The following is a 72,089-nucleotide window of genomic DNA, read 5'->3' as shown; positions in this document are numbered from 1 at the left end:
AAATCCTATCTGTGGACTCGCAACGTTGTGCTACTACTTGTTACTTGGTTATACTTCAGCACTTCAACACCATTTGGTTGGATTATGCTTTCAGAAGTGCTATTATGGTCCAGGATCAGGAAAGGCACATTCCTTCACACTCAACAGTCACTGAATATCTTTTCTTATATTGCCATTTATTTGCCGTCTATGCAGGCTTTCAGAGACAGTAAAGCACTTTTTTTTCTGTAACTAATAGTATATGGAGTAGATAAAACTCCATCCACTACAAATGTGGTTTGGATACAAACAGGTTTGTCCAGAAACACCAGTAGCAGTTGGAGTTGGGGATACAGTGTCATCACTGGGGTTGGTACCTAAGCAGGCTCCTGATGAATTTTGGTTGATTCATCATTTGTCTTGCCCTGAATGGGAATCGGTCAATGATTTAATCTGCAGGGAGGTTGCAAAGGTTAGGTACTCCTCTTTTGATGATGCAGTGGCAATAATTAAAGGGTTTAGGGATCCGTGGTTAGTAAAGGTTGACATCAAATCTGTGTTCCACTTGCTGCCCATGCAGGAACAGAAATTGCCTTTTTTGGGCATGTTCATGGATGATAAATTTTATTTTGACATGTCCATGTCCATGGGTTGTTCGGTAGCTTGTGCCACGTTTGAGAATTTAGCTCTGTGCTTCATTGGGTATGGCAACAAAGGGTGGGTTTTCATAAGGTGGTGTATTACCTGGATGATTTTATGTTAGTGGGTGACGGTCTTGCTGGGCCTGCTGAAAGTATGCAGGCTTTCCTGAAAATGTGTGAAGAGCTTGCTGTTCTGTTGGCAAAGCAGAAGTTGGAAGGCCCTGCCAAGGCATCATGTTTCTTAGGTTTGACAGTGGGTGTGGTGTGGGGAGTCTTTTGTCTTCCATTAGAGAAGACAAAGCAGTTGAAAGGGAATATTGCAAGGGTGATGTCTAGAGACAAAGTGTGGATCAGGGATGTTATAGAGCTTTTGGGGCTTTTGAACTTCACGTGTAGGGCAATTAGTCCCAGTCGTACCTTTTCCAGGTCAGTGGGATTCCTTTTAAAAGGGGAGAAACAAGCATCATTGGGTAAAGGTTAGCAAGCTTGTGAGGGCAGATTTAGAACTGTGGTTGTCCTTGCAGGACTTTTTTCAATGGTATTTCATTTTGGCAGCAAGACTGAGTTAATCAAGGGGAATTGCAGTTCTTGACGCTGCAGGGGGAATAGGGGTGGGGGCATACTTTGATGGTGAATGGTTTGCAGTTTGTTGGCCAGATGATTGGGAAGATGAGTGGAAGAAGTATGTGGCCTTTTTGGAATTGATGCCTATTTGGGAAGCTTTGGTGGTTTGGCAAGACCGTTTGTGTGGCAGAAAGATTGTTTTTAATTCAGACAATTTGGTAGCAGTGCGGATGTTAAAGTCAAAAACAGCCAAATCCAAGTTACTTTTGTTATTTTTACATAAGATGCTATTGCAGAGTTTGTTGATAAATTTTTCTTTTTTCAGGTGTACACTTGCTGGGTACTAAGAATGTGATTGCTGACAGTCTTTCTCGCTTTCAGTTTCACGGGTTTTGGCAGTTGGCCCTGGAGGTGCAAGGTGTACTGGTCATGTTGCCAGAGGAGGTGTGGTGAATTGGTCTGAAGTGATGGGATGGCTGAGTCAGCAATCATGGGTAGATTCAATGAAGAAGGCCTATGGTAGGGCATTAGCTGAATTTGATAAGTTTGTATTACAGTTGCCCAAGAAGGAGAGAGTTTGATCAGAAAGTTGGTGTTGCAGTACTTGTCTCAGACTTGTATGAAGGGGAGGGTGGTTCAGGATGTATTTGTCTGCCATTAGCCTATTGCATATACAGCTGACCTACAGGATTTGACGAAGTTGTGGGTGATAGCTCTGATGTTGAAGGGTTGAGGTCAGATTAATGGTAGGAAGGCTGATAGGCATCTGCCAATGACAAGGCAGGCCCTGTGGGTGATGCTGCTAAGCTTGCAGCTATTGATAGGGAATTTAGTGGATTATATCATGTGGGTTACTTTATCCCTGTGGCTTTATAGTGGAGCATTTAGGGTAAATGAGTTGGTTCATTGGTGTGGCAGGATGTGGTTATATTTCCTTCCTCAGTGGAGATATGGTTGCACTGCTCAAAAACTGGTTAGTAGGGCAAAGGTATGCAGATTGTTTTGCAGGTGTGTAGGGATGAGTCAATGTGTCTGGTGTGTTGGGCAAAGAGGGTACACTTATCACATGGTGGGGGTCCATAGGATTTAATTTTTTGGTCAGATGGGTAGAAGAGTGATAAGAGACAATCAGTTTTTGTGTTTGATAAAGAAGGCATTTCAATGTGTAGGCTTTCAGGGTGAGGGGTTTTCTAAGCATTCTTTTCCTGTTGGGAGAGCATCAGATTTAGTGAGGAAAGGTAGGTCAGCTGAGGTTATAAAGAGGGCAGGGCATTGGTCATATGGGGATTTTCTTTCTTACATTAGATAAGTGGAGTTGTCTGCTGTGTCTAATTTTTTTAGGTAGAAAAGTGGTCATATTTGGACATTCCTGTGTTTATTGGGTTGCAAAGTGGGCCAGGATTAGGCCAGATGGAAGCAAGCTGCGGTTGCAGGGATAAGGATGGAGAGTGTTTTGGGATTGGGATCCCACATATTCTAGTGGTCCATTTAGCAGGTAATAATTTGGGGGTTATTGCAAAATGGCAGTTAGTGTTTAAGGTATTAAAGGGCTTGGCAAGTTTAAGTAGTAGGTTTCCTTCAATGATTATCATGTGGGACAAAATTGTACCACGTCTGGTTTGGAGAAACATGGCAATTTTATGGGTATTGAGCATGCTCTGGCCTTTGTTAACTTTAGGCTTTCAAGGCACTTGATGCATTTGAGTATTTGGACTATTGAGCATAGGGACTTTGATGATCAGGACCCAGTGTGGTTTAGGTAGGATGGAGTACATTTTAGTGAGTTGGTTTTAGACCTGTTTAGTGTGCACTTGTTGTTGTTTTTGGAAAGTTTGGTGGATGCATTGTGGTATTTTCATGGGGGAAAGCCTGGGTCAGGCTGGTGGGCAGAGAAGAGTGGCTAGGATGTCCCTCTTCTGTACCCTCCCTGGTGTTATGTTTGGAGTGTACAAGGTGGTTGGTTGATTCTTGAAGTGAGCAGTGTCCAGCTGCTTCTGGTGTGAGGTTTGAGTAAGCGAGCAGTTTGGTAATGCTGCTTACATTGTGAGGGTCAGAGGTGAACATGTAATGCTGCCTACTGTATTTTGTTATGCTTAAAGTATGTATTCTATTCCCATAGTTAATAAATTCTGTGATTAATAAATGCTATGATTAATAAATTCCATGATTAATAAATTCTGTGATTAATAATTGTTGTTAAGAATTTGATTAATAAAGGTCATCTTATGTCAAGATGGTCTCTGTGGTTTCTTTGGGAGATCTGGACAAATGTGGTCTGGACAGAAACTAATTTGTCCTGTGACGCTAGTAGCAGTTGTGGTTGTGTTGGAGGAGATGTGGGGGGCAGAGAAGTTTAGAATTAAAAGGTTGAAGGGTTGTGTGGTACTCCAGGCAAGGACAGGTTAATATTTAGGAGAAGGGATGGGTAGAGAGTGAGATTATGGGAAGGAGGAGTTAGCTTAGTCTTATGCATTAGCAGTGGGGTGGGGATATCACATTTTGGCATGAACTTGCTGCCCTTCCTGCCCTCCTTTTGTTCAGCTGTGTGTTAAGGATACATATATGTGTGTGGGTGGTTAGACAGAGAAAAGGGGCTGGGCTGTCCCTCTTCTGTCCCCTCACTGGTATTATGTTTGGAGTTTACAATGTGGTTAGTTGGTTCTTGAAGTGAGCAGTGTCAAGCTGCTTCTGGTGTGAGGTTTGAGTAAGCGAGTGGTTGGGTAATGCTGCTTACATTATGGGGGATGGAGGTGAGCGTGTGACACTGCCTACTATAATTTATTATGCTTGAAATATGTATTCTATTTCCATGGTTGATAAATTCTGATTAGTAAATTCTGTGATTACAAATTTGATTAATAAAGGTCATCTTATGCCAAGTCGATGTGTATGGCTTCTTTGGGGGATCTTGACAAAGAGTTATGATTAGGTCTCACCGATCATAACCTGTTATTATGTGATCTTGCCCTCAAGAATTTCTTGGCATCCATCTCGATATCACATAATAAATTGATTATGATCACAGACCCGATTGTAACCCTCTGTATTCTCGAGCTGAATGTGCTATATAAATATATACAACTGAAGCTATTTGCCACAAATCTGGATACTTATCCCTTACCTTGAGAAAAGACTGGTTTTATGAGGTGATAGGATTTAGGCCACTGAAGCCATACTAGTCAAACCGCCCTCATTTTAAATATCAGGCTAACACTACGGTAGCTAATAAACAAAACTACACAAAGAAAAACAGTGCATGAATTGCCTAGAAAGAGATGAGAAATGCATGGAAGTACGTGTTCTTCTGTGTAATTGATAGCAAAGTGACAATAAATGCCCATTTTAATATTTTATACTTTTAGTATCAGTGTCTTTATTGCCTTAGTAAGCAGCTGTCTGTGTTGAGTTGACAATGCAATTTGCAAGGTGTTTTCTGAAACTAGTGCTGCAAGCTGTGGTGAAATGCTGGTTTAGCCAGGGACTGAAATAAATGCATAAAAATAAAAGAATGTGAGTTTCAAGTATATGAAAATGAGGGTATTAACTTCTCTTGTATCTCCCATCATTAGTTCATGTAGACACCTTTTCCTGTTCTCCACAGAATATTGTATTACTCTTGTTTTGAATCTGAAACTGCTCTATCAATAAATGAGAACAAACTATGAAAGACTAACTACTTGTTTACATCCTGAAAATGGAATGATGAATTTTTTGTGCTCTAAAGATGATCTGTCTGAGATGAATAAATAGTCACTGAAGTCCAACAGGCGTGGTCCCAAATCATGAGTACAGGAACATTCATTCTATAAATAATCCTTACTTATCTTATGGAAACAATCAAATTCTCATTAGTTTTCTTCATGACTGCTAATATTTCTCTTATTTGCCTGACCCTTCCTGCATGTTATCTTCTGCAGGTCTTCCCAGGTTCAAGTGCAGAAAACAGGATTCCAGCAAACTGCAACATTTTTAGAAAGTATAGTTCACCATGCTGTCTGCTTGACCTGATTCTATTTTTAATGGGGACCTTGATAAACAGCTTATTTTGGTGTCCAAGTAATATGAGCAATCGGTCATTCACGAGATTTGATTCAGGGCTGCAGTATCACAAGCATCTATCTGTATATGGGATAGCCTTGGTTTTACTGTAACTTGTTACTCTGAGACAAAAAATCATATTCTTCATTTTAATTTTGTTGACGGTGTTGGGACTTTGATCATGCTGTTATAAGACACTCCCTAAAGTCAAAAAGGAGATTCATTTTAAATAAAGTTAGTGGGTAACTACTTGCTTTAGACAGATATAGAGTAAAGCAGGATGGGGCCAGGACCATCTCAAGAGAGTGATTTTTTTTCAAATTTATTAGTTGGTGCAGCTTAGCTATATTTTGAGACAACAAAGAATAAGGGAAAGGGATCTTTCCCTTATTAATAGCTATGGCATGAAAAATTCTGCTGCCACAAAGTTGGCCAAGATGAATCTAAGAAATGTGGAGCACATTGGAAAAGCATACTTTATTTTTGTAAGTCTAGTAACTGCATCCTGGATGCTAATATGTGAACAATCAGTTTGTCAAAACAGAACACCAAAAGATGTTTTTGCCAAAGGCCAGCACCATAAAAAAAAATTACAACAAATGTTTTGCAGCAGGGCAGGGTCTGAACCGCACCCTCTGAGCGTGTGTGTGTGTGTGTGTGTGTGTGTGTGTGTGTGTGTGTATGTAAGTGTATAAAAAGGAGATGCACAACAACTATAGCTGCTGCATAGTTGGGGAAAGGAAGAAATAATCTGTTTAACAAATTTAAGTCTTTCCCTTCCATCACTCAATTTTTGCAAGTTTGGCTATCATCAAAAGCATTTTGGTGTGCTATTTTCAGTCAACAAGACATTAGGGTTACTAGGATTTAGGATGTAAGTTGGATCTCATTTTATAAATAAAAAAAGTGGTTTACCGGTCATTACCAAACAGCACTTTGCAATGCAATCAGTATGACACAACTGCAATTATGTCTAGGGATACTGTTGCTACAAGAAAAGAAAACTGAACTATTGAACTGTTCTCTGGAGTCTTTTGTGCTTTCTGAACCTTCCAGTCAACGAGTCATTGATGACTGAGATCATCTAGTCGATTCTAAATGACCGATGTTCAACTTGGCAAGTGGGGTTTTACAGAGAAGGTCACTGCCAGTATGGTTTCAATTTGCACACTGTCAGTGATATGAAGTGTAGGGCTTTTTCTTTTTTCTGCAAATGTATATGACTATGGAGTTTTATATTTAAGTAAGAAGTGTAGACGTTGCACTTACTGGGTTTCACTCCTCAAAAAGCACTTTTAAAAAAAAAATTCTTTATTGAGTTGCTGCTTCAGCTGTTTGTTTTTTTTTTTTTTTTGTCTGGTTGAACCTTTTACTACTTGAACCTTCAGGAGATGAAGTAGAAGTGAAATTGCATAGCAATAATATAAATAATAATAATATATAGAAGGGATGCTTTCATTTCATCAAGACAGCCTTTGACACGTTATCAAAACCTCTGCCTATGAAGAAAGCACTTTGAAACACTTTAATTAGCTTCACTTGCAGTAAAGAAACTGTTGAGGTCCTTAGAGGTTTTCCTGGAATATTCCCTGTTTTGGGATGTACTAACCTTGATATAAATATCTTGAGTTTGCTGCCACTTAACACATGTCCAGCATCATAAGCTCTGAATACTGATTTATAGCATTTCACTGAGGAAAAAAATGAGTCTTTAAAGAAGATTCTGAGATAATTTTTAACATTAACAGGCGGTGTAAATTGTAACTTAAGTTTACATGTCGCAGCTAAAAGTGTGACATCCAAAGGCTGTGGCTAGGTTTTGTTATGTCAGTACTGCTCTTTTAAACAAGACCACTGCCACAGTGTGGTTTACTATTTGTTTAACTTTGTAACAGGTAGGTTGGGAGATCCAAAGATCCTTTTCAGCCATAACCTGTGCAATCAGGCAATTAGAAACATATTGATGATTTATTTTACAAAGCAAAACAAAGTAGCATTTTGAAAATTATATAGCTGACATATCTGACACATTCTAATGTAGCGCAATAACAGAAAAAAAAACAGTATATGGTTGACATTCATTTCTTTGATAGTGCAAATAGTGACTTCACACTTGCCTGAATCACATTTGGTAGAATTCAGCCTTTATATAGTGTAGGTATGTAGAAGTATGCAGGAATATGCATGTTCAACTAAAAAGGTGGTGTTTGTGAGAATGTGTGTGATTCTGTTATAGTGGCTAGTGTTTATGTATGAGTGTTAACAGATTAGATGTAGAGTTAGGGTTAAGTAAGTGCATAAATTTACACACGGATTTTTGCAATAAAATGCCTTTTTCCCGTTACATGGTAATTTGCAATTAAGAGACATGTTAACTGTAGTGAGGAAAGACCTCATTATTGGCTAATTTGCATGTCTCTGAACTGCAGTTACTACTACAATGTGCAGATCAGCACATATTTATTTATTATTATTTATTGGCATTTGATTACCAGAAAAGTCCAGTGGGCCATGGAGGGCCCATTTTCAGTGGAGGCCTGGGGAGAAAACTCCAAGGTATACATAAGTGAAAGATAATAGATTCTAAGACAATATACAATAATTACATATAATACATTTGCTTGAGATTAATACAGAGTAAACAAACCGGTGCAGAATGATTATAATTACTAGTAAATAGGTACAGCTAGCCATACATGGTCTTTGTGCTAGAGCACAGTACTGAAGTGTGTTATGGATGTCTTTGAATTCAGAAAGGTTACTATGATTTGTACAAGTCATGTAAACATCTCATTCCTCCCTTCTTTTTAGTGCTGTGCCTGTTTGGTGTTGTGCATGTTCTGTGTTCTTTTGTTTTGAGGGGGGCTTTGAATTGCCAGAAATCCTTTCCTAACAGTACCCCAGCACAAGATGCTTAAACACACACACACACACACACACACACACACACACACACACACACACACACACACACACACACACACACAAAACCATCACATAGACAAAATATTCAAGCTAACGCTTTACCTACTTTATTACATCACCATACTCATGAGTACCAACCCTACCCCAACCTCTACCACTGCTCCTAACCCTAAGTGTTGTATTAGTAAAAAACCTTTCCCTAACAGTACCACTATTCAGATGATGTTTGATCTGGGTTTTGCAGCAGCTAGGGTTTACTGATTGGATAGATGTTATCAATGTTTTGTGATTCACACACACACACACACACACACACACACACACACATATATATATATATATATATATATATATATATATATATATATATATATATCTATAGGTTCACAGATTAGTACTAGGCTAACTACCCTTGTGAGCCATTTAAAGCCTAGCCAATTACCCCATGTGAGAATCAAACCCTGCACGTTGTGTCTGCAAGGTAAACATCTTAACCATTATGCCAACCTACCACCCTACATGAAACTATTCATTCAAATTGACATACAGAAATATCAATGCGCATTACATTGATTTCTATACTTCAAATCTCATGAGTATCAAAACAAAAAGAGTAAAACTTAGCAAAATGCAAAAAGAGAGCAAATGTTATTTTTCTGCAAGATGGGAACATGCACAGGCAGTGCATATATCTCCTGCCAGTGCCCTGGATCTGTCTATCGGACAGCAGCCCAGTACTGCATCATCTGCTGGAGCTGTCCTTGCAGACATGCACACACATACATATATACATACATATGGATCATCCACCACCTACAAAAAAGCAATGGAGACAACACTCCCTCACTGGTCATTCTCCACAGCTTCCTGCAGTCACCCACCCATGTCTGTCTTGACACACAAGCACACACACACACACACACACACACACACACACACACACACACACACACACACACACACACACACACACACACACACACACACACAAACAGTGCCCACTGTTTTCACTTGTTACTGTGCTCCTCCTCATTTCTGCATATGATGACAACTATGCCCTGCCCTCAGTATTCTGTTTCCTGGGTGTCTAAAGAATAGTGTGGCAAGACTATGCATGGCATGGCACAGCCTGGGGGTAGTTTTGCATGCATGATTTTTATTATTATATGTGCTGCTTATTCTGGCTCATAGTTATAAACCAATTGCTGCATTTTAGCCAGTAGCATGGCATACTGCATCTGTGTCCATCTGCCATAATCATCACCTGCTTCTGGCTCCTCCACAGGCACCTCATTAAGCATATCCTGTGCTGTTGACTTAGGGACTTCCTCCTACTGGTTGTCTCTGCCATCTGTAACTAGCTGTGCAACTTTGCACACACTGCAAGTATTTTGCTGCTGTCCAACAGTCATACTACAGTGCACTTCCAGAGATATCCAGGCAGCAGAAGTAGTTAATTTGCAGTCCAAACACATGTTCTGAAGTGACTTAGGTCTGTGACAGGGCTTTATTGTATGCCATCTCTGCCATGATCTGTAAGTTCCTAATTGGTGTCATTAGCCATGGTTCCAGGGTGTATCTAGCATCAGCAATTAGATGGCTCTGTAGAAACGCATCCCGCACAAACCATTGGTATAAGTCAGATATGTGCCAGATGTGGGGAATCATGAACTCTGTCTGTGTGGCCTGCAGACACACTATATATTATATCCAATGCATTACAGGCTACCTGGCATTTAATGGAGTTGAACTGGTTAAGGTACCAAAAAAACTTTAACATGAGACAGTTCAGCAGAAAATATTGATTTCCTTTACTGCACAGAGAAACACATACATGGGAGACAAGGAAATCAAGGTCTTGTCTCTACTAACTACAGAATGCATGATTCTTTATTCTTTCTTTCATTATGCAATTAATGAATAGCCGCTGACCAATTAAAACTGAACAATATGGCATTAATTTTGCTAACTAAAATCTCCTGAGTAGTTTTTATGACATTCCATTTTAGGCACAAGTTCCCAATTCCAGGATAGAACTTTCTACTAGGAACGAATCGTAGACTTTTCTAATACCTTTCTCACCCTGACAGCTGTAAAAGAGTATTTGAATGCATACAGTAGCATTTTTCCCTTCTCTGTACTTCTTACCCTTCACATTGCCCCATCTGATGCTGTAAAGCATTCCCCCAACCATAATAATTTTGTATGACTGGACAATGACTACAAATTTTAATTGAATGGACTCTTCCACTTGCTACAAAACATTTTTCACATGCTGTTTCTTTCTGTCCCTGACATGAACATCATCATCATCATCAGCAGCAGCAGCCCCATTTTTTTCCAATTATCTAAGTGGGGTTGGGGTATCGTGTTAACTGTCAGCATCACTCTCGATTCAGTGCCACACTCCTGCCTTTTTTCAACACTCATGCCTGACTGTCACAGATCTTCTTACACACAATCCATCCACCTCTTTGTTGGACATCCTCGGTTCCTCTTACCTTTGCCCTGTCTGTCCCAAATCTTCTTCACAAGATTGTCTTCTGCTTTTCAGCATGTGTCTGAACCACCATAATCTGTTCTCTTTGATCTTTTCTGCAATTGGAGCTATTTTGGCTTCTGCTCTTATGTCCTCATTTTTTCATCTGTCCTACCATGTGCATACTACCACCCTTCACAGGCACTTCTTTTGCATCACCTCTAGCTTCTTCGTCTGCTCTGCCTTTACTGCTTAGGTTTCTGTAACATACAGTAGTACTGGTCTCACCACTGTCTTGTATACATTACTTTTCAGCTTTTTTGGCATTCTTCTGTCATAGACTACACCTGAGACTCTATGCCAGATGGCTGCAGCCCCTCTGATTCTAGCTTTGACCTCTTCATTCAGACTTCCCTTCTCCTCAACCACCCACCCCAGATACGTGAAGCTATTTACCTGTTCTACTATCTTCCCTTCTATTTCAATTCTCAGCTTCTTCTGATTTCCCCAATTTACTGCTATTACCACTGTCTTATCTGTGCTTAGTTTCATCCCATGTGCGTTCAGTTTTGCATTCCATTCCCCTATCTTTTACTGAAGTTCTTGTTCAGAGTCTGCAATTAATGCCACTCCATCTGCATACAGTAATGTTGTTGCTGTGTCCCTTCCAACTTGTTTGCTAATGTAGTCCATCACCAATATGAACAGCAGTGGGCTTAGAGCTAAACCCTGGTGTACACCCATTCCCACTGGGAACCCATCTGTGAGGCCGAACACTGTTCATACTTGAGTCATTGGGTCCTTATACATAGCCTGCACTAATTCTACCAAAGTTTCTGGGACTTCAAACAACTGCAGTACTGCCCAGATCAGCTTTCTTGGGACCTTGTCATATGCTTTCTCCAAGTCTAGGAATGCCCAGTTCGACTCTTTTCTCATCTCTAGCTTCTTCTTAACTATCTGTTTCACTGCAAACGTTGGGTCAGTTGTTCTGCATCCTGATCTGAATCCAAATTGCTCATCTCTCATCTTATATTCTACTACTCTGCATATTTGTTCATTAGTCATCCTCTCAAGAACTTTCATGCAATGTGATAGGAGTGTGATGCCTCTGTACTGCCCACAGTTGTGGATGTCCCATTTGTTCTTGTACACTGGCAAGAGTATGCTTATATTTCAGTCATCTGGGATATGTCTTTCTTTCCACACTGCTATGAGTACTATCAGGAGCCATTTCTCCTCTATCTCACCCAACATAGGTTCATAGGTTCATAGGTTGGTACTAGGCTATCGGCCATAGGGCCTATACAAGTCTAGCGATAACAATTCCCTGGCTATTTCTTCCCACAGTATTTACTTCCATGGACCCCTGTCTAGCAGGGTGAATGATGTGATCCCCAGGGTGAATTTCCTATCGCCCATCCAATCATCAGGGTTCCTTTTGAAGAGGGCCAAAGAGGCGCTCTGCTTGACATGTATGGGTAGTCTATTCCAGAGTCTGGGGAGTCTCTGGGTTAAGAACCTATCCCTCCAGCATGTTTTGTTCATTGTGATGACAAGGTTTAGATCCCTGGAGCGTGTGTCTCTGAGGGATTGGGATTTCTATAACTGTAGCATGTCCAACAGCTCTGGGTTTGACATGGCCTTCTATGTTAAGCAGAAATTGCCTCTGAGTAGATAATATGCGACAGAGTATAGGTGGAGTTTTTTTAGATGGTCAGCATAGGGCATCTGCGTTAGGCCTGTGATTCTTTTAGTGAGGTGGCCTTTCCAGTTGTTGCAAATGTCTTGAGAGGTACATACAAAATGGGGCGTTGCATTCTATAATGGGTCTAATGAGGGATGAGTACAGTGGGTCAATGACCTCCTTTTTTTCTGGATGAAAATCCTTTAGTGATGAGGTGTGCCACATAGAAGGATTTCCTGACTGTTGTGGCGATGTGGTTATCGAAGGTGAGACCACTGTCCACCTGTGTCCCTAAGTCTCTTATCACACTTTCGGTGTTTAGTGTACTGCCACCTATGTGGTAATTCATGGGTACATGTTTTTTTCCCAAAGGTTAACTATACATTTCTTGGCATTGAGCTTGAGCCCATGGCTCTGGCAACAAGCATCTGTTTCTGTAAGGCCCTTTTGTAGAATATCCACATCATTTGGGGATTCAATAATGGCTCCCAGTTTGCAGTCATCTGCTAACTTTGTTAGCCAGAGTCCCTTAGTGTTGGCCTGTAATTCAGAGAAGTAGATGCCAAACAAGAGCGGTCCCAGGACTGAACCCTGAGGTACTCCACTTGTCACTTGTCTGGAGCTGGATTTGGAGTCGGCTACTTTTACAGTGTGGGTTCTGTCAGTCATCTTTATCTTATCTGCTGTGACCTCATCTGAGGTCACCTGACATGAATAACCTTTATACATTTGTTTCAAAAATATGGTCTTATTTGCAATGAAAGCATGACTACTACTTTATGGAACAACTACACAATCTGAATACTGTAAATAATCATCAGTAATTCATTCTCTGCTGTGTGTATTACCACATTCCCCTGACCCTTTATATAAATTATCATATATTTTGCTGAAATCTTTCAACACTTTATTTTCATCTTCCACTGTGCAATGATTCTTATTAATATTGGTCAGTGGTAATGATTCAATTGTTTGCATTTGTAATGAAAAAAAAATGGCTGCAACTTATGAGGCTGTGGCTGCGACTGCTTTGGCTCAACTGGGAAATGTGCATTATTTGTCTTGTTTTGCACCTATAATGATGAAAAATCCAGAATTAAGGTGAATTACTGACTGTCAACTAAGTTATAGTAGAGAGAAACTCCTAGAAATTCGATCCTCAAGCACACTGTGCTACAGGCTTGATCAGCTGCTGTCTGCGGGGCCTGTAAGGCCTACCAAACTCCAGGTCCTCCAGCTGTGGTGCAGGCTTGATCAGATGCTGTCTGCAGGGCCTAGAAGGCCCACTAGACTCCAGGAACTACAAGAACTCTGAGAACAAGGAATTCTACTCAGTCATGGCCCAAGATGTCTTGCACAAGCAGAGCTAACTTTTAACACATCTACAAGGAGGAGGAGAAGGAAAAGATGTGATTGACTGAGGAAAAGAGGAACAAATCAGGAATATCAGCAAGGCTAAAGGTCAACCCACACAGGCCTGCAGTTCCGTCTATGATACTGGCCAATGTTTGCTCCCTGGAAAAGAAGATGGACTACACAAGGCTAGAACTAACTACAGATAACAAGGTGAGAAATAGTTGTGTGCTCATGTTTACAGAGACTTGGTTAAACTCTAATATTAGTGACAGTGCTGTGCATGTGGAAGGGCTGACATTATTTAGAGCTGACAGGAATCAGATCCTTAGTGGCAAATCTAGAGGAGGGGATGTCTGTATATATGGTAATAACTGATGGTGTACCAACTGTGAGACAGTTACCACTCATTGCTCAGAAAACATTGAGTTTATGGCTCTAAGATGTAGACCTTTGTATTTGCCAAGGGAGTTTAATGGTGTGAGCATCACAGCAGTTTATATTCCTCCCAGTGCGAACACCAGTGAGGCACTGGCCACACTTCACCAGGCAATTAATAAGCTGCAGAATCATAATCCAGAATTTGCTCTCATAATAGCTGGTGACCTCAATCAGGCAAACCTGAAGTCAGTTCTTCCTATCATCAAGATGTGCCCTTCATCACAAGAGAAGAGTACACACTGGACAGGGTATATACCAAAGTCAAGCTGGGTTATAAGGTGGTATTGCAACCACACTTGGGAAACTCAGACCATCTGGCCATCATGCTAATCCCTGTGCATAAATCACTATTGATAAGAGACGTGCCAAGTAAGAAGTAAACAAGAATATGGCCATTGGGAGTGGTCTCAGCATTCCAGGACTGCTTTTTGTAGACAGACTGGAACATGTTTAAGGTCATGGCTATGGAGAACCAACTCATTGACCTAGATGAGTACACGGAATCTGTGATGGCATACATATTCAAATGTGCGGACAATGTGACAATCATCAAAACCATCACCATAAGGGCCAACCAAAAACCCTGGTTAACAAGTTAAATATATGAGCTCCTAAGAGCACGCAATGCTGCCTTTAAGAAGGGAGACAAGGATGCCTTCAGGGAGACCAGATTGAACCTAAATGAGGAATAAAGAAGGCCAAGCTTGCCTATGGCCAAAAAAATCCAGAGTCACTTATCAGACCTAAGAGAATCCAGACGTCTGTGACAAGGGGTACAATCCTTGACAGACTACAGGCCTGTATCCACCAAATGTGATGATAACATTGAATTTCTAAATGACCTCCTTCAGCTGGTTTGATGAAGGGAATGACACAAAAGCTACGAAACTCACCACCAGGCAAAATGAGGTATCACTCTGTCTCAACCCAGCTGATGTTCAGAGAACTCTAAGCCGGGTAAACCCAAGGAAAGCGGTAGGACCAGATAACATTCTGGGATGAGTGCTCAGAGACTGTGCTGTTCAACTGACTACAGTCCTTAGTTGTTATTGTTGTTGTGTCTTTTGGCTTTTCCCGGTTAGGTGTCGCCACAGTGGAACTCCGGTCCGCTAATGACTGGCAGTAGATTTTTACATGCCGAGTTGCCAGCCCTGACGCACAACCTTCAACAAAAGTATGCCCTTTCACGCATGTCTCCACACAGAAGACGCTCTAGCTGCGAATCAAACAGGACAATGTCTTACTGTGAGGTGACAATGCTACATATTTAAAACATCTCTGTGTCAGGCCATAGTATCCAAGTGCTTCAAGAACACAACAATTATTCCACTACCAAAAAAGTCTCAGCCAGCAAACCTGAATGAATATCGTCCAGTAGCTGTCACCTCTCCAGCAATGAAATGTTTTGGAAGACTAGTGAAAGACTATTTAGCAACAAATCTTCCTGCAGAAATGGACCCACTCCAATTTGCTTTTCAATCCACTGTAGATGCCATCTCAATGGCACTCCACACATCCTTAGCTCATCTGAAAAACAAGAACTGTTACGTCCGGCTGCTATTCATTGACTTCAGCTCTGCCTTTAATACAGACTTACTACAACATCAGTACTCCTACGTGTAACTGGATTTTGGATTTCCGTATTGACAGACTGCAAAGAGTAAGAGTTGGCAATAACACCTCGAAGAGTCCCGCAAGGATGTGTTTTCAGTCCCCTGCTGTTCACCATGCTGACCCACGACTGCACAGCCAGGTTCAGCTCAAATCACATCATGAAATTCGCAGATGATACTACAGTCATAGGCCTAATCAGCAATGGTGATGAAACAGCATACAAGGAGGAGGTGAAACATCTAATTGACTGGTGTAACAACAATAACCTGGCTCTGAACATAAACAAAACCAAAGAGGTAATTGTAGACTTCAGGAAAAAACAGGCGACACAGCTCCCTCTTACAACCAAGGGAGAAATGGTGGAAAGGGTGAAGAGTACCAAATTCCTTGGGATGTACATTGCAGAAGTCTTGACATGGTACATCAGTACTAATCACATTGTCAAGAAAGCACAACAAAGACTCCACTTCCTACGCAGGTTGAGGACAGCAAACCTCCCAACTTTGGTACTCACAATCTTCTACAGAGGCACTATTGAGAGCATCTTGACAAGCAGTATGACAGTATGGTATGAAAATTGCAAGGACATGAATTGGAAGGCCCTCCAAAGGGTGATGAAAATGACAGAGAGAATAACGAGGTCCATGTTTCTTCTATATAGGATCTGCACTCAGCACGGTGTCTCAGAAGAGCCACAAAGATTGTTAAAGACTGAACCCACTCAGCTCAGAGTCTGTTCTCCTGCTTGTCTTCAGGCAAGCACTACAGAAGCATACGTTGTAAAACAGATAGATTCAGAAACAACTTCGTTCCTCAGGCCATCAGACTATTAAACACTTGTAGCAAGTCAAGCCAATGGGTCACCTAGTCAGTGGCCACAGAGACTGACGGAAATAACTTTTTCTTAAAGTGCAATAATTCATTACTAGGTTGTCTCACTTGTGCAATGAATGCTTATTACTTTTTGTGCAATAACTTAAAATACAAGCTACATTCCATGCAATGAACAAAATGGTCTCTAGTCTACCACTGCTTGAAGTCTCTAAATGGAATATTTACTGTGCAATACTAAGTGCTGCTATAGATAGACATACAGAAATTGTAATTCTGTCCTAGTGTCATGTCAATGTTAATGTCATATAGAGTGTGATAGTTTTGTTTTTGTGTCAGTATTAATCATAGTGTTGCCGCCTCACAGTAAGAGGTTCTCCGGTTCAATTCTCAGCTGGGGTGCCTTCTCTGCAGAGTCTGCATGTCCTCCCTGTGGTCGCGTGGGTTTCCTCCAGGTGCTCCGGTTTCCTCCCACATCCCAAAGACATGCAGTAGGTGGATTGGACACCCTAAATTGGCCCTAGGTGTGAGTGTGTGCATGTGTGTACCTTCTGTGGAAGGTTGGGCACCAGGCTGGCAACTCGACACCGTAAAACTCCACTGCCAATCATGAGCAGACAGGTGATCTGCTGTGGTGACCCCTAACCAGGAAAATCCAAAAGGAGAAGAATTCATCTCATATATAGAGTCTGTAGTTCTAATTTTATATTTATACTGTTATATTTTTTATATGTATTTTGTCTGCACATTGAGCTTGAAGCAATAAAATTTTGTTTAGCTTGCACTCATGTGTAGGTTTAATGACAATAAAGTTTACTTTGACTTTGAGATATTCTTTTTGGATTCTAATAATTTTAAATGCATGCCTTAACCACAGAATGAAGATGGCCAAATATGATAATTATAATAGCTATAAGCATTAAAAACTTTAAAATCCCTCCTCTCCATCCAGAGAAAAGGTTTGTTAACCATACCCATTAAGAATTTTCAGCTTTTTTGATTATGAATATTCAGAAACTTTATGTATTATTTCTAGGTGACTACAGATGGCACTGGTTTTATCAGGAATACAAGAGCAGCACTCTGTTTGGGTGAGTGTGCACATACTCCATTTAGAAGTGAGGGTTAAGTCGAGTGCCACGCAGCTTTGTAACTCCATACTGGGCATTGCATTTAGATCTTGGGTTATCAAATGAATAGACTCAGAAGTGGAAATACTTAATATTTCCAGGAGCATAGACAGCTTCCTAAGTTCCAAGGTGGACTTCAGTGCTCCACAAGCAGGTACAATATCTGCTCCACAAATTACCCCATCACCAAGATCCATGTGAGTAAGCCCTTTAAAAGAAGGTGTCCTTCTATATCATTGTTGGAATATTCACAACCTCTGGGATCTGTTGTCAAGGATAGCTCATGTCCGGACAGTATGCCAAAGCCTTTATTACCTAGATAGCATTATACATAAGACATATGCCCCCTTGCAAGTCTAGGGCATAAAAGTAATGTACATACACTCCCAACTCAGAACTTCATTGCTGACAGTCTAAATGCCATTATTGTATGTTGGTCTGAAGGCCCTTCTCGTTGCTGGTTATACTGAGCTTATATCTTTCAGATAAGTACCCCATTGAGGTTATTTTTCTTTTTCTTACATTGCTCAGTGGATTACATGTCATTTAAGAAAGGTAAATGCCAGTGTGGGAAGCAGATTCCCATAAAAGACCATCACAATAGGTGTCTGTTTTGTTTAGGTGCATCTCATGATCACACTCAGGGTTCCATCTGTCTGGATTTTGTATGCAAGACTTTGCATAGCCCCCTTTCTAAATTTACATTTATCTTGAAACCAACATTTCAAGCTTTTGGCCCAAGGTTCCTTGGCAGAATCTGCTTGCTTTGAGGTTACTTTGTTTCCTTCACTACAGAAAAGAAAAAAATCTGTTAGCATAATCATTTACTGTAAGTGCAGGAGGATTTAAAATGTTTTCAGTTGTACAAAAGCTTGTTCATAATAATCCTGCCAGGGTAAGGGTTCAGGGGTATCTTTCTTTAATAATTCTAACAAAGGTTTAACTTTTTCTGCATCATTTGAAATCCATTGTTGACAGTAACCTGTTAGCCCTAGAAAAGCTTATGACTGTTTTTATCTAGTAGGGCGTGGTGCAATTTGGATTGCAGCAATGTTTGAAGGTAAACTCTGTCTAGCGTCTCCTGAAATAAGATGTCCAAGGTACTGGACCTGTGATTTCCACAACTGTAATTTGTCTTCATCAACCTTAAATCCTAATTTTGCTAAATGAGTCAAAAGAAAAATCATGTCTTGTTTACAGATGTATGGATCTTGAAGCTAAAAGCAAATTGCCAACATACTGAATTAAAGTAGACCCACAAGGAAACTTAATTTTGTCTAACTTTTTCTTCATTTCTGTAGATAAAGGGGTGGGAGATTCTACATAACTTTGCAGTAATCTAGTCCAAGTATACTGCTGTCCTCTATAAGTAAATATAAACAGGTATTAGCTATCTGGATGTACAGGGATAGAACTGTAGGCAGATTGAATATATATCACTGAGAAGGTGGTGGCATCTGAAGGAATATAACTCACTATTATTGCAGGGTTAAGAACAAATGGAAATAGCCAAAATGAAAACAAAACAGAGAAACGTAGTCAGGAAACAAAGTTTAATATCCACAAAATTAAATATTCACAAAGCTTTTAGTTAAAACACCCTTCCTCAGTGTGATACTCAGTGTGACAAAAAATCAAATTCAACAAGCCATTATATACATAAAATCAATGACACAGCCAAACAATCAGAAATACTCATCCATTAAAAATTGTTAATATACATTGAAAACATGCAATATATGCTTAATACCAAAAACATATATAAAATATATAAAAAAGCATATGCATCTTCTGTATAAAGATAGAGATAAATAAAAATAAATATAAATTTTCGCAAATTAATTTCAATCTCATCTGTTTTTCTTTTTGGTTTATACTTACTGCTGCATTAAAACCTGGGGTTTTATCTGCATTTAACTTTTAAATCCATCTGTATTCTGGGGAAAAACACTTGGACTGTTCTAAATTTAAAGCTGTGCTCTGGAATTTTCTCCAAACAATGTTTTGCATGAGCATTAGTTAAAACTTTTCTTTTAATATCCGAGACATTTGATTACCAGGTAGTATCCGTCTGGGCCAGTAGCCCATTTTCAACAGAGACCCAGGGAGAAAATCTCCAAAAAGTTACAAAAATACATATATAGTACAATAAGATGAATGTGTGGGTACAAGCAATGCAAAAACAGAAATTTAAAACTTATATACAACTAAACAGAGCTAAAAAATTACAAGCATATATACACAATGTAGAATCAGGATATAACAGAATTTAAAAAAAGTATAGAACATCAATTTAGGAATCGGTAAGCATTTTTTGTATATAAATAAATATTAATGTAACATAAGAAGTTAGATTGCCAAGATAACAATAGGTTAAGAGAGAGAACGTGTTAGTAGATAGTGAAAGAGGGTAAGTATAACTTAGCCTGAGGGGGTACAGGAGCATAACAAATGATTTGAGAAATATTCTCTTAGGAGACATTTGAAGTTATGTATATCAGGAATGGATAGAATATTCTGGGGAAAAGAATTCCAGGATTTGGCTACTGTCTGGCTGTATAAGGAGTCACTGTGAAAGTTATGGCTTTTGTTAACGTTGAGCAATAATTTATTTGCTGACTTGAGTGAACTGACGTTAGTGTAGGGCTGAACAAGGTCTGATAGAGCCAGACAGTAGTCAAGTTTATGGATAACTGAATGGGCAACTATTAGTTAATTGAGAGATATTAAGTTAGAGAGTTCAATCTAGTTTAGATGGTGAAGGGCAGTGCAATGATGTGATCATTACCACACGGTACAAAATGCAGTCCCTTATGCAATAATGATATGTCAGATTCACTCAAAATTAGGCTAGAAGGGTTAACAACAACCCATTCATCACTTATCTTCTGCTGTTCGAATGACTCCATGTGTCTGGACCATTGTAACTTCTTCCAATTCCTTCACCTCTGCTTTTTGTTCTCCCTTTGGATGCCATTTTCCTTTTGGTTTGTTCTTTCTTCAGTAATTGCAACTTCAATAAAGTTTGTGGTTGCTGAAAAACCTCACTTCATACTGGAGGTCTGTAGCTCTTTGATTGGTGGATACACCTGTCCATGATAAGGAACTGGGAACTTCAATATTTTGCTCAGTTACAAGGTTGCTTCTAGTTTCAGGTACATCAAATGTATCCAGGTTGTACATTGAATTCCTTGGGGGATTATTTGTTGCATTCATTATATCTCATCCCCTCCCTTTAGGCCTGCAAAAAGTATGTCCATTCTGAAAGTCATGAATATCACACTGTAGTTTATGTTTTTTGTATGCTCGAGACATGTGTCATATTCATTCAAGTGCTCTAGCATTGTATTATAAATATGAATACAGTCCTTAAAACATGGCATAGCTGAAATATCACCTTCCAAAGTAATAATATTCCTATGCAGCTCCTTTTCTACATCATGGAAAAACTTGTTCATCAGCTGGATATAATAATGTCTTAACTTCAGATTCAGCTGCTGCCATTTTTTCAAAGGTACAGGGTACAGATTACCATATTAGGCATTTTAGGAATCCATAGCCCTCTAGAGGCTATACCAAGCTATAAGTATGCCTGGAAACTCTTTCTCTGCCATTGCAGATGATTGAGCACCTGTACTTTATTCTCTAATACAGATAGTTGTTGAGTAAACCCTGTCATATCATTAACAGAGTTACTCACAGTTTTAGATGTAGCTGCAATTACATTTTGTAGTAGCGGATTGGAACGCATAATAAGCATATCACCTAAAGACCGATTCATCCTTTCAGACAATAACATATCCAGCTGTGATTCTGGAACAATGGGCTGTGTCATAGTATTTAGGTATCACTTCCCAACTCATGATTCCTTTCCAAAAACGTATTATAGAACCAAAAAAAAAAAAAAAGAAACTGAGCTAGTGTAAATGTTGGTTGCATTTTTATTTATATTTATTGTGATCTTTATACAGATGATGCATATGCTTTTTTATATATTTTATATATGTTTTTGGTATTAAGCATATATTGCATGCTTTCAATGTATATTAACAGTTTTTAATGGATGAACATTTCTGATTGGTTGGCTGTGTTATTGAACTTACGTATATAATGGGTTGTTGAATTTGATTTTTTAATCACACCAAAAATCACACTGAGGAAGGGTGTTCTAACCTGAAATCTTTGTGGATATTTAATTTTGTTTCCTGACTTTGTTGTTCTGGTTTTTATGTTTTGGCTTTTTCCTGGATTTTGCTGTTGACCAATGTTTACATGATCTCAGTTCCTTTTTTTGGAACAAATAGAAATGTTGGTACTACTACAGCATTCACTACATGTAAAGTTGTGGAAAACTATATGTACTTTTTTCCAGTTTCTTAACTGGTAAAATAGGAGTATTGCAAGGACTGCAAGTTGAATAGCAATAAATTGTTGTGACAAGTCAGAAATAACAGGTTTGATTCCTTTCTCTGCTTCTACCAACGAAGGACACTGAACTACAATAGGCAGGTGCTCACAAGGTTGTGTAATAAGCACGGGTTTTGTGTCTTTTATTAGCCTTACCTCATTGTCATGGGTAGTCCAGAGCTGTGGGGGGATAGTATTTAATTCATCCATACCAACATTTTCTGCATTCTGCTCTGATGTTATAAAAGCAAAAAGGGGCATCTTCATCTGAACATATAGTATTTGAATATAATCCTAAAGATTCATTTGGATTATCTAAAATACACCATCAGGTGTTCAATAAACAGTACATCTAAGTTTACACAGTAAATCTTTACCTAATAGATTTAAATGATCTGAATTTCCTGCAATAAAAGCATGCTGATCCTTTAGTGGACCAATTTAAATAGGAACAGATTTAGTTTCTGGATAACCTAAAGAAACTCCGGACACACCTACACCCCATATTGGATGTTTAGAAAGTGGAAGTGTTTGGCTTTTGCTATAGTTATCAATACAGTTCCTGTATCAACAAGAAACGTGATAGATGTAATTTCTACTGTAGCATTGACAAAAGGGCTATCTTTATCAATTGGTACCAAGGGAAAGAACTGTGGTTCCTGTTCATGGCTGTCCTAATGAGTTTGCTGCTACACTGGTGGCTGACAAGCAATGTTTCATACAGGAGGGCCTCTTTCAGGTTGCTGTGGTATTTGAGTATTTGGCAAATTTTCTTTTTGTCCAGACAATGGACATTCATTTCACCAATGCCCAGTCTGACCACAGTTAAAACAAGCATTTAAATATGGTACACCTTGTAGCAATGGTGGTGAATCATGGGGATAATAATTTTGCTGATACTATCCTGAGAGTTGCTGAAAGAATCATAATCTACTTCTTCTCCCACAATATTTAATTCTCCTTTCCTGCTCTTGGGAGTTAGTATTGAAATGTTGGAGCTGAATATCTACTAACTTTTCCTTTTATTTCTCTTTTCCTGAAGTATATTATATGCTACTTATTGTGCATGATTTACAATTTTATGGATGGCTAAACTCTGCCAGTTCAAACAAACTTTTTTTTAATCTGTTCTTGTATTAGTAGTAACAAATCCTCTTCAAAAGCTGTTGACAACCCACTGGCTGCTGCACCTTCCATAGGCTCTAGATATCCAGGGGTTTCAAATGCATTTATTATGCATTGCAAATATGTATCAATAGAGTCATTCTATTTCTGCACAATCGCTTTTATTCTTACCTAATTAGGGGTAGGGACACACTATGGTAATGACTTTTAAGAAATTATTTCTGGTAAGTAGAAATCCATCATCTGTATGATTCAGAATGTTGTCTTCTATGTTAAATTTATCACATATTTTCCTAAAATATTAGGAGGTACAAAGGCTTTTAATACTACTTTCAGGTCTTCAATGGTAATTTATTTTATTTTTATTTATTTTACATTTGTTGACCGGGATAGTCCAACTGGATGTATGTCCATTTTCAGCGGATGCCCGGGAAGAAAAGCTCCCCATTAAGACAATTTACAAGACAGAAATCTTGACCATATACAATACAGATAATGTCAGACATGTAAAACATTTCAAATACAGGAACATTTATACAGTAATGTTACAGTAACATACCAACATACCCGACTAAATAAGTTAAAAATTTTGAGTAAAAGGATTAATAAAACATTTATTTTACATTGTTTATAAAGTTTACCAAAACTTAGGGGTAATGTTTTACAATCGTACATGATGTTCTTTCTTGCAGGGGATGCCCACTGATGTTCCTCCCAGTCTATAAAAATTGGGAATTAGGTAATAATGTGCTTAATTTTACCCAAAGTGTTCATTTTTGCTGACAAACTATTATTAGGAAATCTTTTTAACTTTCCTACATGTTTAGCATTCTTTCCAGATTTATGTCTGCAGTACAGTTGTTTCCCTTTATTAGTTATACACAGTAACATTTGTTCCGAAGGTATTGCAGTGGGGACTGAATGCCATTGCTAATGGAGTCTATTGTTAAAACCTGACCTAGATGAGTGATTGGAACATCTGGAAGTAACTTGTGCTGTATCTGGGGAAGTGGTCATTGTTTCTGCAAAAGTCACCTCCACTTGCCCTCTTGATAGCAGAGAACTTCTTCATAAGGTGGAGGGAGTGCTTAAGATAACATATGCCAGTCATCATCAGATGATTGTGGCTGCATGACTGTTACTTTCTCTTGCTGTTATAATGGATACATACCACAGCCACCCGCAGCTGTGACTTAATCTAGCTGAATTATATTTTAAGCTTCTAACTACAGATTAATTTTCCTTATTTTTAGATTCTTCTTGCCAGTCATTAAAAGCTGACCAACAAGAGGCTGGTACCTTATTACCCTTTTGTTTAAGTTTATTTTTAAGTTTTTCTAATTTATTTTATGAAAAATACGTTTTTCTGGAAATTGTAAAGCACTGTAATTTTTAGTAATCTAGATCATTTTGCTAAATAATTGCAATTGTCTCTTCCATACTTATCAAACATATGCCTACTTGGAGTACCATACTCCTGCTCTTTTAAACCACTTGTACTGGTGCCCATTAATGAAAACCCACTCTCATACCAAAGGCACAGATATGCGACTATAATTAGGGTCACTCACATTCCAAATGAAGGAATGTTCTCTGTTCATTTTCTTTATATTTGATTAGAACCTTTTCTCACTCTTGAGAATGGTACTCTGTCTTTCTGCAAGGAAACTCAATCCTCGTGTAAAGGATACTCTGTCCTCGTATATACTGATTAGACTCCATTAGCGCACAGTTATACCTAAAACTGTTAGTATAGGTAATTAAACATACATCCAGTTTCCCAGAGGAATACAATTTACCTACTCACATTCAGTCAGAACCAGTAAAGAGAAAGTTTTAGTAAAACTTAATTATAAAGACTTTAAACTCTGCTGAGATTTTTAAAATTGTGTATTAGTACACCAGAAACTTGCCTGACAGAAAACCTATATCTCTTTTGGGCCCAATGGCAATTTCTAATGCAGCGGCACACAAATGGCTTAGAAACCTGAGTAAGTACAGTACTTTCACACGAGACATTCAGCGTGAATAACATTCTCCTTTGTTGCACAGAGAAACACATACTTGGGAGACTAGAAAATCAAGGTCCTGTCTCCTTGAAGTACAGAATGCATGATTCTTTATATTTTCTTTTATTAAAAGCAACATTATTGTAACAATCATAGAACAACCACTGACCAATTAAAAATGTGCACTACAGCTTTAATTTTGCTAACTAAGAAGTTTTAACTACTTGTTTATGACATTCCATGTCAGGCACAGGTTCTTATTTCCATAATAGAACTTTCTGCTCAGAGCAAATATACTTTTCTAATACTTTTCTAACCCTGTCAGCATTTCTAATATTAGAAAGGAAGAAGATCAACAGAGATGTACTGAAGGACATTCCTGAATGCATTTTGCTGTAAAGACATATTAGAAATTAAACAAATGCACTAACATTTTCCCTTCTCTGTACTTTTGACCCTTCACAAACCCCTTACTGTTAAATACATCATTGTCCCTGTTCCCTAGGTGGGGCCTTTATTGCAATGCCAGTATAGTCTGTGTCGACCATTATTTCTGGGAAATGGGCTATGTCATGAAATGCCCACATGATGTTTGCCTTTCTCCTGTATGGTGAACGATAGCCATGTATGCTCCTCAACATTCTATAGCCTGGTATTGAGAAAATGGTTTTGTAATCTTTTCTTTTTTTTTTTTTAAACAAGAAACATCTTTCTTAAATTATCACATATGAGATAGGGAATCATACATTTATATAAATGAAAATAAACTCTATTGACATAACTTTAGTTGCAAACATTATACATTTCAAACCATGTTGGCATAATTGCAGTTGTAAACATTATCCATCCCTTATAATCTATCCAGTCATTGTCAGACGTTACATATCTCATTCAAATCCTGCCTTCTTTTAAAATTCATTCCTCATCTGCATGTACTGTTCCCACAATTCCCATTTTTTCCTATGTAATTTACTCCTACTCTTTTCTAAAGTGCCCTATTTCAGTTGTTTTATCTCTGTTACTATATCACTAATTCTAGTAAAGTTGGTTTAGACTTTGATTTCCATTTTCTGGTAATTGCTTTTTTGACAGCAATCATAATCAGACTTAGCAAGGCCTTATTATGTCTAGGCAATTCCAATTCTCTATCATATCTAAAAAATAATTTACTTAGTTACACCAATTTTACTCACCAAGTATCTTTGACAGAGCAGTCTGCAGGGAATCTTTAAAGTCTGCTAACTCATCACACTCACAGAAAATATGTTCCCAGTTACTTCTTTCTTCCTCGTCACACCTCCAACATTTGCTGTCTACCTGGGAAAAATTCTTTGGAGTCTACTTGGGGTATAAAAATACCTATGTAAACACTTCCAAGCAAAGATCCTAAATACTCTTGACTTTGTTGCATATTTAAGAGACATACATGTATCCCCCATTGTTTCTTTGTGAATTCCTTTTACAATCTCTCTTCTCAATCCTAACCTCCTCTGATTGATTCTTACAGTTATCATGCAATATTTTGTATGCTGTGCCAATCATTCCTAGCCTTATGCCAAACATGCAATGCCTACTATGTAGGCAAAATTAATAGAAAGTTAAAGGAGTGAACTGATGACCACCTCTCTGATATTAGGAGAGGAGACTAATGCTCTATATAAACATCTACTGGGTAGAGGTAAAGAGCACAACTGAGACAGATGCCTAGTATACACCTACTATGCCCCCTCTTGACTGCTGAAAAGTCAATGTAGCCAGTAATCTGAAAGCCACACATATTTTGGTGTCCACAGGAATGGGTACTGCAAACATTCCATGGACTACATTTGAGAGTAACACTTATTATGCAACTCCTGTATGTTGCCTCTATCCACAAAGTGATGATTCACTATTTCTGTGTCATGAAGGGTGTGGCATGTTGGACAATGATGGATGACTTGGTGTCACTTAGGGCAATAATGCACGCCTCCATGATTATTGGTAGCGGCAACAACCCCTTCCATACACATAGACAGTACTGTGATGGCTACTCCATACATGTTTTAGTGAGCTGTTTCCTGTAACACAAGTATTTTACTTCAGACAGCACCTCTGGCCATGGTCTCCCTCTATATACATTTCTTAATTGTTCTGCCGTATTGCTCACCCTCGTCTACATCTGCTATTGCCCTCATTTTAATAATGTCGCTCATTTCTATTTTATTATGCAACCATTTACATATTATGCAGGCGACAGTATCTTTTTCTTTCTGCATTCACATTCAGTGTGGTCACTCCTTCTGCAAAATCAGCTACCATGACATGAAAACTGGCATATTGTTAGTTCAAATTGCTGTCTCATCTGGGCAGATGACAACCATACTGTGTGTTCTGTGTGTTCCCTTTCTCCAAGCAACTGCTGATTTTTTGCAGCTTTGCTTAAGATCACTAAATGCTAATGTTAGTATATTGTAGCCTCTGCTCATTTTGTTGCTCTGGACTTTAGATATTTTACTTTTTAGTATAAACTTATATTTTCCATTGCTTTTCGTTTAGTATGCAGGGCCATACTGAAAGTCTACATTTATAAACAATTGATTTATTTGAAGTAGTATTGCATTTTTAAAACACAACTGTGAGACTACAATCCTCCAATTGCTGATCTACTTGTTCTTTGCATTAAAGGTCATACTAGGTCTGAGTTCTTATTCATGAACAAATCATGCTAATTCCTGACACGGGTATTCCAGATTATCTCAGATAAGAGAAGTAATCACACTTGCAATTTTATAGTAATCCACATATTTAAAATATATGACTTTTTTGAAGTGGAATAACTATTTACCTACTCAGTTCTACAGATGGTCTGGAACTGGGTATGCTAGTATTTCATATTTTGGATTATTGTTTCTTGGCACTGCAGATGTCACAACTCTATGACTTGTTTTATTTGATTGAACATTCTCAGCAAAAGGGGACTTCCAAGGTGGCTGCACATTGAGTAACAGCTTAATTTTGGCTCTCCCAGTGTGAAAACAGAAACTTAGCAGAGAAAGCCAGTAGACCTGGATTTCTGAGTAAATTTCAGTAACTAGTAATTGCACTGCCTGGATGCCAAGGAAAAAAAAAAACAAACACAGAGGATATGAAGGAAAATTAGCTTCAATAGGTGATGAAAAAACACTGACTGTGAAAAGCACTGCAACTGTTCAGAAATAAGAAGTGCAAGCTCCAGACATGACTTCCAGTAACCTTGGGGAGAAGTATAAAGTAATTGCATACAGACCTGACTAAAATAAATGAAACACTGATGGAGTATATCAACTCAAACAATAAGAGGCAGGAAAATGGAAGAAGCTTTCAACAGATACTTAGATGAGATGATAAAACTGCAAAACTCAGAGGATGAAATGAAGACAAGGCTGAATATGAGACTGCACAAGAAGAGATGTTTCAAAAAATAATAGAATTAAAAGACAGAGCATGTAAAGAAAACCAGAGATTTTCTGCTGTACCTGAGAGGCTGGAAGGAACAGACTGTATTAATTTCATGAAAGCACAAATAAGCAACTGAACTGGTATTCCACAACATGAATTGTTAATTGAAAGGGCACGTTGTGTGTGTATTCCAAACCTGGCTATGAGAAAACAACTTAGACCTTTAATAGTAAAAATGCAATCTTACCAGCAGAAGGAGTTGATTCTGACAGAACTGTGGCAGAACGACAAAGTACTGAAAGTGGGAGACAGCAGAGGATTTGTGGAGAATGACTACTCATTGTACACCAGGTGGAAGAGGAATACATTTATTTCATTATATAGGGAATGTGGAGAAGCAGGCAAGACATTTAAACTGCTGTACCTAGCTATCTTTTACATTTTTTCCCTGGAGGAATGAAAAAATGTTTTGATGAAGTACATGTTAAGAAAAAGTTACAAAAGTTTGTCCAGCAACAAAAAGTGAGTTGTAAAACAGATTGAGATTCTACTTCTTGTTCCTCTGTAATAAAGATCGCAGAGAGACTGTGCCAGTGAAACCTTTGCCAGTGTTTCAATGGAAAATGCTTGAGAGAGCGAAACAATGCCCAAGAATTGACTAGAAGACTCAGAACATGAATAGAACAAGAAAATCTGGAAATATTGGACTTTCTTGGATTTTGTTAAACTTGTAGGGAACTCTAAATCATATGCCCTACTTTATGTCATTGCAAAACAGGACAGAACAAGAAAATCTAGAAATATTGGACTTGTTTGGACTTCATTAAACTTGCAGGGGACACTAAATCATATGCCCTAATTCATGTCATTAATGTTCAGAACAATACTCAGGAGAGGGGAAGAGGAGGGAGAGAGTTTACTATAAGTAAGACACATTTTTTCTTAACAGTATTACTTAAATGATACATGATTTTCTGTGCATGTTATAAAGTTTTTTTCAGTTATTTTTAAGTTAAATGGGGATATTACTGTAAATAGGTTCTTCTGTTTATTCTTTGCATTTTGTTCTCCCTTTTTCTGTCTTTTGTCTTGTTCTGTTTTAAGAAATGTAAGCACTACAATATCAAAAAAAAAAAAAAAAGGATCTGATTAAAAGAGTGTGGGAAAAGAAAAAAATAGTGTGCTTTTTCCTCATCCTTGCATTGGGGAATGACTGGGTTAAGGCCATTAGATTATATAGTAACAAGTATTAACAGAAAGCAAGTAAATGAAAAAGAATATTGAATATTATAAGGTCTTTTGTAATAAACAGCCCTGTATCTGGTTCTCTTGTCATTAGCACACAATTGGATAAAGAGAAATGGCTTGGAGAAAATGTTTTCTGAAAGCATTCAAGGGTTTCCTCAGTTGGGAGAGCTATAAAGATAAGGCAAAACCAGACAGCACTTAATAAAATCACAGGCTCTACCATGCTTCTTAGCATGGATAATCTTTCTTTCTGTTTATCTGAAGTTTGCACATGTGTGGCTGTCAATTTGGAACTTTTGTTCCTGTTAGGGGATGAAACTTCAATATTTGAAGATGTACGTAGTTTACATCTCAGGTCATTCACACCAGCATGGACAATGACTGAGTCATATTTGTACTTGCCTTGGAGTGATCTGAGTGCTTGTGTTATGTGGCGGATCCTAGCGCCTGACAGGCAGCTCACCGTGACCTTCTCCTTGTTCAGCCTGGTGAGCGGGACGTCAGTGTGCCTGACGATAGAGTCACCTATTACAAGTGTATCAGGTGTGTTGTTTAGCCTTAAGGGCTGTGACTGTTTGGCACACTGGCTTTGTGAGCTATGTGTTGCACATGTTTTGTTTTGAGGTAGCGGTTGCTTGGGTGTCTCTTTGGAGGTCTCTTTGGAGGTCTCTGCTGCTCAGGCAGATTTTTATTTAGAGCCTCTGAGTATGTTTTTGTGTGTTTATGTGTTTGGTTTGCTGTCGTGGTAGGTCTATGTGAGACTGGAATTGTAGTGAGTGTGGTTTCCTTCTCCTCCTGACTGGTTTCACCAGTACTGAGTTGAGAGAGCTTAGCCTCCAGTATGGCTCTATGGTTGCATCTCTCACATGTGTTGGAATTTGTTGGGAGGAGGAGAGGGTTGTCTGTGTACATGAGGCAGTTGTGACATTGCCTCAAGATTCCCAGATTCACCAGCTGGACCGGAGAGGAGATTGACAACTGACCTTTGGACATGCTAGAATAGTATTGGGAATTCCTTTATAATTGAAAAAAAGGGCCAATGGGGAACAAGGTACTCAAGGGGAGTTTGTGAGGGTGTAGTGCTTTTAATTTTTAGTGCTGACTTATATAATTGCTTTAGTGAGCAAGTGCCAGGTAACTTAAATGCAATCTGTTACAGGTAACTTAAATGCAAAAATGAGAAACAGTAACTTTCTTTCAAGTGAAACAAGGAAATAAGTACAGTAAGCAATGCAGATATCACTAGGGATCCACAGAAGCGCTGAAAAGCCATGTTTTAGGTGGAATTAGCGTTTCAGGGAAATAACAAGCAAACAAACAACAAGCATACAAACAAAGCTAGATTCAGCAGGCCTGGATCTAGTCTATGCTACAGCAAACAAGGTGTACCAATTTCAGTAAGAAACAGTTCAAATATGCAGGCACTATAAGCCTTTAACCAGAAATTCCCAGCTCAGAAGGGCAGAGTCCAGCCTCTCCTCCAACAAGAGTGCAGACCACAAACCCTTTTAATGTAAAATAACTGGCCTGAAGCCCAAGTACTTAAACCAGAATTAATACACTTTTAGAATAACAGACACTGAGCCCTCAATCAGCAGTTCCCAACTTAGAAGGATGTAAGCTACCTGTTCTGCCACGACAGTGCAGACCACAAACCTTCTTAATGTAAAACAACTGGCCTGAAGCCCAAGTGCTTAAACCAGAATTAATACACTTTTAGAATAACAGACAATGAGCCCTCAATCAGCAGTTCCCAACTTAGAAGGATGTAAGCTACCTGTCCTGCCACCACAGTGTAGGCCACAAACCTTCCTAATGTAAAACAACTGGTCTGAAGCCCAAGTGCTTAATCCAAAAGACTTAGAATGATAGCTACACTTTAATCAAGTTACTACCAAGCAGTAATAAATACAATTTAATACTTTAAAGAATTCCTGGATTAGTGCTCAAGTTATACAAACAAAGCTAGATTCAGTAGGCCTGGATCTAGTCTATGCTACAGCAAACAAGGTGTACCAATTTTAGTAAGAAGCAGTTCAAATATGCAGGCACTATAAGCCTTTAACCAGAAATTCCCAGCTCAGAAGGGCAGAGTCCAGCCTCTCCTCCCACAAGAGTGCATACCACAAACCTTTTTAATGTAAAATAACTGGCCTGAAGCCCAAGTGCTTTAACCAGAATTAATACACTTTTAGAATAACAGACACTGAGCCCTCAATCAGCAGTTCCCAACTTAGAAGGATGTAAGCTACCTGTTCTGCCACTACAGTGCAGACCACAAACCTTCTTAATGTAAAACAACTGTTCTGAAGCCCAAGTGCTTAAACTAAAAGACTTAGAATGAGTTACACCAAGCAGTAATAAATACAATTGAGTACTTTTAAGATGACACCACAGCTCCGAAACTGGATCTAAAACCACACGCAGTTTAATGTTACAAAGTTGCTAAAATAACAGTAAAGGGTACGCCAGTACCCGAGACAAAATCACAATCCCAAGCAAGTGAAAATAAAAATAAAAATGTCTTGAGCAAGTTGAAAGCACACTGTCCGGTTCCAATATACAAGATAACCTAACAGAAACAAGATTCCAGTGTGTGTTAAGCGCTTTTCGTTCGGGTTATACCTGAACTTCTTCAGACAACCTTCTCAAGCTGTTATTGAACTTAAGTAGTTACTTCCTTCAGTTCTATCCTATCAGGAAGAAGTTACAATCAACACATTTTATGATCAAAACTCAAAATTTAAACTTTTTTTAAAAAAGTGTATATATGTATCTAATGTAGTGGTTAATGCACATTAAGTTAATTTAAATATCCGTTTTCTATGGTTACTCATTCACCTAGTGTAAATGGCTAGTACCCTTACTTAGTAATTAAACACGTCAGCTTCCAAGTTTCTTTCTTTTCACGCAGGTGTTCCTGTACAGTGAAAGTAGTTAGTAAATCTAAACTATACAATATGCACCTAATTCACTCCTTTGCATTTAGTGTAGTTATACTATCCTAAAGTACAAATGAACGTAAGAAAGGTGTAAGTAAAAATATTAGTATTAAAGTCAGTTGAAGTATTAACAATGTATTCTTCTCGCTAAAGTAAACAGTAGTTCCCCCTAGTGTTTTAATGTGGAATTTAACTTAAAAGTTTTTTTAACACAACAGTAATTAAAAAAACACTCCTCTTAAATACCCCAATGTATAAAAAATGTATGAAAAGTATGTAAAAAATATATATATATGTATGTAAAAAAATATATATATATGTATGTATATATAAGAAAATGTATGTAAAAAGCTATATGTTGTGTTTAAATCTTAACATGGAACCTAATATTACTCTAAATTCTCATTTGGGGTATTACTATACTACCTGTATAAACTTTTTAATTTTAAAACACATGCAATACTGCAAGATTCATTTAGTCCGGGTTCTACATGTGCATTTAGTCTTAGTTGCCAATTCAATGAGTTCCTTTCTAATAGGAGTTTCACTAAACTATCATTGGCCCCACACCTATTTTCTGTGTTCTGCATGGTCTGTGATATAACCCTAAATTTAAAAAAATGACCTTCTTTTAGTTCACAGTGGTTTGCTAATGCGTTGTTAGGATTCTTCTTACTGATGGCATATATGTGTTCGTAAATCTGGTCCTTTAGTCTACGATCGGTCTTACCCACATAAAATGCCTGACAAACCTGGCATTCAGCGAGGTAAACTACACTTCTTGTGTTACAGTTGTAAGTGTATTTAATAAAAAAAGTCTCATCTCTAATCTTAAATTTGTTACTACACATAATGTGTACACATTGGTTACAGTGGCCACACTTGCGAGTACCCCCTTCTCCCTCCTTCCTTGTTCTATCCTGACTCCTTTCAAGAAGTTGTTTTAAATTTAATCCTCTTCTAAAACTAATACAAGGATACTCTCCTATTTGGTCAAAAATTTCCTTATTTAAGGATAAGTAAAACCAAGCAAAATAAAGTAGGAAGAAACACAAATACAGTAAAAGCAGATAAAAAAAAAAAAAAAAAAAATTGAGTGAGCAAATGAGATGGGCCCAGGAGTTACAGGACAGAAACAAGTGCAAATGCAGGCCTTCAAATCAGAAAGTTGAGAAAGTTGAGAGAGATGGAAGACCGCCCAAACGGCCAATAACTACAAATTCTGGGCCAGAACCACTCCTTATGTGGTAGACAGATTACCTATTGCTTACCACTCCCACTGATAAGCTAGAAGGCTTCCCTCCAACACAGAAAGGCTTGGGGGGCTCAGAAGCTTACAAATAGTCCTGGATACAGCAAATCTGTATCTGGAACACTAATTACAGGAAAGGTAGGAAACAGACTTACAATTTTTTTTTCAGAAAAGTAGCAAAAACAGTAGTAAAAACAATTCACATGCAGTGCAAGCTGGCACACTTGAGTATGTAGCAATAATAGTCCACACACAGTTTGATAAAATGTAATTAAATTAAAAAAGGACTAAAAGCAAGTACAGAAAGGGTTTATTAGGTAGAATGCGTAAAAAAGATGGGACTGGGGGAGTGTCCTAGATCAAATCTACAGTGGGGCGGGCACTGCAAAAGCCACCAAATTTAAACTACAACCAAAAACAGGGGTGGGGTGGGGAAAAGTTTCAACAGAGATGTGAGGAATCAGAGTGCAAATTATAAAACCAAAAAAATATATACTGATCTCTGTATATTTGCAGAACAGTAAGACAACAGATATCTAAGCAACAATTTAGCTCTATAATACAGAATAATACAGAAAAATATACTCAGCTCTATATATTTGCAGATAGTCTTGTAAGGCTGTCTCTGACCTTGAGTAGCATCTTACCCTCACCAAGAATGATGCCACAATATGAAGACAAGATGATCAATTTCAACAATTGGCTTAAGTATTTGTGTCATTCAAAGGGGATCCAATGCCTGTCAGCCTGGGATGACATGCTCGACAAGCCACGATGCTTCACTAGGGACGGCTTGCACCTGTCAACCCTGGGCTTTCAGATATTGGCAAAGGCTCTTGCTACCCCCATAGTGCCTTTTTTAGGCAAGGCTCAAAAGACAAACCCACCTCCATAGGTATCACAAGGGATAAGAATCTAAGAGTAATGCTACTCAACGCCAAAAGTCTAAACCTCAAGATGCACGCACTCAAAACTCTCCTTAGCATGGAGAACATCGATATCTGTGGAGTAACAGAAACCTGGTTCAAGACTCCCGAGAGCACCCCAGCACTACCAGGTTATACCTCATACCATGCTTTTCGGCCCCAAAACTTGGACCGAACCACAAAAAGAGGGGGAGTATTAATATTCGTCAAAGATACCCACACTTCCAGGTTGGTGGCACAGCACGAAGCATCATGTGCAACTAACAGTGGGTAAAACTGCCTTCCAGTTTATAGCCTGCTACAGACCACCCTCCCAAACCCAGAAACCCCACTCGGCCTTCCTGAGAACACTGGAAAATATGAAGGTCTCTCCAAACACCATTATATTGGGTGACTTCAACTACCCAAACATAGACTGGGAGCATTACTCTAGCTCCAACACCCTAGCCCAAAGGTTCCTAGAATTTATAAACTCAAATGCTATGGAACAACTTGTCACCACTCCCACAAGAGGGGAAAACATACTGGACCTGATCATCACCAACATGGGGACTCTATGCTCCAGACCAGAAGTGTATCCATCACTGGTAAGATCAGACCATAAACTAATCTCACTGGATATTCACATCCCGACTCCACCCCCTGCCCTGAAAACCACAGTGAAAAACTTCTCTAAAGCAAATTTCACACTCCTCAAAACTGAGGTGGAATCCTTCAAAGCCCCCGGGCCTGTAGAAAATACGGCCCAGACCGCAGAATCCTTTATAAACGCATTCTATGAACACCTTCAGGAATGCATGGATCATGCAATCCCAAATAAAACCAAGACCCAATCCTCCAAAGGCAGACGTCCTGTCTGGTGGACCCCAGCCATAATCAAACTATACAATAGAAGGAGGAAGCTACTACATGATAGAGCAAAATCCCAAAAAGGGAAGGCATCTCTGATCAGTATTAGCAAAAAACTACGGGCACTCATAAAATCGTCTAAGGCCAGCTTCGAGAGAAAAATTGCACGGGACATTAAGGATAATCACAAGGCTTTCTTTAGTTATGTTAGGAACCTGGGTGAGAATTCTCAGATATGCTCAGAATTAGTCCAAAATGATAAAAAATACACCGAACCCACAGACATTTCCAACATCCTAGCTGACAGGTTCAGCGCAAACTTCTCCCCCCCTTTCCCACCAAAAGGGCAAATATCTATCCCAGCAGAGTGCTGCCCCCCTGACATCTCAGATGCTCAGGTAAGAGCTGCCCTCTCCAAAGCAAAAAACACAGCATCAATGGGACCAGACAGTGTCCTGGGCTGCATCCTACATGAACTCCAAGAAGAGCTAAACCCAAACATAAAACTACTGTTCAGTCTCAGCCTTACTACAGGATATGTACCCAAAGAGTGGCGTACAGCAACAGTGGTCCCTCTCCACAAAGGTGGTGCCTCAACGGATCCTGGAAACTATCGCCCCATAAGCCTGACTAGCTTGGTCTGCAAAGCTATGGAAAGGATCATCATGGACCTCATAAATAAAGATATTGGGGACCTACAGACACTGGATCCTACCCAGTTCGGCTTTGTTAAGGGCAGATCCTGCCTCTTAAACCTGGTTGATTTCTTTGAAACAGTCACCAAGGCCATTGACGAGGGGAAGGTGGTCCACATGGCCTACCTGGACCTCGCAAAATCCTTCGATACAATACCCCACTCGGGCATTATAGATAAGCTCACCAGTTTAAATATAAACCCCTATGTCACTAGATGAGTTGCAAACTGGCTCAAGGACAGAACCCACATGGTTAGAATTGTTGGAGCCATGTAAGACTCCAAACCAGTTACAAGTGGCATCCCACAAGGCTCAGTCCTGGGGACCTCTCTTGTTCGGTATATATTTCTCGGAGGTACAGGCCAACACGGAAGGACTGTGGCTGACCAAGTTCGCAGATGACTGCAAACTGGGTGCCATAATCGACTTTCCAGCCGACACAAGCATCCTCCAAAAGGGCCTCATAGAAACAGACAACTGGTGCCAGAGCCATGGCCTCAAGCTAAATGCCAAAAAGTGTATAGTCATCCCCTTTGGCAAAAACAAAGTGCCCACAAATTACCACATAGGTGGTAATCCATTAAGTACAGAAGAAGTAATTAGGGACCTGGGGACCCAAGTTGATAGCAATCTCTCATTTGACAACCACGTGGCCAAAGTGGTTAGAAAAACATTTTACATAGCCCACCTAATCATGAAGGGATTCACATCTAGATCAGGGAGGTCATCGTGCCTCTTTACTCATCCCTCATCAGGCCCATAATTGAGTACAATGCCCCTTTTGGGATGTACCTTACCAGACACCTGCAGCAACTGGAAAGACCCCAAAAGTACCTCACCAAGAGGATCAAAGGGCTGAAACAGATGCCATATGCTGTCCGGTTAAAGAAACTCCAGCTCTACTCAGTGGCATACCGCCTGCTCAGAGGCGATCTGTGCCTGACATATAAAGCCATGTCCAACCCAGAATTAATGGACATGCTGCACCTCAGAAAATCCAAATCCCATCGAGCTACACACTCGAGAGACTTGACCCTCAGCACTGAAATAAATAGGACATGCTGGAGGGACAGATTCATAACCCAGAGGCTCCCTTCACTCTGGAATAAAATCCCAGTCCAGGTTAGGCAGAGTCCCTCATTGACTCTCTTCAAGAGGAATCTTGATGAGTGGATGGGAGATCATAGGTTTACCCCGGGTATCACTTCTGTGTCACTGTTAGACAGAGGCACAGTATACTAACCTCGAAAAAGGGCATACCAAAATTAATTTAAAATGGGTGGCGAAAGCCAAACACACTCTGGCTAGGCTTGTAAATGCCCTAATGCAGATAGCCTAGTATGAACCTAGGAACGTATGTGCTATTATTAATTTAGTAGGTTTTAGGGGGGTATTGGTTTTGTGTGTGTGTGTGTGTATTTATTTGAGGGTTTTCAATAAAACAAAAAGTTCTGCGAGTTGTGACATAAGCTCAAATTGAAATGACAAGAAACAATTGTATAAAAGATTAACCTGTTAAGCAGTGCATGCATGTAACACAGAAGCTGCAACCAGACATTTTACAAAAAAGCAGTAATACATAAAAGCTGGGAATAATAATCCATGAAGAATATGATTCTTTCTATAATGTCTTAAAACATTAATTGTCTCACAGATAAATACAAAAAAGAAAGAGTACTGAAGTATATTAAAAAAATGTAGAGTTACAAATAGCTATGCTATAGGAGACACACTTGGAAACAACTTAGCTTATGAATTTGATAAAGAAAAGTTTTCAGGATGGTTATTCAGCAGGCAAAGGAAGAGAGGAACACATGTTAATGGTAAGAGGAGTTCCAATAGTAATAGAAGAGGAAAAAGACAATAATAGTAGATTTGTAGTACTAAGGGGCTAATGGCATGGGAGGAGGATCATACTGGCATTTATTTATATTTCATAGAAAACTGCTTTAATGGAGCTAAAGAAAATCATGGGAGAAATAATCAGCTTTCAGCAAGGAATATTACTTATAGATGATGACTGAGATTTGATTTGCAATGGTGAAGTTGTCTTGGGGGGCCCAGAAAGGGAAATATAACAAAGAAGGGTAGATATTTAAAGAAATTTATGAAAACATTTGGCATGGAAGATGTGAATTTAGTACTAGAAATTCGTAATTAATTTACATATTATTCCCCAAGATGCAAAAACTAGGCTAGGCTAGACAGAATTCACATTTCTCATGAGCATGTGCATTTAATTGAAGATCTTGATACATACCCAATAACTATTTCAGATCATGTGCCAATAATAACTAAAATGAAAACATAGGGTAGTGAAATAAAAATGAGACACTGGCGCTTTCTCACCTATCTGTTGAAAAGAGAGGAATTTAAGGAATGAGTAGTGGAAATTATTCAGGAACTATTAGAGAAGACAGAAACATGTTCTGAATATATAGCTAGGGGTGGGATAAAATTAAAGTGGAATTTAAAAATAGGGTGGAAATAAAAGAAAGGGAGATATGGTTAAGAAATAACAAGAATTTTTTAGAGGGACTGACAAATATTAAAGTATTGCAAAATAGGGGAATCTCACAGAACAAGAAGAGGAGCGAATACAGATATAAACAGAAAATAAGGGATTAACTCAATAATATGCATGAGTTTAGAAAACACAAACTGGTCCACAAGGAACACTGAACTGAGAAAATAAAATAAAAACACCGGACCACCAAGATCAAACAAAACACTTGCCTCTTTATTTGTAACACCAAATAACTAAGCACTTTTGCCAGAAGAACAATCTGGCTTCTTCAGAGTCATCTGGTTAATAAACACCCACATTTTTAAATATTCCACTACAATCCATTGGATTTGTCTTCTGATTGGCTTGAGGGGATTGTAGTGGGATATTTAAAAATGTGGGTGTTTATTAACCAGATGACTCTGAAGAAGCCAGGTTGTTCTTCTGGCAAAAGCGCTTAGTTATTTGGTGTTACAAATAAAGAGGCAAGTGTTTTGTTTGACCTTGGTGGTCCGCTGTTTTTATTTTATGAGTTTAGAATAATTGCTGTTAAGCAATTAAGCAACTGTTTTTTTTTGATAATAACTCTAGAGCACAAAAACTTTAACACAACAACTCAGGCAACAGAAAGAAGAAAGGGCTGTCACAAAGCTTAGGAGCCTAGGGAAGATAACAAGGGATCCTGCAGAAGTACTAGAAATATTTTGGAAATTCTATGAAAGTCTGTATAAAACAAAGAAATATGGAAGTCAAGGAAAGGTACAAATGGAAATGTTTATGGCAGAATTAAATATGCCAATGCTAGGGGGAGAGGAGGCTCAATTACTAACAATTAGGATAGGAGGAGAGGTGATAAAAATGGTGATATATAAACAATTTACAGGAAAGTACCCAGGGACAGATGGTATACCTGTAGCTTTGGAAGCTAGGAGGGAAAAACTGATAAAGATCTGGAAGGTGTTGTTTAACAGTATTTTAAGAGGAGGAGAAGTACCAACATCCAGGAAGAAAGCGGTAGTAGCTGTAATACTTAAAGAGGGTAAAGATCCATCAGATCCAGCTTTATAAAGGCCCATTTCAATACTAAATCATGGTTATAATGTATTTATGTCTGTAATGGCTAAAAGAATAGCAAAATTGATGCCAAAATCGATAGATATGGATCAATGTGGTTTTGTGGAGGGAAGGCAAACATTTGACAACATAAACAGAACATTGATTATCCAGAGGAGAGCAGAATATAAGAAAACACCACTGTTGCTGGTGGGTCTTGATGCAGAGAAAGCATTTGACAGAGTAAGCTGGGATTTTATGAGCAGGGCAATGGAAGCATTTATATTCCCTGATAAAATGATAAAGTTGAGTAGGAGGATATATAAAGGACCAGAGGCAAAAATTAAAGTAGATTGTGTCCTCTCTGATAATCTCAGCTTGAGCAGAGGATTCACGCAGGGGTGTCCTCTCTCCCCTTTGTTACATGTATTATATTTATAACCATTGGCAAGGAAAGTAAGGGACTCAGAAATTCAAGGATATAATTGATATGGTAGTCAAGAAAAACTGGCTGTATTTGCAGATGACATTATTTTATACTTGACAAAACCTGAATGGGACATTACAGTGCTGACATATTGATACAGTTTCAGACATTTTCAGGATACAAAGTTAATGAAGCTAAAACAAAAGCAATAGCAGTAAATTATGTACCCACATACGAATTGGTTCCACAATATCCATATTTATGGGGACATGATAAACTGAAGTATTTAGGAGTATGGATTAAAAATGATAACGGTGTGGCAACTAAGGATATGTGGGAAGAGACTAAACAAAAGATAATACAAAAACTGAGAAAATGGAAGCTCTGTTATATAGATATCAATAGTAAGATACAAGCAGTTAAAATGTTTTTAGTCCCTTTAGTCTTATACATTGATCAGGCATAGTTTTATCAACCAGAGGAGAAATTGTGGATAACAATTAATAAAGAACTGAATGATTTTATCTGGGATGGAAAGATGGCAAGAGTGAAGTTGGTTAAGCTTATTTGTCCAATAGAACAGGGTTGATTGGGATTACCTTAGTTGAAGGGGTATTTCAGAGCAACACAGTTAAGGCTCCTTTACATAGCACAAGCAGAAAGCTATAATTCACAGTGGAAAGAGATAATGATGAAAAAGGAGGAAGCTCAAGTAAAAGGAAGAGACTGGCATTTTGGATGCAGACCTTTAAGGAGAACAGTAATCATACAGAATATTATATACATAAAGCAGCAGAAGGTCTTCTAAGAACTAAGCCAACACAGGAATGGAGATTCTGCCAATAGGGATGACTGCAATTAGGGATACAGACAATAGGCAAGAGGGGGCGGGAATATATTGGAGAAAACTGTCAAAGGAACCAAGATATTGGGAGCAATAACTAGAAAGAGAAAGGCAATAGAATGGGAAAATGCCAAGAACTTATTTGGACTGCAAGCTTGCGATTGCCTTCCGTATCAAGGATTGATATCAGAGTATAGGCAAAGAGAAAAAAATAGGGGCTCCTAAACAAAAGACCAGCACTGGTAGAGTTTATAGTAGAATCTAGAGCAGAAGTTGCCATTATAAAATAAATAATTAGTAGGACATATAAAATATTGCATGATAACTATAAGAATCAATCAGAGGGGGTTAGGAAGGATTGGGAAGAGAGATTGGATAAGCAATTCACAAATAAAGAATAGGGGATAGAGGTATATCTCCTAAATATGCAACAAAATCTAGAAGATTCAAGATCTTTGCCTTGAAGTGTTTACATAGGTATTTTTATTCCTCAAGCAAATTTCAAAGAATTTTGTCTCAGGTAGACAGCAAACTTCGGAGGTGTGATGGTGAAGAAAGAGGTAACTGGGAATATATTTTCTGGGAGTGTAATGAGTTGGCAGACTTTAAAGATTCCCTGCAGACTGCTCTGTTGGAGATGCTGAGTGAGCAAATTGCAGTGAATAGGGAAATTATTTTTTTGCACTATGATACAGAATTGGAATTGCCTAGACATAGTAAGGCCTTGTTGAATCTAATTATGATGGCTACCAAAAAAGCAATTACTAGAAAATGGAAATCAAAGTCTAAACCAATTTTACTAGAAGTAACAAAGATAGTAACAGAGATAAAATGACGGGAACTGGGATCTTTAGAAAGGGGTAGAAGCAAATTATATAGGAAAAAAATGGGAAATGTGGGATCAGTACATGCAGCAGAGGAACGAGGTTTGAAAGAAGGCAGGATTTGAATGAACTATGCAATGGCTGACTACCAATGACTGGATTTGTTAAAAGTGATGTATAATGTTTGCAGCTACAGTTGTGTCTACATGGTTTGGAATGTATAATGTTTGCAACTAAAAAAGAAAACATTCTTAGCCAAAGCATTGTATCATTTGGTCTCTCTTTGAATGTCACTATTCTCGGACAGTTCATGTATTCTCTCCAGCACAGATTTTACTAGTCGAGTGAAAATTGTTATTCTGTTACCTCAGATCATTCTGACTGTCATCCACTTGCGCCACAACGGGCTTAGGCACATCATAGTATTTTAATATTTAAGCATCTATAACTTGTCTCCTGAGCATTTCAAACTCTTTTCCTCTTTATAATTTAATTCCTAAACTACCTCTTACTCTAAAAGCTTACTTAGAGACATAGCAATCTCAGATATATTAGGTACAAACTTTGCAGGATATTGTATCATTCTTCAAAAACTCAGTAATTCCTGCTTATGTTCTGGCTCTGGTATTTATACAAAATATGACCCATGTATTTCAGATTTGTCACCTGATTTTTACATTTGTTGTTATTTGATTTGAAGTCATGTTGAGTTACATCTTTTTGTCAGCTTTATCAGTCGTTTGTCATGCTCATCTTGTTTCTGATATACCACACTATTTGATCATCAATTATGCTTACAACACAGATCATGCCTTAAATTACACATGCAACAACCTTTGACATACATCTGTTGCTGTTGCAGTAGCAATTACAAATCCTATAAAGCTGTACCATCCTTATATTGTATTACATGTGCAACATTTGGAGATGGCTTTATCTATCTGCATTTGCTAAAAATATAGTTTCCTTCTAGTACTAAAACGTTGCATTTTACATTGTTGAGACTACTTCTTTATATGTAGGTGAATTGTAATGTTCTCTTGACATGTCTATTAAATTCTTACTGATCAATACAATGTGAATCTTGGCTTTCTTTACAATAGTGATCATTCCATTTACGGTGTTGTACATGATATTCTACTGGCAAACTTCCTGAGCTTGTGAATAAATTAGCATAGTCATGCAGAACATCATTGCTACTGCTCTGCACAGCATTTCAGAAGTCTCGGTGACAATATAATTGATTATGTAGACATGCACAATTTTGTTTTACATTGTGAATTATTTTTGTAATTCCTACTTTCTGACAAATTACAAAACCTAAAACATTATATTTTAGTTCTTTATGGGCTGCTATTTGAAAAAGAAGCTTGGCTTCCTTGTTTATATACTCACATCAACAGTATTTCACCAAGTGGTGCAATGCAGTAATTAGAATATATTAATTATGTGTGCACAGATCTCTCTTGATAATTTTCCAGAACCAGTGTTTAAAAGTATCCTTCGAAAAAATGTTGCATTTTGTGCCTGTGTCTGGTGTAAATTATTCTTTCTGTCCATTAATTCTTAATGCTTCAGATCCTTAATAAAATATTTTCAGATTTCACTTTGCCAGCACTTCATTTCAATAGAACCAGCAAACAGTTCATTTTATATTTTTGTTTAGCATCATAAATATGTTTTGAACATACTTTTCATTTCTTTTACACATCTTCGAAAAAAATGACTTTTTTTCTGGCATATATTCTACAGAATTTATTAAAAGCAAGACAATGTTTTCTGTCATATATATATATAGCCATACCTAGTATACTAGGCCTGAATTTCAGTTGCACACACATTTCTCTGGTCTTCATGTTTCCTACTATACTTACCTCCATGGCTCCCTGTTTATATCCATTTTCTGCGACCCATCCTCACTTTATTTCTCATTCTGACTTTTTATTTGACTCATATTTAATTGTCAATGCACCCTTTTCCACAGCATTTCCTTTGACAGTGTGCTAGTACCTTCAATTGCTTTGTACACATCCACTACTTTTGATAGGTTCAGTCAGGGCTGTTTCTGCTAATAGTCTACACTACTTTTATAATTTCTTACAATCCAGATTAATATTTCTATCACTAATGAACCATACAACTCACTAAATTCATGGATTTAGGCTCTGTTTTTCTTCTCAGTAACATAAGCATCTATAATCTCTGTATGACCTTATACCAGTGTAAAGAACAAATGGTAAACAAATGCCAAATTTCTTCTAGGCTTATAATATTTCCCGATTTTCTCTCTCATTGCTGCTATTCTGCTTGAAAAGTAAGACTCAAACACCTTTAAGACTTCTTCCCCTGTGCTGCGTAATAACAAAGCATACCATGCATTCTCAGGCTTCTTGGCTAATCTATTTGGAGAGAGGAATAGAACAAATTTCAGGATACAAAGCTTCAGTTTTTTGGCTAAATGGCCTTCCAGTGGGGAATTCCTAGTGGCTGGACTTGATCTACATTTCCTTTGTGAATTATACTTCTGTACCACCAAGCACAACATTTGAAATCAAATATATTTCTTCACTTCTGCAGATAAACTTCTCCAATTATACTATTACTTCTTCAGTCTGATATCATATGGTACCTGCATTGTGAGTAAATAAGACAAAGACACTGCACTGATCTGATCTCCACAAGGTCTTTATAGATCTGATCTCCATTCTCCATTATGTATTTATATAGATACTCAGACTGAACTTAATAGATACTCAGACCAATCTCCCTAGAAAGTAAGTGTATCACATGAGGTTTAGCTTTCTGTAGCTAACTTTTTAAAAGTACATGTGCAGACACGCACACTTGCATATATAACCCCGTAAAATATGATAACAATACAATATATATGATAAATATGCATATATACTTGCATATACACTCAGATGAGTATATGTTGATTTATCAAAATGCAAAAGCATTGACAATAAAGTGATTTATGTCAGCATTTTGAAAATCAGCGTAACAAAAATGTCAGCATAAAGAAATTACTGCAATCTTGTCACCAAAACCCCACCACACATTCAGACAATATTTGTGTGAATAGAGATAGTGCTTCAGAAAGGGTTTTTTAAATATAATACCCAGGGCTATGGCTAAGGTTAGCAAGCATCAGTAAGGTGGGCATGGGACTATGTTGAGGGGAAGCGTAGTCAGGAGGGCTTTCTATATAAATATAAAATATAAATATATTATAGCCATATTGGGGCAGAATGGGTTGGGCAAGGCTGGGCCCTATGAGGAAATAAACCACTTAATTCCCCACACAAGTGGTTAGAATCTCTGTCTAATAAAGTAGACTAAGATAGTTTTAGCTCTTAAGTATATGTTGCTGAAAGTATGACCTCAGTATTAGGAGGCATGCTCAAACAAACTGATTAGTCTTTCTGGGATGAGAGAAGATCTGTCTGAATGAGTATCCTCAACTTGCAAGTTCTCAATAGCAACACCTTGTAGATGGCTAAAGCAAGTGCTGTGGGTCCTTCTATCTGAAAGGAAGTTGCTGACTGAGAAGACTGAAAAATGCAAAACAAGTCAGCAAAAAAAAAATTATTTCAGGGAAGACAAGGTAAATAACACAGGAATGGATTATATGAGGAAAGAATATGCCTTGGAGTATATAGTAATTTTTCTTGTAGAGGCATGTCAGTAAATCTTAGCAGTTATGGATCTACTTTACAAGCTCAAAGTTTCAAAACTTCAAACTGCAAATGGTCAAGACCGTTAGACTGAAGTTCTGAAACTTCAAAATTGTAATAAAAATAAAATTAAAACAAAAAAAGTTTATGTTTTTGCCCCCTGCACCCCCCACTCCTCTGCTAAATAAAAATACCAACTCCAAGATTGCACTACAGTGGGGAAAATGCTAAATTTACCATTCCACACTGTACAGCGATCTCCATTCAAAACGTTCAAAGTTTCAAAACTTCAATCTTCTGGTCTCGACCATTTGCAGTTTGAAGTTTTGAAACTTTGAGCTTGTAAAGGGAATCTGCAGTTTTATCTTGCTTACAGACACCCACACACACACACACACACACACACACACACACACACACACACACACACACACACACACACACACAGAAAAAAGTAAGACAAAACAAACAAAAAACCCAGAACCATAGCAATACTAAATAGTAGTAGTGGTATGGAAAGGGATTCTCTAATGCAAGATGCAGAGTTAAGTTAACCCTAACCCTGCCTTTGCCATTGAACCTAACACTACTTCTTACATTAAAAAGTTTTTCTTAATACAACTGCTATAGAAAACAGCCAAAAAATTCAAACATGCTCAAAGAAACATTCCCAACACTAAAGCTATCTCCTTACCTAACTCTTACTCTAAGCTTAACCAACCAACACTTGCACATACACACTCTCACTTCTAACACCAACCCACTTATCTATGTCTGCATTCAGAACTGTCAATATTCTGATATTGCAGTTCACATTGTCCAAATTCTGAACTATTAGTATTTTTATATATATATATATATATATATATATATATATATATATATATATATATATATATATATATACATATATATATAAAATACACACACACATATGTGTGTGCGTGTGTGTGAGTGTAGGTAAACTGCTGACAGATACTTTAATTGTACACTGTCCTGCTGCTTACTGTGTATCAGGGCAGCAAGCCCCACTGCACTCCCCAGATTCCTATAACTATATATATATATATATATATATATATATATATATATATATATATATATATATATATATATATATATATATATATATATATATATATATAAAAACAGCCAACAAAAAGGCAGCTACACCGATGCAGGTATATGCTACACTGGATAGAACACCAAAAATAAGTAATATAGTAACAAAGCACCAGCAGTAGCAACCATGCATCTATTTATTCCGTGTTCTTCCAATGAATATGTTAGCCACAAGTAACTCCTCCACCATGCGATATACACAACGACTCAAAATACTTTAAAACAAACTGAACCAAGTTTAATTCTGAGTGCACTCCGAATTAAACTTGGTTCAGTTTGTTTTAAAGTATTTTGAGTCGTTGTGTATATCACATGGTGGAGGAGTTACTTGTGGCTAACATATTCATTGGAAGAACACAGAATAAATAGATGCATGGTTGCTACTGCTGGTGCTTTGTTACTATATATATATATATATATATATATATATATATATATATATATATATATATATATATAGGTTTACTATTGTTTGTACGAACGACATTCTATCGGCTGCAATATGCCGAAAAACAGAATGTCGAAAGCACAAACAGTTTTGCACCAGATAGTCGACTACACTTATGCGAATGCACAAATGCATTCACATAAGTGTAAATCGGCTATTGGCACAGAGATCGCGGTACAGTGGGGAGTGGAAATTCATCCACATCCCCACTGTAGTGTGATCTCGGAGTTAGAATATATAAGTAGGGGGTGTGGGGGGCTTGCCCCCCTGCAAAAACATGATAGCTGTATAGGAGTTTGATTTACATCAGCTCCTATACAGCTATGACATGGTGGTTTCGACAATAATGTCGAGTCAAATGCGTTGAGCATTAGGTTTGACATTGTGAATGTTAGTTTTTTTTTACTTTAAGTATTACCATTTGTTTATTTGAACAGAAAATGTTTTTCCATTCGAATAAACAATAGTAAACCATATATATATATATATATATATATATATATATATATATATATATATATATATATATATATATATAGGTTTAGTATTGAAAGGCTGATTAGTGTTAGGCCGATTAATGTTATGGCTGAAAAATAATGTTGTATTTGAAAAGCATGAAAGAGCAGAATGTTGAAAATGGTTTGTACGATTAAGTGCATTCCATATTTTCAACATTCCCCTCTTCTAGCCATGACAGTTAGCTCACCTGTACTATTTTGCAGGGGGGCTATGCCCACCTGTGCCCCCCACACCCCCTGCACCTTAAATATACCGACTCTGAGATCGCACTACAGTGAGGAAATGGGCTACTTCCCTGTTCCTCACTGAAGCGCGACCTCCCTCCACAGTCTGGGCACGTAGCTTGTGAAAAGGTCGAATGCACCATGCAACTCGACTAACCTCAGTTGACCACTTTTGTTTCCATTTCCTGCCCCTTGAACATCATGATTTCACACATCGGATGTTCGACTTCCTGCAGTTCAGGTAAGTCATAGTAAACCATATATATATATATATATATATATATATATATATATATATATATATATATATATATATATATAGACATATATACATATATATATATATATATATATATATATATATATATATTTTATATATATATATATATATATATATATATATATATATATATGTATGGTTCTACTGTGTATGAACAAACTAATTGAAAACACTGACAAAATAAATCTGAACATGCACAATACTGAAAACAATAAATATTGAATGAAATAATGAATGAAAATTATTTCCTTTCCTAATATTAACACTAAAACCCCCTACAAAACAAGCCTCTAATTCATCTGAATAGTGTCAGTGTTATGGGAAGGTTTTTATGAAGGTAAGGTGTAAGGCTGAGGTTGAGGGAAGGGGCAACATTAGGGTTAGGGTTAGCACCCATTACTAAAGTGGGAAGGGGCACCCCAAGACACCACCGTACTAATGTGTGCTAATCCTAACCCTCTCCATACACTTTAACTTCATAAAAATCTTTTCATAACACTGCCACTAGACAAGAGACACTCAGACACACAAACATTCACAAACTCAAAAAAGCAATATTAAATCTAGCCTCCAACCTAACCCTCACCCTCACCCTAAAACGCACAAACTCGCACGCGAACATACAAGACCTATTCTTCACTCATCCCTGACCCTAACCCTAACTCACTTACACATGCATAGACACTCTCACCCCTCCAACTCCACTTACCCATCTCAACATTACATACCATCGACATCCAAATTGTCGACATTAAACAACTTCTCCTGCATTTGTCAAAGAAATGGCATTCTGTAAAATGAAGGGGAACCATCCATCAATTTATCTATCTATCAATAATCTCTGAGATTTCACTTCACTGGGATAAAGATGAAACCTCCTAATCCTGCCTTTTCCATGCCTTTGGCATACACACACTATAAGAATTTGATCATCATGTAGGTCAACCATATCATATTGATAATTTTGTTGCAGACTAAAAGGGCAATTGACCAAATCAGGTAATTTCACACACACCAGTATATATCTATATCTATATCTATATCTTTAGCTTTATCTATTTATAGCTGCGTGTATATCTATATCTCTATCTATGTGAATCTAGTTTTACACACACACAAACACACACACACACACACACACACACACACACACACACACACACACACACACACACACACACACACACATGCGCGCTCGCACATATATAAATATATTTCAATCACATATTTATTTGTATGTGTTTGTGGGTGAATGTATTTTAGTTAGGGGCTGGATATTACCTAGAATGCTATGACTGTAGCACTGCTGACTTTTCTTTTGCAATATATTTGTTTCTGTCAGGTTGGTAGCCCTCGGCAGCTTAGTGATAAAGCTGTCTCAGAAGACAGGTTTGGTGAATCGGTGCAGTCATCTCTGAGTGGCATTATTGCTGTTGCTTAGACTGAATTGCAAGTTGCTCATTTGGATACAAACAGAAAGTCATCAGCAAACCTGATGCACAGTCATATAGATTATCATTTCTGAGTCATATGTTGCTATTTTGCATGTTGTTTCCTGTCTAATAGCGCAAGATGCTGTGTAATATATCTATGAAATCCACCTAGAGCAGCCATGACCTCCGCAAAAATATTAGCATGCATATATTCATTCACTGTTCATGTTTCTTTTTCTCTCTCTCACACAGACACACACACGCACACACACACACACACACACACACACACACACACACACACGCACATGCACACACACACGCGTAGGTCAGCAAAACAACTGCAAAACAAACAGTGCTATCTTTCAGCTTAATGAACTCTTTCTGCGTTGTATTTTATACATATATTGTCATACTTGAGCAGCATGAATATATTACATAGTAAAGAAAAAGAAAGAGAAAGAAAACTAGACTAGGATATTTAAAAGTAAAGACAATAAAACCAGTAGAAGATGGACAATGCTTTATGAGTATGCTGTGTGGTGTGCAACTGTCCTCAAATTAAATGTCAAGCTATTATGAGTAATATTATGATGCAAATGGAGTAAATGAAAAGGAAAATCATTTAAGGAAAAAGCATTACAACATTAGTGAATTTAAGTTTGGTAATGAGAAAAAATATTCAAGGACTGTGTCATAAATATTATGAAAACAAGTGTTCAGTGCCCTTGAAAGTCCTATAACAGAGGTAGCACATAAATAGATTTAGCATTCACTTAGCTATTATGCCATATTTTAATAAAAGTAATGCAAGGACAAGAAAAGATTTAAGAGATCTTTAGTCATTATAAACCATTTTATAAATCACTTCCATATAACAAAATGTTTATATGAATATGGATGAACTTCAAAGTTTGGAAAAAGTATAGTTTTGTTCATAAATAAATGCATTAGTAAGAAAGGAAAGTCAAACTATGCAATGTAATATCTGAAAAATAACTGCATACTGTATGAAGTATGCAACTCAGGTAATAATATGTTTATTTTCCAAGGAAGTGCTGTAAAAAGTGGACAATAAATAAGTAGCAATGGTGTAGAACAAATATATATATGTTTACTGGGGAAATACACATCAAAACTGACCAGTTGCAGGTAGTCACAGTTATTTGTAATCCCCAAATGTTCGATGATAACATTAACTTTTGTGGCTAAGTCAAATGTTTCAGTCCTGGATTGATGTATTTATGTAGGTAGCACAATTATATTTGGTGCATCACATAATTATCATCTTTAGTTTACTTTTTTTTTAATTTCAATTCAAATTAATATTCCCTACCATCTTCACAAATTTATTGTGGCAGGAGGTTTAATGATGTGTTCAGAATAAGGCTCCTGGGGCTGTGCACCACTCACTTTAATGGCCTGATAGGCCCATTAGGTGATTTCCTTTCATAATGCAATCCTCTATCTGACACATCAGTGTGTTTGTAATGTAGATACCTGGTTGTGGAAAAAATAAAAATAGGGTGTCACCCCTCTCTGGGGGAGTGCTGGAGCCTGTCATTCATTTTGAAGTACTTAATGTGTCATCCTTCCTACCTACTGCACAAATGTAGTTATCCCTTCTTATTGGGATATGATTCAGGGAATATGTCCTTCCATAACTCCAGCCATAATCTACCTAAGGCAATTGGCTAGATCATTCTTTAGTCTAATGGGTATTGTCTAGGTCATCCACCTGTGTATAGGTAATGGACAGGACATTCTCCCATTTTTTTGGGTATTGCTCTGGTTATACATCTCTTTTTTTTTTTTTGGTATTGCTCTGGTCATAACATTTTTAAAGTCACACATCTGTTGTCCATAGGTTAATTTTTGGACCTGACGTTTTGATTCATTTGTAAAACTTCTGGCATTGCTTAAGTGGTTATGTCTACTTATGGCATTGCTGAGCCTAGTCTGTCACCTCTTGGAATGACTTTTTTGCTCATTGACACTTGCTTAACTATTGTCAGTGGCCTTAAAGCAACCATGGTGTGTGTCTTCAGTTTCATTAACTCACGTGACAGGATGGCACCACTTTTATCAGGTGAAGCATCTGATGTTACTGCGTCAGAAAGCTTGTTCATATTCTGTGTCAGTTTCAACACAGACTTATTCTGGTTATGTTCAACCAAAGGATGTGACTGTGATGTAAAAGCCCATGTGTGACATCAATTGCACCATACTGTGAAGCTTAGATGTGCCTGTCACCTGCTCTCCATCATGACTCGTGATTTATATAGCCACTTAAATATCTTACATATCCATATTTACCATTCTTCACTTAAAGCCCATGCCCTTTAGTCTGTCCAGAAAGATATCATAAGAACAGCTTATACCGTCTAACAGCTGTAACAGTTTCTCAGTGGTGAGCTCTCAACTACTGTTTTCTAAAGTCAGTCTTTGTTGATAATAAAATACCATTTAAATTCCTATTTCTCCACTCCAGTCTCTGCTAAACAATGGTTATACTATTTGGCTGCATATGTATAAAACATTTTTCACCATTACCTTGATTTTTCTTATAGGGACCAACTTTTTTCAGGTAAATAGGTAAACTAGTTCCCCTGATTTCTTCAGCTCTATGTACAGAAACAATTCACTAAAGCTGTCAGGACAAATGATAAAAACTGATGTCCCTATATGCTGTTCAGTTTTAGTCTAAATCTTGCTGCATCCAGAGTGATCCACCTAAATCTAAGGTGCATTTTAGACAGACTGTATGTCTTCAGACGTTGTACCTCCATTCAGATTCTGCTTCATTTTCTTCATCCTTCTCAGTTATGTGATCTGTATTGACCCCTTCAAGCACATGACACTTACTGTGTGACTTTCCTGTCACTGTTTTTCTTATAACATTAACTAATAGCATAATATGAACTTCTTCTTCTCTCAAAACATGCGAAGATCTATGTTTCTCAGTTGTCGTAATATACCGCAGATTTACATTGTTCTGCTACAGATTGCCAACAGCTTTTGTAACTACATGATGGGAATTGCTGTCTTCTGTGCTTTATCTAATGTTAATCTTCTCACAGTAACTCGTTTTCTGTTTTTTCATCATATCTGACACACAAGTCTCTCAATATTTCATCCAATCCTCAGTGAACTGACAGCATTCTGCTAACCTGAGTATCTCTGCTACTGAGCCAAATGCATTTTCATATTTTCTTTGACTCCTTTCATAAAATCTATATCACTCTACAATTACTAGTGGTCCTATTAGAAAATATAAACACAGGAGCTAAGACACATGGTATAATGCTGCAAGTTCTATCAGCATTGCTTTCAAAGTATGATAAAGTGTACAGAAAACAAAACAAAATGGCATACATTTGGAACTCTGAATAACACTAACAATATCAATTATTTAAAGACATATACTTTTCTGATACATCCTTTCTTTTTCAGAAACAAAAGAATGCATTTTTCTTTCCTTCTTTTCAGGAAATTATATTAAACATTTATTCATACATACTCCTATAGCTGTGGTGGTGCTGCGGTACCATTGTCGCCTCACAGGAAGACACTGTTCGGTTCGATTCTCAGTCTGAGCATCTTCTGCGTGGAGACATGCGTGAATGGGCATACCTTCATTGAAGGCTGTGCGTCAGGGCTGGTAACTTGGCACGTAAAAATCAACTACCAATTATTAGCGGACCGGAGTTCCACTGTGGCGACCCCTGATCGGGAAAAGCCGAAAGACACAACAACATTCACACGTACTCCTATGCCCTTCTCATTAAATATCATTAGATTTAACATATATTTTTGTTTGATGCTTTTATGCACATTATGTTGACTTACAAGCTTTCTATGCCAACATTACATTGGATAATGACATTATCAATGTTTTTATGAGATATTGCTGAATACAATATTATGTGGAATAGTGGAACAATGGTTAGCATTGTGGTTTTAAATGGCTTCATCCTCTAGTTTGGTTTTTAGAAGGGAAGAATTCTATGAGGAGTGTACATGTCCTCCCTGTGTTTGCTCTGATTTTGTCGGGTGCTTCAGCTTTCATCCACAAACCAGAGACATGCCATAGATGAATTAATTTCTCTATCTCTGCTTGTGCCCACTGAGTATTGGTATAGGCATCATTTTCCAAGTGCTCCTGAAATGAATAAAGTGAGTAATCTGGAAATGAATAAATGAATGAATGAATAATATATCGATGTATTATACTGGGGTCTATATTATCACAAAAGCTGTCTTTTGCGAATACATGTTCATTGACACATAAATGTCGAAGAATGAGAACAGCGAAGTACCAAAAAAGCAAAATGGAGAACGCCGAGCGCATTCCTGGAAGTAACAGCGCCATACAGGTAAGGTAAACCTAACTGTACAAACCTAACCTAAAACACTTTTTCAAACGTTTTTGCAAGGGGGAAGCCCCCCTGCATCCCTCATGTGGGGGGCTGTGCCCCCCACCCCCTCTACTTATATATATACCAGCTCCGAGACCACACTACAGTGGGGAAAAGGATCAATTTCCTCATTCCCACGATCACCCTGCTGGCCAAGAAAATCCATTCGGCATTCTCCATTTCGCTCTTTTCGTACTTCCCTGTTCTTGTTCTTCGATGTATATGTGTCGCTGAACATGTATTCGCGAAAGACAGCTTTTGTGATTCTGATATAGACCCATTATACTGTACTTCAGTTCTGCATTTAGATTCATGAACTGTCAAGTATATATAGAGATCTTTTTAGTAATTTTCCAAACCTTGAGAACTTTCAGAATTAAAATTATTTTGTGGTCTCAGCACTGATGATGTTGTAATTGCCATTTCATCCTTAGGTGATTTCTTTTGAAGGATTATACAGATATTTGTGTGTTACAGCCATGTCAATGCATGTCTCCTGATATTGTTCTTCGCATCTCTCTCTCTCTCTCTCTCTCTGTTTGCCTGTTCAGATATTTCAGTACTTCTAAAAGCATTTTGGGCAAAGTCACTTTGAAATGTATTCAGCTTAAATTACATAGCCTTTTTGTCTTAGCAGTCTAACATTTGCAGTTTGAAAAACATGCAATCCTGTCTGTTCTTATTTATTCAAAACAACTGCTTCAGGTTGCTCCTCACTGGAATTTTGCTAAGTTCTCATCTTATCTCCTCCATTCAGTTCAGCAATACGTCTAATTTATTTATTATAGTAGAATCTATGTTGACTGAGTTAGCAAAGAGGTAGATGTAGGAAATCTACTTTTAGTTTTTGATCCATAAGTAATTCTGCAGGTGAAAGGTTAACATTTTTCAATGGCATATTACATTTCTGTAATGCTGAGAATCTATGTAACAGTTACTGTTCATGTTATGCAATTTCTTTGTTAAATGTTTTACAGTTTAAACGTTCTCAGCTTGACTATTAGACTGTGTGCAGTTGTGACTGGGTGCAATAAGCCAAGTCCCCATTGCTCTGAAAATCTCTTTAACTTCATGCTGGCTTGTACTGGATCACTATTTAATACAACCATGTAAGGAGTACTATGCCTCAAGTATGTGGCTTTCAGTGCATTGATTACACCCCTGTCCATAGTACTAATTAACTTCATGAGTTCTAGGTGCTTCAAATAATAGCACAGATCAGATACTCATTATTTTGATACTGAAACAAATTTGTTCCAGTCTTATTCCATGTTTTCCACAGAAAAAGAATAAGATACAATAGATACTATTGGATTGTTACGGATATAGTCTTTGTAAAAAACACCGCCTTGATTTTTTTATTTATTTAAACATTCCTTATTTCTGGACAAAATAGCCCATCATTGTTTTTTTATTATTCCCAACATTTCTCTCCTTAATTGATTTGGCACTATTCTTTAAATAAGTCACAAAACCAACCAAGAAAGTCAAAACCAACAAAGTAAAATGGAAAAAAGGTTCCAAGTCACCAGTAAGATAGATCTGTGAATCTTTATTGTAAATCCAACAACAGATGAGCGCTTTCGTCTCGGCGTGAGACTTCTTCAGATAAAACTATACCAGTGCTACTCTTATTATATATAATGCAATAAATTACCCTAATTACCTATTAATTAAGATTTAATTAAAATTTAATTAAAATTTAAAGCGCCACCAACAAATGGTGTGTAACATGCTAAAATAGTGTGCCAAATAACATCACTACCAAAAATATAATAAAATATATGAATAAATGTAAAAAATATATAATGAAAACATTAAACAATGAAATATTTAAATAATTACATAACTCAACATATATGTGGGCGTAATCTTAAAATACAAATATAAAACTATATAATATGTTATAAGTCTTTTATATTTGTTTTAAACCGTTCCAACTAAAACATTACAACGACCACATGTATAAAATAACGCACACTTTTCCTGCTCTCTCTGCTAAAATAGCTTTGATACTAATGTATTCATTGAGGCCTGGGGGAACATTAGCCTTGAGCCTCAATTGCCATCTCAGTTCCCTGTTAAGTAATACATTCTTCATATCACCCCCTCTGGGGTTGTTCTTAACTAAATCAATAATCCCAAATTTAAAACTACTAAATGAAGTACAAAAAACTGAATGTTTATATAGGGCACTGGTTTCTTTCCTAATCCTAATATCATTAATATGTTCATATATTCTATCTTTCAGTGTCCTCTCAGTTTTTCCTATGTAAAAAGATGAACACTGTGTGTAAATAGCCAAATATACCAATATTCTAGTATGACAATTACCCTTATAAAATTTAACTATACTACCTAAACCATTATTCAATTTTATGGACTCCTCTTTGTAAATATATGAACATTGCCCACACCTTCCACATGAGCTAGTTGCTTTTTTGGTGTTGTCTTTGTTTTCACCCTTCTCAAATAACCTTTTAAAACTAATACCTGTCTTATAAGTAAAATGAGATCTATTACCTACCACCTCATAAACTTCCTTATTGGTTTTTAATATACACCAATTAGCTTCCACTATGTGTGTAAACAAGTCAGAAAACCCATTAAATTCAATTACACATGCCCCTTGATAATTTTTTATTTCCTTATCAGGTTCCACCACTTTTATAAAAGGTTGACCTAATAAAGCCTTATATTTGGTTCCCCAGCCATTGTATACTTCTTCTAGTATTTTACCCACCATCTCTCTTGGGTGTCCTCTCTCAACAAACTTTTTACCCAAGAAATTAAATTCTTCAAATAAGTCCTGAAAATCAGATGTCATCCTCGCCAACCTAACTGCCTGTCCCTTAATCAGGCTCCTTGTTTGATGAAAAGGATGAAAACTATTGTGGTGTAAATACCCATTACACCATGTGTCCTTACGAAAAATCCTGGACTTAAATCCTTGCGATGCTTTACTAATAGTGATGTCAAGATAATTAATGCTGTTTTGTTCGACATTATATGTGAATGAAAGAAAATCAGTGGTGTTGTTTAAATAATCAATAAACTCCTCTGTACTTTCCTTAGAACCCTCCCATATCACAAAAATGTCGTCCAAAAATCTCAAATAGCACTTTATTTGCTTCCTATATTTACTTTTTAACACATATCTTTCTTCCCATTCTAACATCACTAAATTGGCGTAGATGGGGGCACAGGCTGCCCCCATAGCTACGCCACTGACCAGTTGGAAATATTCTCCTTGGAAGCCGATATAATTGTTGTCTAATACGACTTCCATAAGTTCCGAGATCAATAATTTCTGATCATGAGATAAATCTGAATGCTTATAAACACTGTCTTCAAAAAATTCCTGACCCTCGACTCATGGAATACTTGTAAATAAGTCCTTTACATCTATGGTTAAAAATATACAATTTTCTGACCACAAATCGTTATTTATTTTACCAAGAAAATCCCAGGAGTCCTTGATTAAATGTTCCATCTTAGTAACTATATTCTTAGTAAGTCTATCTATGTAAACTGCAAAAGGATGTGTTTTTGAATTTTTTGCTGAGACGATGGGTCTAAATGGGGGCTTCAAAATAGACTTATGAACTTTAGGCACACCAAAAAAATGGGGAATAATAGGATATGCTTGCCTTAAAAATTGGTGTCGATTTTTCCACTCTGTTTTCTATCAAATATTCATACAAAAGAAAGTCTATCCTCCTATAAGCTATTTGTATCTCATCATGGGAAACTGGGGTGTAAGTATTAGTGTCCAGCAAAATATTAATTAAAACATTATTGTATTCCTCATTGTTGTAAAGTACCAATCCCCCACCTTTGTCAGGCTTCATAATTCTGATATTGTTTTGTGCTTTTAAATCCAAAAGAAGCCTCCCTTCATCAATACTCAAATTATGATGTTGCCTTTTCTTTCTATTTTTTGTGTATGCTTCATAAATCTCGTTCGTAACTATATTCTCAATATTTTTAACCATAGATGTAAAGGACTTATTTACAAGTATTCCACGAGTCGAGGGTCAGGAATTTTTTAAAGACAGTATTTAGATTTATCTCATGATCAGAAATTATTGATCTCGGAACTTATGGAAGTCGTATTAGAAAACAATTATATCGGCTTCCAAGGAGAATATTTCCAACAGGTCACTGGCGTAGCTATGGGGGCAGCCTGTGCCCCCCATCTACACCAATTTAGTGATGTTAGAATGGGAAGAAAGATATGTGTTAAAAAGTAAATATAGGAAGCAATTAAAGTGCTATTTGAGATTTTTGGATAACATTTTTGTGATATGAGAGGGTTCTAAAGAAAGTACAGAGGAGTTTATTGATTATTTAAACAACACCACTGATTTTCTTTCATTCACATATCATGTCGAAGAAAACAGCATTAATTATCTTGACATCACTATTAGTAAAGCATCGCAAGGATTTAAGTCCAGGATTTTTCGTAAGGACACATGGTGTAATGGGTATTTACACCACAATAGTTTTCATCCTTTTCATCTAAAAAGGAGCCTGATTAAGGGACAGGCAGTTAGGTTAGCGAGGATGACATCTGATTTTCAGGACTTATTTGAAGAATTTAATTTCTTGGGTAAAAAGTTTGTTGAGAGAGGATACCCAAGAGAGAGATGGTGGGTAAAATACTAGAAGAAGTATACAATGGCTGGGGAACCAAATATAAGGCTTTATTAGGTCAACCTTTTATAAAAGTGGTGGAACCTGACAAGGAAATAAAAAATTATCAAGGGGCATGTGTAATTGAATTTAATGGGTTTTCTGACTTGTTTACACACATAGTGGAAGCTAACTGGTGTATATTAAAAACCAATAAGGAGGTTTATGAGGTGGTAGGTAATAGACCTCATTTTACTTATAAGACAGGTATTAGTTTTAAAAGGTTATTTGAGAAGGGTGAAAATAAAGACAACACCAAAAAAGCAACTAGCTCATGTGGAAGGTGTGGGCAATGTTCATATATTTACAAAGAGGAGTCCATAAAATTGAATAATGGTTTAGGTAGTATAGTTAAATTTTGTAAGGGTAATTGTCATACTATAATGTTGGTATATTTGGCTATTTGCACACAGTGTTCATCCTTTTACATAGGAAAATTTGAGAGAGCACTGAAAGATAGAATATATGAACATATTAATGACATTAGGATTAGGAAAGAAACCAGTGCCCTATATAAACATTCAGTTTTTTGTACTTCATTTAGTAGTTTTAAATTTGGGATTATTGATTTGGTTAAGAACAACCCCAGAGGGGGTGATATGAAGAATGTATTACTTAACAGGGAACTGAGATGGCAATTGAGGCTCAAGGCTAATGTTCCCCCAGGCCTCAATGCATACATTAGTATCAAAGCTATTTTAGCAGAGAGAGCAGGAAAAGTGTGAGTTATTTTATACATGTGGTCGTTGTAACGTTTTAGTTGGAATGGTTTAAAACAAATATAAAAGACTTATAACATATTATATAGTTTTATATTTGTATTTTAAGATTACACCCACATATATGTTGGGTTATGTAATTATTTAAATATTTCATTGTTTAATGTTTTCATTATATATTTTTTACATTTACTCATATATTTTATTATATTTTTGGTAGTGATGTTATTTGGCACACCATTTTAGCATGTTACACACCATTTGTTGGTGGCGCTTTAAATTTTAATTAAATCTTAATTAGTAGGTAATTAGGGTAATTTATGGCATTATATATAATAAGAGTAGCACTGGTATAGTTTTATCTGAAGAAGTCTCACACCGAGACGAAAGCGCTTATCTGTTGTTGGATTTACAATAAAGATTCACAGATTTATCTTACTGGTGACTTGGAACCTTTTTTCCGTTTTACTATTCTTTAAATAAGAACAAAGACTGGATTTCTTTCCTCTAGGCAGTCTTCTGTTATCATCAACCCACTCATTGCAGCTTATTTAAGAATTTGCACTTCTGGATCATTCTCAGCACACTTCTGAAACTCTTTTAGCATATTTTCTGTCCTGGGTATCTGCCTCAACTTCACCTCCAAGCAGATGGTTTCACTAATCTGACAAGCATGAATGACTCAGCAAATAGTCTGTATGTCACACATTTCCTGGTTTATATCTCAGTCTCAAGCCATATTTCTGTAAACACGAGAACTTTCTTTGAAGTCTGCAGTGTGCAATGCATTCTAGAAAACAAATGTGAAATAGTTTATGATCACTTTCCACTAGTACCTCTTTCCTATAAAGCTCTTCTTTTTATAACCATGAACCATAACTGCTAGTTCTTGTTCCTGATACACAGGCAGCTGGTTTATACTCTTGCAACATTACAGCATTATTTCTCTGGCTTGCTTTTATTTTTCTTAATTTGATTGACTTATTCAAATTAAAATATTTAATGTATACTGTAAATAACTGAACAATTCAAAACTTTCTTCTTGCTCTTTACTTTTGTGCTGTGTTGCATCTTGTTCCAGTAGATTGCTTACAGGTACACTTAATTCTGTCTTATTTGGAGTAAACTTTAAAAGATGTAGTATATCTGGAAATCTCATAAGTGTTTGCTTATCCTTTGTCAGATACATTTAAACCGCAGCTCTGATTTTCTCATCATCTGGTTCAAAATGCTTTGAAGTCAAAATGTGACTTACATCTCAGTTTTGTAAATCTGATTTTGCACTTTTATTCAGGCTGTGGTTGTACTGTCAAAGTCTATTCAATAAATGTATCAGCTTTTTGCCATGCTCTTTCAATGGTTTCAACCAAATCAGTATATAATCAGTAATATTAAAAACACCTTCAGTTCCATCTATCATCTGTGCAGCAACTCACTGAAATGTAGGCACTGATGAAATATGGAAGCAGTCTGTATCTTTTAAAAGGGAATTAAATATGTTCAGCTTAGATCACTCAAACATATTTGCCATATCCCTGGTTACCATCTAGTTCAGAAAAATAAGTTGCATTTGATATAGCAGAAATCATTTCTTCTTCTAGCCAAACTGAATAACTTTCTGTTTTTGTAGCACTATAATGTCTTGTGAGCTTACACATCTTCACATTTTGTCGGGCTTTGCAAAAAGGAACCATAGTATTTACTCAGACAATCAGCTCATTTTGTTTCATAATCATTACAACATTCTCCTCTTTTCATATCCATTTCAGTTCTACTACTTAGAGCTATTGGGACTTGTTGTGGAGTATAAACCACAGGTTAAATTGGAAGACTCTATTCAGATTTAATGAATATATGGTAGGAAATCTAGACTAGACTTTTACTCAATTCTTTAATTCAGTAAGATAGGCATTTAATACTTTCTGTCAGGCCTTGTTCCCCCATGAACTAAAATAGGAAAATATATGGCGATATTCCTTGCCTTTTTACTTTCTACACAAACACCTCAGTCTAATGGCTTTACTCCCTTATAGCATTCATTCATCTTATGGGGATGATAGACAGCAGACTCTCTGTTCAGGTGTTCAGGAGACAGCCATACAATCCATTAATTATTGGTTTAAAATATAATCTAACTGGAGAAACTGTTCTTTATGGAGAACACTTCAGTGTGGCAGCCAGCAGAGTCCCCTAGCCTAATCCCTCCAAGCAACAACTTGTGATTGCATATTGCTGATACTCAGAGGCTTAGACTTGCCTCTGCACATAATACTGAGAGCAATGCATGTGGCACATAGCTTTTACAACCACTTCAGCTATGTTCTGCTATTTATGTTTATTTTTCATTAGCTGACCAAGTAAATGAACTGGTCCATGGTGGGTCATTTTCAGACAGAACTGGGATTGTATATACTAGACTGCTGACCAGGTTAAACAGCTAAGCAGATCTGGTCATCTTCATCCTACCAGGGTGCGTAAACTGCTGCTGGTTGATCACTCTCATATTCAGATGTGTATGCTGTCTTTGGCATGAATTAATAGGACATTATTCCTAGAAATGTTAACAACATGTGTATGAGCAATCTGTCAAGTCACACAAATGTCACCATCCAAGGATAAAGGTTTTAATCCAGCATTGCTTCTTACTCTTAGTCTCTTTTGTCATGGTGTCATGGTGTTGTTATATTCATCTGTTTTATATCTATATATATATATACATACACACACACACACACACACACACACATATATATATATATATATATATATATATATATATACTAAAGTTAATTCATACTAAATAAGTCAAATTCATAAAAATACTTAAATACAGAGAATTGAGAACATCCGGGGGGGGTCCTTGGCAAATTTTGCTCGAAATAGATGAACTGAAGTGGCAAGTGTGAACAAGGGCTCATATGCCCCCAGGGATTAATGACAGTATTTCCATTAAAAGTCTGTTGAAACTCCTAACTTTGAATAGATAAAAATTGAATACAATGCAAATATACAAAGTTCTTGCATATGACAGTTTAACCAGGAATTAAAGGTTGGTTAGTGCAGCGTTTGTTTAATTAGGTACTTTTTAGTCCTTATATTCACACAAAGGAGAACCAGGGAATTCATAAGTATTTTTATGAATTTGACTTATTTAGTATGAATTTGATTTAGTATTTAAGTAGAGTATGTTGTTATTAAATTTGTATAGTTCAGTTTTTAACATGTATACACACATACGTGTGTTTTTAAACATAAGATGAGATAGGAATATATATGGTTTTGTTCATCATTTCCTGTATTATAAGTTAATGAGTTATAACTTGTTATATAAAAGTAGGCTGCGATAATATGTTGTTATGGTTACTAACAACATTGCTTAATTGATGACATCACTGACTTGATTAGATAAAAGGCATTGGTTTACCATATTTTAACTGTTTGTCTGAAGAAGGCTAGGCACTGTCCTAGCTGAAAGTGTAATTTATAATAAATAGCACTAACTCTTTTTGGCCGACTTTTATTGAGTTCCGTTTCAGTTTAACAGTTCGTTGTTTGTGGATTTTTGGTGTGATATATATATATATATATATATATATATATATATATATATATATATATATATATATATATACACACACACATATATGTAAATAAAAATAAATAATAAATATATACAATGTGTATGTATAAATAAATACAGTTTCCTCTTTCTCTCTCTTTGTCTCTCTCTCTCTCTGGTACAGAAACCTTCACAAATGGTGTTCCTTCAGTCTCTTTCTTGGGACCAGTTATGTTCTCACTTTCCCTGAACAACCTCAACCAGACCTACCTCAGTTTAACGACATATACAGACAATTTCTTAATACTAAACTTAGACACAGCAACTGCTAACTTTAAAGATGTATTTGTCTTACTTCACAACACTCTGGAATTCGATATTTCAAAACAGACCAGCAATTAACCCCAAAATGTTAGCAGTCATGACCTTTCAATTGCATAAAGATTGATGGATGATGCCTCCAAGGACGCTTCAAATAACATAATTAGTTATGGTACACATCACAAATATCTTAGTCTACTTCTGGAGATCAAACTCTCTCCTTTAAGAACTTTACAGAAATGCTTGCAGATAGTGTGCTGCTGCAATTTAAATTTAGTTGCAAAATGTAGAACCTTCTCTTACCAGAAATTAGGAAAGCTCTGTCAATAAATGGTTTTCTAACTAAACTGGGATATACACTTCCAGTAAATGCTCTTTATTCATCCTACAATATCAGACTGATTCAGACTGCTGTGAATAGGACAGGCAAGTTTATTTTTTCTAAAAGACTATAGAACCTACTATTGCCAAGTACTTCAGAAGTCACATTAATTGCCAGTGACTGAATTAATCATTATGTTTCTCTTTTTACATGATTGTTAACCACCATTATTGTTCCCAGTAGTTGCAAAATTCTTAATTAGAACACTTACTTTTAAAATCAGAACCAATAATGACAGCATACACATCTTTTCAAAATGTCTATTTGGACTAGTCCTGGGTGAAAATATATTTTGCAAAGTTGGGCTTGACGGCTGGAACCATCTGTGAGGCTGCCAGCCCAGCTAGATAGAATTTTGTAAATAATTCTATGTCATTTGTGAATATTAATATGACCCATAGGCTTGACTTACAAATAAATGTAAGAGAACTATATGTTATGTGAGTATTAAACTGCTGGTGTAGAAGTGTGTGTTAAACTGTATTTTATGTGATGAGCTTCAAGAATGTAACCACAATGTACCCTGCTGGAAAAGAGCAGAAATGTGAATAAACTATATGCCTGTGCAAATGTATGTTTTCATGGTAGAAGTTGGAACACACAGAGTTAACTTGCAAAACTCTAAGAAAATAAATTGAAATTATGACTGTGCTATAAAGTTAGTTAATGCAAATAGACAGGATGTCTAGAGCTAGGAGGTTTTTCTATTGTCTGGAAACAGAGATAATTACAGGTTTCAAAGGTAAAAGTGTTTGACTGTTTTACGACTTCCAGTTCCAGGCAAACTTCTGAGAGATTTTTGACACAGAGGTGCTAAATTTTAAGTGTCTGTTAGCCTGGGAACAGAAGGCAGAGGTGACAACAAATGATGTAATCTGAGATAACCCAGCAGTAATGTTTGATAGTAATTTAAGAACTATCAAACATTTCTGCTGGGTTATCTCAGCAGTAATGTTGGATAGCAATTTAAGAACTATCTCAGAGAGTGAGTCTGTGCATTTTGTATCTTGTCTTTGGACCTGAAACAGCAATCTTCAGCACTTCTCATCTGCATTTGCTTTGCTCTGTAGGTAAGAATTAGATCATAGTGTCTGTCTTAGAGATAGATAGGAATATAATAAGATTAGTTTAGATGTTTTCTGTATTTATGTGAGACTGTCCTGCAATGTTGTTTTAAAATATTTCCTGTGATTCTGAACTCTATTGTCACCATGCTGAGTTATTGAGTATTGTCTTGTTCTTTTATTATTTATTATTAAATATATTTAAACCTTTTAATTGTGGCTGGTTTGATTAGAGATATTTAAGCTCTTAGCATACTTGCATATGTATTTGGTGACACTATAAGGCCACTCTTAAATAGCCTTAAAAGTCTTGGACACACTTACCATTTCCATAATAGTAACATTACACAGTAGAATTGGTCACCTTTTGTAAGGGCCTGATTAGTAGCTGATAAGAATGGTTGGTGGCAGCTGGTACTACCTTATAGTCTGGGCAGAAGGGGGCATAGCTAGTAATCCTGTTCCAGGTTTCCCCAGGAATGTCTGAGTGTTCCCCAGGAATGTCTAAGTGTTTGTATATAAATCAAATCTCAAAGTGTGTGTGTGTGTGTGTGTGTGTGTGTGTGTGTGTGTGTGTGTGTGTGTGTGTGTGTGTGTGTGTGCACGTGTGTTTGTGTGTGTGTGTGTGTGTGTGTGTGTGTGTGTGTGTGTGTGTGTGTGTGTGTGTGTATGTGTGTGTGTGTGTGAGCTACTTGGGCTGGGACACAAAGCACTGGTTGGACAGAGAGGGTCCTGAAAGTTTTGGCTTGACCACTTGACTGAGATTTGAACCTTATAGCTGTGCCAGTGGAGAGTTTTATTGGGGATCTGAAGAGAGAGGGAGAAACCAGCCCCAGACTGACTGTGATTTCTGTGTGCTCTTAAGGGAAATTGTACTTTACTGTGTATGTACTCCCAATGTGCACGCACCTCACTGGTGCTAGTGGTGAGGATTGGGGCTCCTTGATTACTGGGCCAGTGCAGGGGCATCACATATTAATTGTTTGGCAGTAGTGGGATACCCACATCACATATTAATTGTTTGGCAGTGGTGAGATTGCCGCATCACATATTAATTGGTTGATAGTGGTGAGGTAGCCACATCACATAGTAATTGGCTTGTAGTGGTATGGATATTGAATTCCTGTAGCTTGTGTACAGTGATCACTGAAGGTGCTTTTACTCTTAATCAGCCATGCAGTGAACATTCAGAGTTCATATCACAATTGTTTTATTTTTTTTTTGTTAGCTTAGTTAGTCAGGGAGAGCAGGCAAGCATGTCAGCAGAGGAGTAAGGTAAGCTCTCAAGGAGACAGTTGGCTGAGATGTGCCAGGCTGAAGGACTGGTGCTTGACAACCTGACTAAAGCAGACATGATTGCATCTTTAGTCAGAGCTGCATTAGACAATAGCAATCAGGAGGACAATCAGACTGGCCGTGGGGATGTACAACTCTCAGAAATTGGACAGCTCAACCTTTCCACAGACGACTGAAAAATCCATCTGGAGTTAAAGAGACTTGAGCCAGAGGTCAAGTGTTTGGAAACAGAGGCAGCAGAGAGACTGAGGCATCTAAATACTGAGGAAAATGAGAAACTGCTACACCTGGAAGCTGAGGAGAAGGAGAGGCAGAGGCAACATGTAAAGAAGATGCTGACTCTTCGCCAGAGTCATGGAGGTAATGGTGAAGGGAGTAACTGAACCCCAGAAGCAACAAGGTCAGTAAATTTCTTCCACAATTTACAGAAGGGGATAATTTTGATAGTTTCATTCATATGTTTGAGAGGATATGTAAACAGTATAATGTTGACCAAGGGCTGTGGGTATGGTTCCTGACCTCTTTACTCCATGGTAAAGCTGTAACTGTTCTTTCCAAACTGTCTGATAATGACTCCTTAAGTTATAATGTTGTAAAGAATTGTTTTCTAGAATTTTTTAAGTTAACACCTGAAGCTTATAGGAAAAAGTTTCATGAACATAGACGCAAGGCAGATAAAAGTGTGTGTGAATATGTCGCTGAACTAAGCACTTATTTTCATATGTGGGTGAGTGGATGCCAGGTCACCACTTTTGAAGGCGTGGCATACCTTTTGGTGAGGGAACAAGCCCTTAGCACTTTGCTTGAGGACATGAGAATCTGGTTAGCTGATAGACATTGCTGTACTGCAGATGAGTTGGGGAAGAATGGGGACCTATACCTAGCAAGCAGAGCAACACTGCACAGGAAAGGGACACCCAGTGCTGCTCGTGTGTCTAAGGGAACCCATGGTGGGCAGCCCAGACTTCCCCAACAGAGTCTGCCAGGTAGAAGGGGAAGCCACTAGACCAGGTACACGTCCAGAACCTAGGGTTAAATGTTTTAAATGCAACCAGTGAGGCCATGTAGCATATACATTTATTTTATTTATTTATTTATTTATTTTATTTTACATTTGTTATCCGGGTAATTCTGACTGGACTAGGTCCATTTACAGCAGAGGCCCGGGGAGAAAAACTCCACAAAAGAATAAACATTTTTTACAAAGTAGTACAAAACAAGAGCAGAATATTTATATACAGAGTAGAATAGCAATCATGTAGATTATTAAAGAAAAAATATTCAGATATTTACAGTAGAAATGCAAGCAGACAAGACACTTTGGTAGTAAAAGAAGTCACAAGTAGCAGAGGTAGAAGGTACTTATAGGCTGAACTCATGGATTATTTGAGTTATAGTGCTATACAAGAGTTACAGCACCTAACTTTGAAGGGTTGGAGGAGGAATAGGCTAGTAAAGTTTTAAGTTTAAGTAATACAGGGATATCGCTAGGTATTGATTAGATGTGATTTGAGGGAGTTTTTGAAGTGTGAGGTGGTGTTGGCATTGGTCAGTGAGGGGGGAAGGCAGTTCCAGTTCCTAGCAATGGAGTGGGAATAAAGAGCTTTTCCTGCAGTATTATTTGCTATAGTGATACAGAGGAGAGATTTATCACAAGAACAGAGAGGGCAATTAGCTGTGTATTGTGAGCACTCTTCAAGAAAAAATCTTGATGATTGGATGGGAAATGGGAAATTCACCCTGGGGATCACTTCTGTGGCTCTGCTCGACAGGGGCATAATTTTTGTGGGTGGTGAAAGCCAGGGTACATTTTTTGGCTAGGCTTGTATGGACCCTAGGGCTGATAGACTAGTACCTACCTATGTAAGTAGTTGAGTTAGTGATAGGGTTTTATTAGGGTATTTGAGAATATTGTAGGCAGTGACTAACTGGTGGTAATTAAGTAGTTGAGGTAGTTCTAACCAATTTAGGTCTCGTAGAGCAACACAGAGATGTGTTCTGATGGAGGTATTTTTAGCAAACTTGTCCATGGAGGCAAGGTGAGGAATAAAAGGTGGGAGAGCCAGTAAGTAGGAATGACAAAATGCCAACAGTAGGTTTTCTCGAGGCAACAAGGGTACCAAACTACCACAAGAGGTTATATCTTATCTTAGTGAATGGGAAAGAGACCATGGCTAAGAGAGACACAGCCTCTGACCTAACCATTGTGAAGCCTGTAATGGTTACAGAAGAGCACTACTTGCTTGGGCAGTCTACTCCAGTCAGAGCTTTAGGAGGGACCCCATTACAAATACCTTTGGCTAGGGTTCACATTGTCTGGAAGGGTGTTAAAGGAAGCAAGCAAGTAGGTGTGTTTGAGGATATCCCTGCAGATATCCTGATAGGGAATTATTTTGATAATGCAGTACCATGTGTTCATGCAGTTACATGCAGTCAGGCTTGGAGACAAGCATGTGGATCTGGTTGTCTGGGGGAGACCCAGACAGACTGCACAGTTGCAGCCAAGACTGGTGAGGTGGTTGCTTCAGGAAAGGAGTTACCCTGTAACAGTGAGAATGAAGGTGAGCCACAGCTGCTTGTTGGTACTGATGTTTCCTTGGACAGAGTGACTGCAAGGGCAGAGGTGAGTAGTAGTACCCACACTGACAGTGAGGCACTGCTGTTAGAGGATACCAGATTTCCTGTGGAAGGGGAGCTGGGAAGGGTTACAAAGAGAGAGTTGAAACAGGCTCAGCTCTCAGACTCTACATTACAAGGCCTGAGGTAGGTAGCTAGTGAGGCACCTGATTCTCAGGGGAAGGGGGACTCTGTATACTGGGACCAAGGGTTACTGTATGAAGGAGGGCTAGAGGGTGAGAGAATACAGCAGTTGGTAGTGCCCAGAGCCTACCATCTGGCACTTCTAGCCATAGCCCATGATATTCCCTTTGCAGGTCATATGGGAATAAAACGTACAAAGAGATTTATTATGCAGAACTTTTATTGGCCTGGGATTTCCAGAGATGTAACAGGGTACTGCAGGACCTGTGAGCAGTGACAAAAAGTAGGCAAGGCAGGAGACAAGGTGAAAGTTCCTTTGCCTGTGATTGAGGAGAGATTTCAGAGGGAGAGGATAGCTGTTAATATTGTGGGGCCTCTGAGTACCCCATGTTCCACAGGAAAAAAGTATATCCTAGTGGTAGTAGATTACGCTACAACATACCATGAGGCAGTGGCTCTATCCTCCATTGAGGCAGAAAAGATGGCAAATGCTTTGTTAGACATTTTTAGCAGGGTAGGTTTCCCAAAAGAAATACTGACTGACAGAGATACCAATTTCATGTCAGACCTGCTGACTTGTCTGTGGAAGTACTGTGGGGTGAAGCACCTAAAGACCACAACCTACCATCTCCAGACTAATGGTCATCTTGAGAGGTTAAACTCTACACTCAAGTGATGCTACAGGCATTTGCAGACCAGTTTAAGAGGCATTGGGACAAATATTTGCCCCATCTGTTGTATCCTTACAGAGAGGTTCCTCAGGAATCCACAGGTTTTTTGCCTTTTCAGTTGTTGTTGAGTAGACCTCTAGATTTAATTTGAGATGAGTGGGAGGGTGCGTGTGAATCCCACAAGGAATCTGTTGAGGTGTATGTCCTAAACCTCAGGTCAAGGCTCAGAGAACTCATGGGCTTGGCTCAGGAGAACCTAGGAGAAGCTCTGCAGCAGAAAAAGGTCTGGTATGACAGGAATGCTTGAGCTAGAGAGTATGCTGTAGGGCAGCAGGTAATGGCTCTTATTCCTATCAGACACAGCACGCTGCAGGCAGCCTGGGAGGGACCCTACAAGGTGGTAAGGAAGGTCAATGATGTTAACTACATGGTGGAACTGCTAGGCTGGAGGCAAGGGCAGAAACTGTACCAAGTTAATGTGATGAAACCTTACCATGATAGGGAGGCCCTTGTGCTGAGTATGCAGTGGATTGCAGGAGGAGTCTGATGAAGATCTGGTGACAGATCTCCTCAGTGATGCTTGAACTGACACCTCAGTGGAGGGGGTAGCAATGTCTCAACAGCTATCCCCTACCAAGGTTCAAGAAATCTGAGCAATGTTACAAGAATATGGGGACAAGTTCACTAGGAAACCAGGGTGCACCCACCTGGTGCAGCACCATGTGGATACAGGACCCCAAAGGCCTATTAAGTAGGCCCCTTATAGGGTGCCTGAGAGAGTCACACAGACTCTGAGGGAGGAGATACAGGAAATGTTGGAACTAGGGGTAATTCAGGAGTCCAGCAGTGCCTGGGCCTCTCCAGTGGTGCTGGTACCAAAGAAGGATTGCAGCACAAGGTTCTCTGTGGACTACAGGAAATTAAATAGTCACACAGAGTCAGACGCTTACCCCATGCCTAGGACAGATAAAGGCCTAGAGCAATTGGGTGGGGCTAAGTGTCTTATCACCATTGATCTTACCAAGGGTTACTGGCAGGAGCCCTTGACTCCCAGTGCTAGAGAGAAAGGTCAGCCTTTGTGACTCCTTTTGGCTTGTATGAGTTCATAAAAATGATTTTTGGGATGAAAAATGCCCCAGTGACTTTCCAGAGGCTGATAGATCATATCCTAGCAGAAGCAGGAGGGTTTGCCCTTGCTTACCTAGATGATATTGCCATCTACAGCCATGCTTGGCAAGAGCACTTTCAGCATGTCAGGGTGGTGCTGGGCAGACTACACAGGGCAGTGTTGACCATTATGCCCAGCAAGTGTCAGGTGGGTATGGCAGAGGTCTCCTACCTAGGACATAAAGCGGGGAGTGGTAAGATCAGGCCAGAACCTGCCAAAGTTGAAGCCATTCAGGCATGGCCTGCACCTGTTACCAAAAAACAGGTGAGGGCATTTTTAGAGACAGCAGGGTACTACAGAAAGTTTGTCCCCAATTATAGTACCATAGCTGCTCCCCTCACAGAACTGACAAGGAAAAACAAGCCAGATAAGGTTGTGTGGACCCCAGCATGTGAGCAAGCATTCCAGAAGCTTAAGGGAGCTTTGGGAGGACTCTCTATGTTAGCCAGTCCAGATTACAGCAAATAATTTGTTGTGCAGGTGGATGCTTCAAAGCATGGGGTGGGGGCTGTACTCAGCCAGGTTTCTTCAGAGGGAGAAGCGCACCCAGTGGTTTATCTGAGTCATAGGCTCCAACCCAGGGAGGAATGCTATGCAGCTGTAGAAAAGGAATGTCTAGCCGTAGTGTGGGCACTGAAGAAACATCAGCATTATCTGTATGGAAGGAAATTCACTGTAGTTACAGACCATAATCCCTTAACATGGCTACATCAAGCCACCTGGCAAAATACCAAGTTACTAAGGTGGAACCTAGGGTTACAAGCATATGATATGACAATGCAGCACCACAGTAGGGTTAGCAATGCCAACGCAGATGGGCTCTCAAGACAGGGAATGGGGTAAAGTGTTCCCAGATAGGCTCAACCCTCTCAAGCAACATTTCTCAAGGGTCACTTAACATTCCTGCCCCTCCATCGCTGCTGCAATACGCTGCATGTGTGCTTCCTGCTTGTTTGCTCGGGTTTTTTCTCCCAGGTTTCTCCCTTCTACAGCTCCATTTAGACTGAGGAACTTACCTCTCCAAAGAAGAAACCCAGGGATATTCTGAAAAATAATTCCCTCCATCTGTGTCTTGCTCGGGTATTTTTCTCTCAGGTTTTCCCCTTCTACAGCTCCATTTAGACTGA

Source organism: Protopterus annectens, chromosome 7.part0 (assembly GCF_019279795.1).
Source record: "Protopterus annectens isolate FY-2018-M chromosome 7.part0, PAN1.0, whole genome shotgun sequence".
Taxonomy (NCBI): Eukaryota; Metazoa; Chordata; order Ceratodontiformes; family Protopteridae; genus Protopterus; species Protopterus annectens.
The sequence above is the reverse complement of the archived record's forward strand: the minus strand, read 5'-3'. Positions refer to the sequence as shown.